Here is a 72,089-nt window from a genome sequence, read left to right on the forward strand (position 1 = left end):
AAATCCCCATGTCTCTACAGTGTTCTGATACAGAGATATAGGTCTGGCTAAACGGTTGCTAAACTAATCTATTTTGTAGCTATGGGCGTGGCTTCATAGCTTCATGATGATCCTGGGAGACTGATTGGTTACCTAAGTTAAATGAGCCCACCACCTTGTCTCTACGACACTTTGCTGCAAAGATGGCAGATGCCAATTGATGATGCTCTGAGCCATGAGTAAATGGAACGAACCCCCATGTCTCCACGATGTTCTAATGCAGATATATAGGTCTTGCTAAGTGGTTGCTAAACTAATCTGTTTGGTCGCTATGGGCATGGCTTGGAACCCGCCAATTGATGATAATCTAAGCCACGAGTGAAACAATTAAACATGATGTTAGCCAGGGCTGGCTCTAGGCATGGGAAGGGGTGGGCTGAGCCCACCTAAACGCCCGTCTTGCCCACCCAATGAGAATAAAATAACACAAAAAATTGCAGTATTTTCTATTGGCTGAAAGCAACGTCACTCTTCACTCAGTTTGTAGAGAAGCGTGCTACAGGTGGAAGCAAAATAATGTGCAAAGGAATTTTAGGCGCACTGCACGTTTGCTTTGAGTTTATTATAAACAGCATGTCAAATTAACTGTGCAGTAAAATCAGATTCATTTTTTATACGGGAGTTTTTGCGGTCTTATTTTGTGGAGGACAAGCAGATTCCACACGATGCATCACGCAAGCGGTAACATTAACAAACAGCTATTATTTGCTAGCAATATTTAGGCTAGATTTTAACCTGTCGACCATCAGGAATGACTGAAAGCTCCATCTTCCGAAGCTCCCGCTTCAGTAATCTGTCTCTCTCCATCTCAAACACCCCAAATAATGCTGCAGGTAGCGAAACACTGAGCAAAAGAGTTTAGTTTATGCACGCTGTGAGTGCTCACGGACCTCATAAACAACAGCAGATATGATGTAAAGTTCACTGTGCAGTGTGATCAGATTCATTCATTAAAACGTGAGTTTTTTGCGAAATTAAACAGAAGTCAGTGATCATTCAGTGATGGGGAATGTTCTTAGCCCGCTTTCTTTACAGGCTTTATGTACAGTTTATTAATGCGTAAAACATCAATAAAATCAAACGCACACAATTACTATATAAAGGGCAATAATCAACAATAATTATTTTTAAAAGTTAAAAGTATTAAAAGTCTTAATTTTGCCGTCTTCTGTAATGAATGCGTGCTTTTATATTCATAACATCATAAATCATTTATATCCTGCATGTATTGCAGTCATATTGCAATGTTTGTTGAATTCCAACAAAAGCAAACCTCAAGAGTGACAAATCAACAGCAATATGAAAGACTGAGAGCATGATGATAAGCTCATTTTAAAAATCAGGGTTACTTCATGAAACATTATTTTTTACTGTTTCTAATACGTGTACAAACATTAGTTTTGTGTTGTTTAAAACTGAATATTAACTTGTTTTTTTTGCAATGTTTCAGTTTAAAAAATGCAGATAATCTTTTCTGTTGTTTTAACCTGTTTTCTCCAGTTCTTTTTTTGCAAATGAAAACAACATTTTTAAATAAAATTTGGAAAATAAATCTGTGGCTATATATGTGTGGTTGGGGTATATGCCCACCCATGATATCTGCTGGCCCACCCTTCTGCACCTGGCAGGAACCGGGCCTGATGTTAGCATGTTTTAACATGTATTAGCATGATGCTAACATGAACTGCATCAAAGATATTAATATTAACAAGATGCGTCACTGCCATTGAAATGAATGGGGAGATTGGATATGAGTAGCTTTTGGCTTACGTTACGTTCTCGCACCATGTGAAACACCACATTAAAAGATAAGAGTGTCAGATGTTTCTGAAGATAGAAGGTTGCTGTGTTGTCTGTCTGCTGGAGAACACGGGAGCACTGAATAAAGCCGCGCATACCAGCCTCGTACGATTTAGCAGCAGGTTCATTAAATTATGTTTAATTAACTAGATTCGGGAGGAGCACGTGCAGATTATTAACTCGGCTGGCTTTCAATTAACAATCACAGCAATCATCATGTCTGCCCTATAAATAGTCAAGCCGCCTTACCTCCATTCTCTCTAATTTCTCGTAACAGCGCTACTCATAAGACGCATAAGACGCAAACACTGCAGCTTGTTTGCTTTACACGGTTGTTTTTCGTTTCGACAAAACTATTCGTAAATGCGAAACTAAACTCTAAGGTTTTCATCGGTACAGGGCGGATGTAAGGTCTGATCCGTACAAGTAAACGTTTCCAAATTTATCTTCCCCACAGATTCTTGGAGTTATTCCGCATACCTGCATGTTTATGTTTGCGCACGTTACCTTGTTCGTTCCAAGACGCGATTGTTGCCTGCATGCTAGCTCGCTGCTAATGCTGGCTCGCTGCTAACGCCGGCTCACTGCTAACGTTGCGAGTTCACCGTATTTCACCTTCCGACTTTTCTTCCACCTTGCCCCAGGAGCTGACCCAAGCGCCAGGTTGCCTCTATTAGTGGCACATGCCCTGGCTGCCTCCCCTCCGGACTTTCCAACTGTCTTTGCCCAAGGAGCTGACCCAAGCGTGTGGCTGCCTCCGGACACGGCTCCAGCGGCCACCTTCCTTCCTCCTCTCTCTCTTCCTCAGGCCCTTTGCCGATTTCCCCCTGCTCACAGTCACTTCTTTCATCTCCCACCTCAGCACCACCAAAATAAAATTTTTCACAAACTAATTTCCGGGTGCTGTGGCTTCACCTTACTTCAAATATACTAGTGCTGTCAATCGATTAAAAAAATTAATCAGATTAATCACACATTTTTCTGTGATTAATCACGATTAATCGCACACAACAATTATATTTTAAAATATACTTTTATTAGTATTATTAGTTTTATTAATATTAGTATTGTAACTGATGTCTCTATTAAATTGATTATTTTAACATTAATTATAGCCATTCAACAGTATAATTGAGAGCTCATGTAGGAAATTGAAGGACACTTTACAGTCTTTAATGCTAAATTATAAATTAAATGCAGAAGAATTCTCATTAAAGCTATAAAATCACATTGATTTCTTCTTTTATTTTGTTCTTTGATTAACATTAGTGACAGGAGTCACAGCAGCACGTTTAAGAATGTGGCCCCTTTAAGAGCTGTCTCAGTACGCAGATCTGACCGTCACCGCACTCCCATTTTCACAACTCTTTGCATTCATTTAAGATTTTATTTTACACTTTGAAGTCTATGCTTAAGAAAATGCTAGACAAAACGGGCTTTCTGACATAATCTTGTGTGGTTTTATCCATTCAAGCACGAAAGAGAACTTAACACGGATGCGCTGTCTGACAGAGATTCACCGACGCAGCCGTTACTGTACACACCAGACTGGACATCTCGTTGCGTTTTGCCGCGTCCCACAGTTTAGAAGCTGTCTATCTTCATTGAACGCCTCAAAGCAACTGTTTCAAATCGCGCTTAAGTGGTTTAAAAGCCTGTACACGAATAAGAGCGTGATTACATAATGTAACGCTAGACAAAGGATGTCAAAACAAACAGATGCTGCGTTAATTGCGATAAATATTTTCTCACGCGTTAATTTGAAACGCGTTAACGTTGACAGCCCTAAAATATACATATCCTTTTGTGTTGCTTCGACAAATATAATTCAATTATTAATCGTCTTATTTGAATATTTGAATTAAGATTTTACGGTTGAAAGTAGTACATTACCAGAATAATTCAACTTGTGTTTCTGAATGCTTAGACCTCTCTTCCTACTAGGTCATTGTGACTATTAGGAGGAGTCCTCTTATCATCATCTTCTATTAGCACACACTCTACCCTTGAGGGGTTTGTGTGCGTAGAAGCCTCATCTATCTTGTAGCAATAGACACGCTCGCCCCCATAGAACCCACAACGGTGGCCCACTCCAAACTGGGCCTGCATCTCGCCAACTCAAGCCAGCCTCTTTTGGGGGATACATTACTCCGGCTGCTGTCCCGCACCAGTTGCATATTTTTGGGGGTATGCTCCAGGTTCGGGCACACACCGGGCCTGGGGCCCTCTCCCTGGTCAAGGGGCAGGTGCTCAGAGTTCAGGGAGAATCACCAAGCTCGGAGCCCTCGCCCCGGGACAGCACGCCAAATGCGCATACTATCCATCCCACTTTATTATCTGCGAGGCGAACTCGTGAAACATTAAGGTGACCAGACGTGCCTGTTCCCGGGGACACCGCCTGCACAGGATTTCGGCTGCGTCCTCCTGAGGTTGCATTTCCGGGGATGCAGTAATGCAAAATATGTGTTCGGCGCGTTATGTGAACCAATGTGTGTCGCGCATCATGTCAAAATACGTGCCTGGGTTCAAAAGATGCAAGACACTCACTTAACACTTAACTCTGATTACACATGAGGCTAAGCAAGCATCTACCAAACGCAACCATCTATTTTATCATAAACCCAATCAACACGTCTGCAGGAGGCACATATTTTGACATGATGCGCGACATAGATTGCCATAGAAACCAAATCAGATATTGCAAAAAAATTAGAGTGCCACGGGACACACATATCGAATCTGAACAGTTGCTATACAAAGTGTGGACAATCAATCATTTAAATTAGATTCCAATCAGATATGCACAAAAAAATGATTTTGGGTGACAGTCTAAACATAGAATAACATGAGGCTAACATGATTATCAAGTTTATAGCATGATGCTAACATGTTTAGCATTTTTTCAAACATAATGTTAACATGATTAGCATGTTTGCTAGCATGATTAGCATAATGCAAGCATGATTAGCATGATGTTAACACGATTGTCATGTTGCTACCATGATACTCCAAGTCACGAATAGAACTAATCAACACCCATGTTGTAAGATGTTCTGATACAGAGATATAGGTCTTGTTAAATGGTTGCTAAACTAATCTGTTTGGTTTCTATGGGCGTGGCTTGGCAGCTGCCAATTAGTCATATGACATGGCTAAAACAAATGTTTTAGTTTGTTTTAAATGTAATGCAATGTGTATACACGATTTAAGGTTCAAAAACACTGTATTTTCCACATACCGTGCATGTTTGTATCTCCTCTTTGCCCCGCCTCTCTGAAATGTGCAGATTTTTTACAAAGCTCCTCCCTCTGAAAAGCGAGGTGTGCTATGATTGGCCAGTTAACCAGTGCATAGTGATTGGTCGAATACTGCAAGCATGTGACGGAAATGTGATGCCCCTTACCACATTTGGTATCAGGTTCCAAAGCAATTGTGCTGACAGGTATGCCCACCTTACTTGCGTATACATTTGGGCGGTCTTTATCAAATCATACCACAACCTGACGTAGATTTGTGGGGGTGTGGTTACACAAGGTGTTTCAGGCAGGTCGGGATGAGCATTCGCTTTTAGTTAGAATGCAACTTTTGTTCCGACACTTTAAATTTTGCAATTTTACGTGCCTAATACATGCATGGGCAACTTATAACACACCAGAGACACAGAAAAACACATATTCGCGCCATATGACATTTGTTTGGTCACTATGGCTGTGGCTTCATAGCTTAACTGATTGGATGCCTGAGTTAAATGAGCCCACCCCCTTGTCTCTATGACACTGTGTTGCAAAGAAATCCATATGGGCCTTTTATAATGGCAGTCTAGGGGATCACTTGCTAGGTTGCTGTAAATGGTTGGTAGGGCGTGGCCTGATTGCTTCATGGTGATCCTGAAAGACTGTTTGTTTGCCTGAGTAAAATGAGCCCACCCCCTTGTCTCTACGACACTGTGATGCAAAGTAATGTTCAATACAAAATCCCTATGCAATTTACCATAGTAGGATAAATAATCTGTTTCATGGGCATTCTTCTTCACCATAGTATCACTTTTGGGTGGCTCTCACATCCCAGGGGTACAATTTACACCCAATTTTGAGGTGTCATCTTATGGGGCCTGCCAGCCTCGTCAAATGTTAAGTCTATGGATTTTTTCAGATGATTTTTCACCCCTCCCACAAACATTGTACACCCGTTTGCTTATAAAAGTCATAGCACAACTTTCCTCAATAAGCCAGTCGATTTGAGCCCTCATCACGGGTCTATGACAAACGGTGACAAAGTGGTGTTTTGCTTCGCAAGCACCACTAATAATAATAATAATAATAAGTATGAGGAATAACGTCTTGGTTACGTACGTATGTAACCTCTGTTCCCTGATGGAGGGAACAAGACATTGTGTCGAACCGACAGATGGGGTTTGACTTGAGAACCTATCATCTTCTGACTAATTTTGAAAAGGCCAATGAAATTGGTGAATGAAATTTGCATGCCAGACTCCGCCCCCAGATATCCGGGTATAAAGGGGAGACGGCGTGCTGCATTCATTCACCTTTTGTGCTGAGGAGCCTGAGAGCATCTCTCGACTGCTGCAGCGGGCGGCAAGCGTTGTGGCATGAAGGACACAACATCTCGTTCCCTCCATCAGGGAACAGCCGTTACATGCGTAACCAAGGCGTTCCCTTTCTGTCGGTCTCTCGAAGTTGTGTCGAACCGACAGATGGGGTTCCTATCAAAAATGCCACGGCGCTGTGCCGCGTCACAATCTCTAGCGAAGCAACGCTGACTGGCCTAGGCGTGTCAGACGTGAGCGCCACCGCGAAATTGTAACCATCTAGTGTAGAGGTAGGGGGTCCCAGAGCCTTTGGAAGGTGGGAAGACCCTGCCACCGGCCGTCACAGGTGGAGGCCTTGTTTCTCTAACAGCGAGAAGCCGCCCGGCACCGTAAGGGCCACTGGGAAGCGCTATTTCCTCACTGAGGAAACGCGCTACGGAGGCCACTTCCTACCATAGGGAAGAGTTTAGTGGAGACACCAACATGGTCTTGCCGGCAGGGGAGAACTCATGAGAGGAATGTGCGGACTGAAGGGAGTACCGCAAGGTGGAGGTCCACCTAGGGGAGGTCATGGGTTACCAAGATGGGAACCAGATCATGAGGATACATCAGATGGAACCACCCTGCTGAGGGGGTTACTTCGCATGGGGCACTAGGTCCGGTTAGAGCTATACGCTAGATAACTCAGCTGATACCCGGCCTACGGAGGCAGGGCTGCTCCGCCCAGCCCGCCACCAGGAAGTGCTTAGTGATGGATGGAATGCCTATTCTTCGCCCGGTGGGGGAAGAAGGGAGGCGGAAATAGCACACTGACCTACCTAGGCGCTTTCGCAGGTGTACTGGCCGCTGGTCTCACCTGTTGGCAAGACTCAGGCTGACACCGGTTCCACACGGAGGCTGTAGAACCTTGCGAAGTTATTGGGCGTAGCCCAACCCGCAGCTCTGAAGATGTCTGCCAGAGAAGCGTCCTGCGCCAGTGCCCACGAGGAGGCTACACCCCGGGTGGAGTGTGCCCTCACTGTCAGCGGGCACGGGCGGCTTGGGATCGGTAAGCCGTAGCGACGGTGTCCACGATCCAGTGCGCCAATCTCTGTTTGGAGACAGTTCTCCCCTATTGCTGACCTCCTAAACAGACAAAGAGCTTCTCAGAGCTCCTAAAGCTCTGCATTCGGACCAAGTAGAGGCGCAGCGCGTGTACTGGACACAACACGGATGGGGTTGAGTCTTCCTCCCCAGTGGGGAGCGCCTGCAAGTTCACCACCTGGTCCCGAAAGGGAGTGGTGGGAACTTTAGGCACGTAGCCGGGCTGGGATCTCAGGATAACGTGAGAGTCTCCAGGCCCGAACTCAAGGCAATCAGTGGACACGGAGAATACTTGTAGATCCCCTACCCTCTTGATGGAGGCGAGTGCCACCACAAAGCCATCTTCATCTTAAGAGAAAGAGCGGCATCTCCCAGGGACTCGAAGGGGGACCCGCCAGGACCGCATGATCAGGTCGTGCTGTCCCAGAGACTTTACAGCGACTGGTTCGTGATGAGCGGCAATGGCAGCTACATCACTTCAGTATGGAAGGGGAGAGATTACTCTCGAGTCTCTCTTGTAGGAAGGACAACGCGTTCCCGATCGAGCAACTCCGTGGGTCTTCTCCTCGAGAAGAGCACCAGGACGAGAACAGGTGGCACTTAAAGGCGTACAGCCACCTAGTGATGATCTCAACCACCACCAGGGGGTAGGCCACTCAGGATCTCCTTGTTCTGTCCTGGAGGCAGACATGGAGGTTTCAGAGGTCTGGCTCAGATGCCACAACGTGCCCTTCCCCTGCGAAAGAAGGTCCTTCTTCAGGGGAATCGACCAGAGGGGGCTGTCGTCAAGAGCATTAGCTATGAGAACCAAGCGGTTGGGCCAGTACGGTGCAACTCGTAGCACTTGATGCTCCTCTCTTCCCTGACCTTGCACAGGAGCTGTGCAATGAGGCTCACTGGGGGGAAGGCATACTTCTGCTTGCCCCGCAGCCAGCTGTGCGCTAGGGCATCCGTGCCGAGGGGGGCCTCGTGCAGGGAGTACCATAGCGGACAATGGGCGGTGTCCAGGGAGGTGAACATGTATACCTGTGCCTGCCCGAACTGCACTCAATGAGCTGGAATGCGCGGGGGGTGGAGTCGCTACTCTCCACGAGGCGTCGACTGGCTGTCTGGTTCAGGTCACCTCGGATTTGTGTGGCTCACAGGGACTTCGGCGGGTTGTGGTAACTGTTGTTAGCGAATGCCACCCTGATGGTTAATATATGCTACGGTAGTTGTGCTGTCCGACCGGACCAGCACGTGCTTGTCCTGCACGAGAGGTTGCGTCCTCTTCAGTGCAAGCAGAACAGCCAACAACTCCAGGCAGTTTATATGCCAACGCAGGCGGGGGCCCATCCATCGACCCGACACTGCGTGCCCGTTGCACACGGTACCCCAACCCTGCAGGGAGGCATCTGTCGTACCACGACACGCGTCCCTAAAAAGGTAATTGAAGACCAAGGGGTTAGGGTGCGTCGACAGAGAGGAGTGACTACACGTGACGCTCTCCAGGGAACTCGACTCTGCAGCCAGTGCTGGAGCGGTCTCATGTGCATCAACTCGAAGGGGATCACCCCTGCCAAGGACGCCATGTGTCCCAGGAGCCTCTGAAATAGTTTCGTTTTCATGATAGTTTCGTGAAATACTGTCGTTGCTTTGTTTACTACCGCGTTTGTCACGTGTTGAAGTCGCGTTTGTTCTCGTGCTGGTTTCGTTTGTTATTGGGAGATATTGGGTGGCGTGTCCAAACCCAGGTACTGGATTTAAACTGTGAACTCTGCCCAGTTTGTGGGAGAAGCATTTTGTTGCAGCTGATGTCAACTGAAGCGCGTAAGTGTAATTGATTAATCTTGTCTTATTGAGTTTAAACGCAGTGTCGTTGCTTTGTTTACTACCGCATTTGTCACGTGTTGAAGTCGCATTTGTTCTCGTGCTGGTTTCGTTTGTTATTGGGAGGCATGTCCAAACCCAGGTACTGGATTTAAACGGTGAACTCTGCCCAGTTTGAGGGAGAAGCATTTTGTTGCAGCTGAAGTCAACTGAAGTGCGTAAGTGTAATTGATTAATCTTGTCTTATTGAGTTTAAACGCACTGTTGTTGCTTTATTTACTACCACGTTTGTCACGTGTTGAAGTCATGTTTGTTCTTGTGCTGGTTTCGTTTGTTATTGGGAGATATTGGGTGTCGTGTCCAAACCCAGGTACTGGATTTAAACTGTAAACTCTGCTCAGTTTGTGGGAGAAGCATTTTGTTGCAGCTGAAGTCAACTGAAGTGCGTAAGTGTAATTGATTAATCTTGTCTTATTGGGTTTAAACGCAGTGTCGTTGCTTTGTTTACTACCGCGTTTGTCACGTGTTGAAGTCGCGTTTGTTCTCATGCTGGTTTCGTTTGTTATTGGGAAATTTTGGGAGGCGTGTCCAAACCCAGGTACTGGGTTTAAACAGTGAACTCTGCCCAGTTTGTGGGAGAAGCATTTTGTTGCAGCTGAAGTCAACTGAAGCGCGTAAGTGTAATTGATTAATCTTGTCTTATTGAGTTTAAACGCAGTGTCGTTGCTTTATTTACTACCGCATTTGTCACGTGTTGAAGTCGCATTTGCCGTGTGTTGAAGTCGCGTTTGTTCTCGTGCTGGTTTCATTTGTTATTGGAAGATATTGGGAGGCCTGCTGGTTTCAAAAGCACGATTCAGACGGGTATATAAGTGAATTGACACCGCTGCAGTAGTCGCGGCAGCATAATCGCGTGCAGCCCTCATCGTCTGAAGACTGAAGAGCGTAAAGACCATCAACTCTACGTCGCTCCACTGAGCAAGGCCACAGACAAGGCGCTTGAGTATTGCAGCTCAGTATTAACTTTTTGCACTTCTATTTATTCTATTCTTGTTATTTGTCTTTTATATTTCTTATTCCCCAATTTTGACTATGTGTTTTCAAATCCCTACTGTCACTACAACTCGTAAATCACTGGTATCACGTAGAAGGCCACGCAGTGCTAATGCTAATAATTTGCGCACTCTTTCAGCATCCACAACTACCTCAATTACATTTCTCATTGGTTTATGGAACTGCCAATCTGCTGTAAACAAAGCAGATTTCATTACAGCTATTGCTAAACACTCTGGTCTTTCTCTTTTAGCACTTACTGAAACCTGGATCAAGCCAGAGGACACTGCCACACCGGCTGCTCTCTCAAATAACTACACTTTCTCCCACAGCCCAAGCATAACAGGGAGGGGTAGAGAAACCGGTCTACTTACCCGCAACGACTGGAAATTCAAACAGCTGGCACCCTCGTGTGACAACATCTCCTTCGAGTCACATGCTGTTAGTATCATCCACCCTGTTAAAACTCATCTTGTGGTTATCTATCGTCCCCCAGGTCAGCTTGGACATTTCTTGGAGGAGTTGGATACGCTTCTGTCATCCTTCCCTGAGGATGGTACCTTGAAAAACCACAGGCTGCCAACTTCAACAACCTGACTGCGTCGTTTGACCTCAAGAGAGTTCCCACTTCAGCAACCCATAAGTCTGGTAATCAACTAGATCTTATCTACACATGACACTTCTCCACTCATCACTCCCAGTTCACCCCACTGCACACGTCGGATCATTTCCTCATCACTTTTGATCTCGACCTAACTTCTCCTGACACTACACATGCTTCCCCACTGGTCACATTCTGGCGCAACCTACGATCACTCTTTCCCTCCCGCTTATCCTCTGCGGTCTCCACTACGCTCCCTCCCTCTGAACAGTTCTCTCTCTTGGATACTAACAGTGCCACCGACACTCTTTGCTGCACACTAACCTCCTGCTTGGACAGCGTATGCCCTCTAACATCTAGGCCAACTAGACCTCTGCCTCTATCAGTCTTTCCTCTCTTCTTTCTCTACTGATGTCTCCTCTGCAAAAACCCAGTACTACCACAGGTAAAATCAACAACTCGCCTGACTCTCGTACTCTCTTTAAAACCTTCTCTGCTCTTCTTTGCCCGCCTGCCCCCTCCATCCGACTTAACAACTAATGATTTCGCGTCTTTCTTCATAAAGAAAATGACCACCATCAGCAGTCAGTTCTCTGTGTCGCCACCTCTTGATCACGCCCAAACCCTCGACACATGCTCGTTCCCCTTTTTCTCTCTCCTATCTCAAGATGATGTCTTCAAGGTCATGTCTTCTAACCACCCAACTACCTGCCCGCCAGATCCCATGCCCACTCATCTCCTCCAGGCCATCTCTCCATCGGTTGTTCCCGCTCTGACCCACATTATCAACTCGTCTCTCACCACTGGTACATTTCCCACAGTCTTCAAAGAGGCCCATATTACCCCGCTACAGAAGAAACCCATTCTTAATCCTGCACTGTTAGAGAACTACAGACGGTATTCACTCCTCCCCTTCATTGCTAAAACTCTTGAACGTGTGGTATGTAACCAGCTCTCATCCTTTCTCACCCAGAACAACCTCCTGGACAGCAACCAGTCTGGTTTCAAGAGCGGTCATTCCACCGAGACTGCGCTGCTCTCTGTCATTGAAGCCCTGAGACTGGCTCTAACTCATCTGTACTTATCCTACTGGATCCATCTGCTGCCTTTGACACTGTTAACCACCACATACTCCGGTCGACCCTCAAGGCTATGGGTGTCTCTGGAGTGGTGCTACAATGATTCAGGTCTTACCTCACATTTAGAGTATTCTGGAGAGGTGAGGTCTCTGAGTCCCAACATCTCGACACAGGGGTGCCTCAGGGCTCAGTGCTTGGTCCGTTACTATTTTCTACAGTATATACATGACATCCCTAGGCTCTGTCATTCGGAAATATGGCTTTTCCTATCACTGCTGTGCGGATGTTACACAACTCCACCTGTCATTTCAGCCTGACGATCCGACTGTTTCTGCATGCATTTCAGCATGCCTAGCTGACATTTCCCTCTGGATGAATGACCATCACCTGCAGCTGAACCTTGCTAAAACAGAACTGCTTGTAATCCCGGCCGACACAAAAATTCATCACAACTTCTTCATTCAACTGGGCTCATCAACCATCACATCTTCCAGAACGGCCAGAAACCTGGGAGTGGTGATCGACGATCAGCTTAACTTCACTGATCAGGTTGCCAGCACCACCCGGTCCTGTAGATTCATCCTCTACAATATTACGAAAATGAGACCTTTCCTATCCGAGCATGCTACGCTAGTCCTAGTCCAGGCTCTTGTTCTGTCCAGACTCGACTACTGCAATGCGCTACTGGCTGGACTTCCAGCTTGCACAACCAAACCTCTACAGATGATCCAGAATGCAGCGGCAAGAGTGGTCTTCAATGAACTGAAGAGAGCGCACTTCACTCCTCTCTTCATTAAGTTACATTGGCTCCCTATAGTCACTCTAATCAAATTCAAGAATCTGCTCATGGCCTACAAGACCACCACTGATTTGGCACCCCCTTAGCTTCACTTGCTAATGCAGATTTATATACCCGCCAGATCCCTACGCTCTGCAAACGAATGACGTCTTGTGGTGCCATCCCAAAAAGGAAAAAAAAATCTCTCTTACGTACCATCTCGGGATCGGTTTCACATTTATGGAATGATCTGCAGATTCTGTAGCCATCTTTAAGAATCGTCTGAGAACACATCTCTTCCGTCAACACATGACAGATCAGTTCTGACTTCTATCTCTTTTCTACTAAAAAAAAAAACCTAGCTCTTATTGTGCATAATTCCGATCATTTAATATATTGTGCATAATTCCGATCATTTTGTTGATGTTGTATTTGCACTTTGCACTTTTGTACATCCCACTTATAAGAAGTATTCATAGGAATGATATTACCATAGATGTGTTAATAATCAGACCAATGATTGAGTGTTACAAGTGAATATTTGAAGATGATTTAATGATATAATCAGTATACTTAAGCACTGATTGAGTGTTGTTTGATATTATAATAATTTTAACCAAGTATAGAACAGATTTCAGCAATACAAAATTCAGTGATGTCTTTGAGGTCTGTTTGAGGCCTGACCTAGATAAAGTTCAGAAGGTTGAACATGTAGTTCACTTTGAGGCCTGAAAACCAGTACCAACAGGAAAACTTATTTTTTAAAACTATTGTGTAATTTCTGAGCACATATAGATATATTTTACATGTATTGAGCACTGTTATTCACCACAGTTATAAATGCACTTGATAAAATACCTAAAAAGTATTGAGACGTATCGAGATGGTCTCCATCCCTCCTGGGCTGGGACTTCCATCCTGTCTAGAAATATGGCAAAAAGTCTTAATGCTAATGCTAAAACTTGACTCGCTGGGGCCCAGGTCAGGGAGCAGACAGTATGGCTTAACCAACTGTCTGCTTGCTGTCTCACGTCGCAGAATACACAAAATGTACAACATGTAGTAATCCGTTCTCCCAAACATCACAAAATAGAGACTGTGTCTGTCCCCCGGATTAGCAAACATAAAATAATGCGTAAACCTCTTGAAAGTAATTTAATAAACGTTAAACAAACTAAACATGAACAAAATACAGATAATCAACTGTTACGACTCGGATTGCTAAATATTAGATCTCTCTCTAATAAAGCACTTTTTGTTAACGATATGATAACAGATCATAAAATAGACATGCTCTGTTTGACAGAAACATGGCTAAAACCAGATGATTATATTGCTTTAAATGAATCTGTCCCCCAAGATTATTATTATAAACACGAGCCTCGTCTAAAAGGCAGAGGGGGAGGTGTCGCAGCACTTTACAATAACTCTCTTAGCATTTCCCAGAAGTCGAACTCTAAATATAATTCTTTTGAAGTCATGGTTCTTCATGTTTCAACACCTAATACTAAAGATAAAACACTTTTTAAATTGATTCTAGCTATTGTATATAGGCCTCCAGGGCACCACACAGATTTTATTAAAGAATTTGGTGGGTTCTTATCAGAACTAGTACTGGCCGCAGATAGACTCCTTGTCGTTGGTGACTTTAACATCCACGTAGATAACGTTACAGATGCCTTAGGAATGGCTTTCAAAGACACTCTTAACTCCATGGGCATTAGTCAACATGTGTCAGGACCCACTCACCTTCGTAATCATACTTTAGATTTAATACTGTCTTACGGTATAAATGTGGACGACGTTAAAATCCTTCAGCAGAGTGAAGACATTTCGGATCATTATCTGGTATTATGTTTGCTTCACTGGCCTACGGCTACAAATAAAACTCATTGTTACAAATATGGTAGAACAATAACTTCAACTACCAAAGATGCGTTTCTCGATAATCTGCCCGAATTGTCTCAAATCATGAGAAATAACGTTGAAGATCTTGACATTACCACTGAAAATTTTAATTCCACCTTCTCGGTAACGCTAGACAAAGTTGCTCCACTACGTTTAAAGAAGATTAAAAATGGCAGCCCCACACCGTGGTATAATGAACACACTCAGGCTCTAAAGAAAGCGGCCCGAAAAATGGAGCGCAACTTTAAGAAAACTAAATTAGAGGTATTTCGTACAGCATGGAAGGATAGTATTCGAAAATACAGGAAAGCCCTAATAACTTCTAGATCCGCCTACTTTTCATCACTAATAGAAGAAAACCAGCACAACCCTAGGTTTTTATTTAACACGGTGGCTAAATTAACAAAAAATAAATCGTCAGTGACTTCTGATCCTGTATATCAGCATAGCAGTGATGAATTTATGAACTACTTCACATATAAAATCCAAGATATTAGAGAAAAAATTATAACAATGCAATCAGAAGTGAAACCCGCTGAACAAACTAACTACAGCGCCCTTAAGGAGAAAATGCAATTATTTTATACCGTAGATCAAGATGAGCTGTCTAAAATTATTAGATCATCTAAATCAACAACATGCATACTAGACCCTATACCTACAAATCTACTGAAAGAGATGCTCCCAGAAATTATAGATCCTCTTCTTGGTATTATTAACTCATCTCTGACATTAGGACATGTGTCACGATTGAGGTGTGAAGAAGAACCCAAGCGCAGGCAACGGCAGTGAAGGGGTTAACAGATATATTTATTTTACAAAAACACAAACAAAAACACCCACAATGGGGAAAACGAAACTGATATATATATATATATATATACACACACAAAACAAAAGACTTCCCACGTGGGGGCAAAACGTAAAATCAAAGAGAAGCAAAAACCTAACTCAGAAACTCGACACAACGTCTTAAAAGAAAACAAGGCAGGACAACTAAAGCAAAAACACAAAACTCACAGTTCACGAACAAGGCATACAACAGGAACATGAGCGTATACACGACGCACGCCACATACATAAACGTAATACAAGAGCACAGGTCAAAGAAACAAGAGGGTATATATAGGGAAACACAAACGAGGGATAATTACATGGGGTAGGTGTGGGTAATCAAACACTTAGGGAAAGATAACGAGGAAACGAGAGGAACGGGGCCAATGACAAGACACTGGAAAAACACATGAGAGGTAAAAACATAAACATCTCATGGCCTTCCCACATAAAACTCAAGGACTCTGCCCCGATCCCACCACACGACTAGAATTTCATAAACAAGACGGTGGGACCGTGACAGAGCCCCCCCCCCCTTAATGAACACCCCCAGGTGTTCACCAAGGGGTTGACAAAAAAGACATGACAGACTGGGAGACAGACAGGACAAGGCAAAATCAAAAACAAAATCAAGGGTAAACACGACAAGACAACAACAGGACTTGGGTGAGACATCAAAAATAACAAACATGGGAGGGGGGGAGGGACCAAACAAGGGCCCATAGGGGGCAGTCCATAGGGTTGGGGAAAAGTCCCAGTCCCCGGCTGCACTCGAGGGCGCGGAGTCCTGGGGGACTTAGGGGGAGTCCTCGGGGGGACAGTCTTTGGCCCTGGCAGTTTCCCAGGGGCCGGCTGGAAGGCCGGCTGGACAGGGCTTGACGCCGGCTGGAAGGCCGGCTGGACAGGGCTTGACGCCGGCTGGAAGGCCGGCTGGACAGGGCTTGACGCCGGCTGGAAGGCCGGCTGGACAGGGCTTGACGCCGGCTGGAAGGCCGGCTGGACAGGGCTTGACGCCGGCTGGAAGGCCGGCTGGACAGGGCTTGACGCCGGCTGGAAGGCCGGCTGGACAGGGCTTGACGCCGGCTGGAAGGCCGGCTGGACAGGGCTTGACGCCGGCTGGAAGGCCGGCTGGACAGGGCTTGACGCCGGCTGGATCGCCGGCTGGGACGCCGGCTGGATAACCGGCTGGATCACCGGCTGGGACGCCGGCTGGATCACCGGCTGGGACGCCGGCTGGATCGCCGGCTGGGACGCCGGCTGGATCGCCGGTTGGATCGCCGGCTGGGCCGCCGGCAACACCGGACTGGACGCCGGCTTCACCGGACTGGACGCCGGCAGGATCACCGGACTGGACACATGACTGGACAAAGGATTGGACACAGAACTGGACACAAGACTGGACACAAGACTGGACACCGGACTGGATGCCGGCTGCACCGGACCGGACCTCCCCCTCCTCGGCTTCTTCTTCCTTGACCGGCCCGCAGGACATGTGGCCGGTTGCTGAGAAGCGATGGGGAGCCCGAGATACTCCGCACCGGAGGAGTCGGACGGGGAGTCCCACGACTCCCTTCGTCTGCGCCGGCCACGGATGCTGATGGGCGGAGGAGGAGCTGCCGGGGAAGAGGCGGACGGTGCGGCCATGCCGATGACCCCGATCTCCATGACGCGACCCTCCGGGATCGCGGGTAGGGGAGATGGATTGGGTTGGGCTGAGACGCTGGGCTCCGGCCGATTCATGGCATACCGAATCATGTCCGTGAAGCCCAGCGGTCTCAGGATCCTCATCTCCTCCCGAGACAGCGGCTCATTCAGACCGCCGTTGAACAGGGCCATCTGCTCCGTCTCGTCATGGACCATCTCCCCTGCGGTCTCGAAGAATCGATCTGCGAACTCCAAGACATCGGAGTAACCCTGTCGCAGACCGCAGAGGAGATGGGCCTGCCTGGATCGCCTAGCCTCCATCTTGCCTGCTGGGTTCAATGATGGCTCTTGTATTCTTGTCCGAATGGTGGTGAAAGAAGAACCCAAGCGCAGGCAACGGCAGTGAAGGGGTTAACAGATATATTTATTTTACAAAAACAAACAAAAACACCCACAATGGGGAAAACGAAACTGATATATATATATACACACAAAACAAAAGACTTCCCACGTGGGGGCAAAACGTAAAATCAAAGAGAAGCAAAAACCTAACTCAGAAACTCGACACAACGTCTTAAAATAAAACAAGGCAGGACAACTAAAGCAAAACCACAAAACTCACAGTTCACGAACAAGGCATACAACAGGACCATGAGCATATACACAACACACGCCACATACATAAACGTAATACAAGAGCACAGGACAAAGAAACAAGAGGGTATATATAGGGAAGACAAACGAGGGATAATTACATGGGGCAGGTGTGGGACATTAAACACTCAGGGAAAGATAACGAGGAAACGAGATGGCGGGAACAGAGACGAGACACTGGAAAAACACATGAGAGGAAAAAACATAAACATCTCATGGCCTTCCCACATAAAACCCAAGGACTCTGCCCCGATCCCACCACACGACTAGAATTTCATAAACAAGACGGTGGGACCGTGACAGACATGTGCCTAAAGCATATAAGGTGGCTGTTATAAGGCCCCTTGTCAAAAAACCCCAACTCGACCCTAGAGAACTAAGGAACTACAGGCCTATATCGAATCTACCTTTCATATCTAAAGTTCTGGAAAAAGTAGTTTCAACTCAATTATGCTCCTTCCTCCAAAGGAATGACATCAATGAAGAATTCCAGTCTGGATTTAGAGCATGTCACAGTACAGAGACTGCTTTGATCAGAGTTACAAATGATCTCTATTGGCGTCTGACCGAGGTTGTATCTCGTTATTGGTGCTGCTAGACCTTAGTGCTGCATTCGAAACCATTGACCACAGCACACTCCTACATAGACTCGAAAATTATGTCGGCATTAAGGGAATAGCTTTGAAATGGTTTAAATCTTATTTATCCGACCGTTTTCAATTTGTAGCAATAAACAATGAGGTGTCACGCAAATCGCAAGTCCAGTACGGTGTACCACAGGGCTCAGTCTTAGGGCCTCTGCTCTTCGCATTATACATGCTACCTCTAGGAGATATAATAAAGCGACACGGAGTTAGCTTTCACTGTTATGCTGATGATACTCAACTTTATATTTCCTCGAAGCCTCATGAAACACAGCAGTTCCATCGAATAATGGAATGCATAGTCGATATAAAAAACTGGATGAGTAACAACTTTTTATTACTGAACTCGGACAAAACGGAAGTGTTACTTATTGGACCGAAAACTGCTATAAGTAACAACCAAGAATACTGTTTAACTATTGACGGATGTTCCATAAAACCCTCGTCGTCAGCAAAGAATCTTGGCGTTCTATTCGATAGTAATCTGTCATTTGAGAGCCACGTCGCCAACACCTGTAAAATTGCGTTTTTCCATCTTAAGAATATATCTAAACTACGTCATATGCTGTCAATCTCAGATGCAGAGAAGTTAATTCATGCATTCATGACATCAAGACTAGATTACTGTAATGCACTGTTAGGTGGTTGCCCTGCAGGCTTATTACAAAAACTCCAATTGGTCCAAAACGCGGCAGCTCGAGTTCTTACACGTACAAAAAAGTATGAACATATTAGCCCGGTTCTGTCAACCTTGCACTGGTTACCTATAAAGCATCGCGTTAACTTTAAAATCTTGCTTATTACCTATAAAGCCTTACATGGTTTAGCTCCTCAGTACTTGAATGAACTCCTTTTGTATTACAGTCCTTCACGTGCATTACGCTCTCAGGCGTCCTGTCAGTTGGTAATACCTAGAATTTCAAAATCAAGTGCAGGTGGTAGATCCTTTTCCTATCTAGCGCCTAAACTTTGGAATAGTCTTCCCTGCACTGTCCGGGAGGCAGACACACTCTGTCCGTTTAAATCTAGACTAAAGACGCATCTTTTTAATCTTGCATACACTACTCTTCCATAATATAAATCTTCAGAGGGTTTAGGCTGCATTAGTTAGATCAACCGGAACCAAAAACACAACTGATGTACTTGTTGCATCAAAGAGTACAGAACAGTACTCTACTCTCAGCCAGTCTTGTCTCATTGTTCCAAGGTTACCACAGCGAGCAGGATGCAGTTCATGGCCTGACCTGATGGTAGAGCGGAGAATGGGAAGTGGGGACCTGACAAGAGCTGAGATGATAGAGCTGGATAAAGAAGGACGCGGTCTCTTGACATGTCTTCACCACAAAACTTTCAAATGCTATTAGATTATTAATGATAATCTTAAACTATAATTTATTTTATTATTAAGTTTATTTATTTTATTTAGCCTTGTTGTGCAAGTTCTCTGGAGCTTGTGCAGAGGCAGCAGCTTTTGCCAGAGGGGAACTGGAATCCCCTGGTTGGGCCTGGGTTCTCCTGAGGTTTTTTTTCTCGATTAGAGTTTTGGGTTCCTCGCCACCGTTTGCATACTGTTTTTGCACTATCTGCCTGACCGGGGGGGCTGCTTTAGAATTTTAAAGTTTTACTTAATTAATATTGCATATAGGAATTTATAGTCTGTTATATTTGACCTGTGCTTCTCTCTCCTTTATCCTAAATGTGTGCTCTCACTGAGCGTGTGTGTGTGTGTGGTTGCTGTGTCGTACTGTGGTTGTTGTGTGTGTGTGTGTCGTGCGCATCGTGTGTGTGTGTGTGTCTCTGTGTCTGTGTGTGTTGGTGCGTGTGCGTGTTGTGTGTGTGTGTGTGTGTGTGTGTGTGTGTCTCTATGTCTATGTGTGTTAGTACGTGTGCATATTGTGTGTGTGGAGTGTTTTGTATGTGGGTATGTCTGTCTTCTGTGTTTTCAACCTTTTCTTGTTTCTGCAGGTACAACTTTAATTATTTTGCTTATAGTCAATATGTCTCATGTACAGCTGCTTTGTAGCAATGAAAATTGTAAAAGCGCTATATAAATAAAGTTGAGTTGAGTTGAGTATTCATAGGAACATTAGTACTTCTGAGCACATATAGATATATTTTACATGTATTGAGCACTGTTATTCACCACAGTTATAAATGCACTTGATAAAATACCTAAAAAGTATTGAGAAGTATTCATAGGAACATTAGTACATAGATGGGTTGATCTGAAATCACATTTAATAAGAATAATTACATATAAGTAGGTTTATGATGATAATTTGATTATTTGAAGATGAATTGATGATTTAATGATACAATCTGTACCTGGGATCAATGATTGTTCATATAAATGCACTTAATGTCACTTTAAGCATGTTTAAAGCACATTTGAGCACAATGTAACAAGGTAAAATCCAGTGATGTTTTTAGAGGCCTAAAGTTTGAAGCATGTTGTGCTCTCTCTGAAACCTGGGGATTTTCCACTGTTTAAAAGTAACCATGATCACGCATGTACGCCAAGGTGTGTTTGGTGGTCTCGTATGGAGACCATGGCTTGTTTGGTGGTCTCGTGTGGTAACCATTGTATGCAAATTATTTTAAAAATGATGTAATAGCCAGCGTACCACCATTAGATACGTACCTTGTTGCCTGGGACTTATTGGTGGCAGACAATCGATAATTGGTTAATAAAAATAAGAGATAACAGGAAAGCACCCGATTGGTTTCAGAAGAGACCACCTTTCAGAAGTTTTACTATAACTGTAGACTGGAAAACACTTGGTTTTTAGATGACTTGGAACATCTCACTTTGTTTGGCTCGAGCAAATAAAGTTAACTCCTTGACACCCGGACCTTCTTTGTCTGAGAGATTTTTTGAACTACAAGACTGATATTTTTCCACAACAAAACCAAGTAAAGGTCGACATTCCACCATTAGATACAAACCTTGTTGCCTAGAAAATAATAGTGGCAGACGAGAATGATTGGATAATAAAAAATAAAAGATAGAGGGAATTTACCTGATTGGTTTAGGAAAGGACCTGCTTTCCTAAGTTTCACTATAACTGTAGGCTGGAAAAGTTTTCAGATGACTTGGGACATCTCACTTTGTTTGGCTCGAGCAAATAAAGTTAACTCCTTGACACCTGAACCTTCTTTGTCTGAGAGATTTTTTGAACTTCAAGATCGACGTTTACCACATCACTCTGTATACTTTGGTAGGCTATATGAGACCAGTTTATTGCACTTATGCTTTTTGTTGTCATTATGTTGTTCCAATTGCTTCCATTGTTTACCTCATCTGTAAGTCGCTTTGGATAAATGTAAATGTACGTTTAGAAAAAGTTGAGTTCCCCCTCCCCTGCCTCACAGTGGTTTGGCCCACTGCCTGCTTTCCCCGTTCATCTCACCTACGCTACACATAAGTAAGGTATGCGGCTCAGTTCAGCAGTGATGGTGAACTCCAGTAAAAACGCTATTTTATTCATGTTAAATGAAGTGATTCTCTTTAATGTTGTTGATGCTGATTCATCAATAAATTAGTTGAGGCGAAAAAGGCTGATTACTGATGTATTTTTCCATGAATCTGCTATGTTAGCGATTAAAACTTTACTTAGCTAGTTAACGTTAGCTTGTTTACAATAGCTTTTTGCATAGTGCATCACACACTGCAACTAACACGCCGAAGCCTTTTCCCATGCATTGTTTTATTTGTGGCGACCTGGCATAATGTTAACATTAACATTAAAATGGTGACAATTTAGTGACTTTGGCACTATATGTGTGTTTACAAAAGGTGCACAGCTTTCATTCAGTTAGAAAATCTTGTTTCCTCAGCATCTATTTTGTGCAGTGTGTGCGCAGCGGATAAGCTAAACATTCAGTTGACTGAAACTCAATTCATCAACGAGTACAACACAGAGTTTAAGCATCTGTCACTGTTACTAACTGTTTGGGTACATGAACATAGTACATCTATGCACATACTTTGTTGGCGGAGGCAGTGCACTACATGGGAAAATAACCACCACTCTTTAATGTAGATGTATGGTGACTTTGTCTGACGATGTTGCAGTATAAATCAGGATCAAATTTAAAAAGTGCAAGAAGTGACTCATTGTTAACATGTAGTATCATGGGTAGTGTAGGGTATGGTCGGATCAAAGTTTACCATCTGTGATCGTAAAACACAGTAACCTCTCAGCAGGACTACGACCAGGCACCAACAAGTCTGGCCAAATGTCCTATTCTCAACACCTTCATCTAAACCAGGACAGATTCGGATACTCTCCCCTAGACTTCAAAGGAGGTTCTTGGGGGAGGACAGGACTGTTCACCAAAGTGAGAAAAGCCATGTGTCCCCCAGGGACTGAGAGCCTCAAATTCTTCCAAAAGAATGTCTCTTTCTCTTTCCTTAGCCACAAAAGACTGGTTTAAAGTGTATATACATGAATCTCCACATTGTATGCTTGTCTCTATGTTATTCTCCTTCACCTATAACCTCAAAGGCATATGTGCTTAGTGGTATTCTGTGTATATTTACATTCTTGTCCAAACTACAGGTCAATGTAATTGTAACCCCTTCATGTTTCATATCTACGAGTTTCCCTTTTCATGTCTTAGAATATGGTGTATAGCACAGTAATGTATTTTATACCATACTCATTTTATTCTATTCTAAGTCTATTCCTGCTCCAAACTCCCAGGCGATCATAAATGCAAATGAGTTAGTGTGCCGGACAAAGAAACATGTTTTCGCTCCCAAAACATATCTCATCACATTGGATTGCCCACCTTGGAGGGGCGTGACACCCTCTGTGTTAAAACACCTGACCACACAGGAAAGCTCGCTCTTTTGTGTATGTTCTTTCGCTCGTGCGCGTTCGCGCTCGTTCGTGTTCTTTCAACCTCTCGAGACCTGTCTCTCCTCAGAAACAGTTTCTTCAGGCAGTTTTGCTTCAAGCTAAATCAATGGACTCACGGCCCGCTCTGAACGCATCAGGACCCTTTGATACGCGTGCCAGCACGTGTCCCGAGAAACAAAGAAGCCAATGCAAGTATCTGAACTATTGCTAACCAGTTGCGTATAAGCTTTGCACCTTTTAAATAAGGAGTTTGTCCTCGATGGTTCGTGCAGATGTGAATAGCTGATTTAATACTGCCTTTTTTTGCTTTATCTAATTCTTTCATTCTTTACTGCTTTTACGTTGTATGTTTGTTTGTTAGTGTTTGTTTCCTTGTTAGTAGTTGGTTTTAGTTCCCCCGTAGTGTAGATAAATAAACCGCATGTGTATCCACACTCAAATTGTTTCTGTGTTTATTGATCACATATCAACGTCCCTTAAACTGCTTGATTTCGTTAAGATTTCTGAAGTGGTACTGTACTACAGTAAGAATATTGTTTTTCCAAGGCCAGGAAAGTAATATGTCTTAGAGTTGATATACGATCTGCTGATCACTCGCGGGACGAGTGTATTTAGTTTGTCGCTGTTATTAGCTCTGCTGCATCAGGTAAAGTGTATAAAATAATTAATGGTTAATCACAATTAATTATACGTATGTTACTGTGGTTAAACTCATAGTTTCCCCGAAATACACTACAGTAGTGTGTTTTTATACTTGTTTCCTGTCATGAACGTGGGTGAGACACATTGACAAGGACAGAGGACCCAAGTGCAGACAGCGGGTAAGGGGTTAACAGACTTCTAATAAATAATTAACAAAGCAAAGACCCACGTGGGGTCTTCACTTGTATCATAGTACGTGGTAGTTCAGTTCAGTTATAATATGACTGCAAGTCTGCATGATAAACCTATGAACCTAACGCATATTGTCGCTTTGTGTCATAGTAAGTACAATTTTGACTGTATTATTTGTGTCCCCTTCAAAAATTGCTCTTGAGAAATTTTATGTTTGTTGTCCCCCCCCTACTGTTAAACGAGATTTACGCCCTGGACTGACTCTCAAATGATTCGTTTCGCGATTCATCTGTCCTTTCCGCTAGCCTAGTCTGATGTGATTGGTCAGATGGTCTAGTCTGCTGTGATTGGTCTACCGTGAATGAGGCTCACGAGCTACAGTGTTTGGGGGAGAAGAGTGTTCTTGTGGAGAAAAAGTTTTTGCGGGCAGTCCTAGCAAAACATAGGCGGAGACTATATGTAGTGACGTAAATTCGCGGTGGTTCGCGAATCGGACTAGGGACGACTCATTTGCATGATTCAGAGTCGACTCCCTTTTTTCCAAGCCAATAGTTTTGTTATTCATTCACCTTCGGATTTACAGCTTGGCAGCCTGCTTACTTTAAAACACGGCAACATTGCACATTGCATGAAATGTAATTTTCATGATCTCATGTTATGTACTCTTTAACAAAAAATTAGGACAAAATGGAAAACCATGGGTGACAAAGTAAAGACAGCCTATGATTTAATTGGTAGATCCACTTATAGCAGTTACTTGAAGTAATCGTTTTCTGTATGACTTCTGGTGTTTGTGGGCATTCGCTTATGCACAGCTCTATTAAGGTTTTGCCACAGCATTTTAGTCAATGTGAGGTCTGGACTTGACTGCGCCAATATTCTTTCCTATTTTGTATTTTCTATTATTATTATGTCTTTATAGTATACATTATTTATACAGACAGATGAAAGCTACAGAAAAGAGAAGCAAACAAGACACTGTGATTTACAGAAACAACTGGAAGCTAACCGAAACCTGGATTTACAGTTAACATTTTGTGTCAGATATGTTAAGTCTTGCGATAAAACCATACCCAGTTTTATATATTGCATTGATTACTGTTACTATTGTGTAACTGTAAAGTTTTTGTTAGTATTTATTAAAATATATATTTTGTGTCCATAAAAATGGCTTTGTTCTGCTCTGTTCTGGTGTGTGTGTGGATTGTAAGTTACTACAAGCTTTTGTTTTTACAGTACTGTTTTATTTATTGGTAATAATGGGTATTTTCATTTTTAATTTCCTTTAGACCAGAATTGCTTTTTATTAACGGGTTATCATGATTTTCACTTCATAACACTGTTCCGCTTCATAATTACTTAATACTGATATGGTAAGACCTGAGTAATTATTAAAAAGGTACCTTGGTTTTCACTTTATAATACCGTTCTGGATCATAAGTAATTACTTAAAACTGATATGGTAAGACCTGAGTAATTATTAAAAAGTTGCCATGGTTTTCACTTTATAATACTGTTCCTGGATCATAAGTAATTACTTAATACTGATATGGTAAGACCTGGGTAATTATTAAAAAGTAACCATGATTTTCACTTCATAATACTGTTCCTGGATCATAAGTAATTACTTAAAACTGATATGGTAAGACCTGAGTAATTATTAAAAAGTTGCCATGGTTTTCACTTTATAATACTGTTCCTGGATCATAAGTAATTACTTAATACTGATATGGTAAGACCTGAGTAATTATTAAAAAGTAACCATGATTTTCACTTCATAATACTGTTCCTGGATCATAAGTAATTACTTAAAACTGATATGGTAAGACCTGAGTAATTATTAAAAAGTTGCCATGGTTTTCACTTTATAATACTGTTCCTGGATCATAAGTAATTACTTAATACTGATATGGTAAGACCTGAGTAATTATTAAAAAGTAACCATGATTTTCACTTCATAATACTGTTCCTGGATCATAAGTAATTACTTAAAACTGATATGGTAAGACCTGAGTAATTATTAAAAAGTTGCCATGGTTTTCACTTTATAATACTGTTCCTGGATCATAAGTAATTACTTAATACTGATATGGTAAGACCTGAGTAATTATTAAAAAGTAACCATGATTTTCACTTCATAATACTGTTCCTGGATCATAAGTAATTACTTAAAACTGATATGGTAAGACCTGAGTAATTATTAAAAAGTTGCCATGGTTTTCACTTTATAATACTGTTCCTGGATCATAAGTAATTACTTAATACTGATATGGTAAGACCTGAGTAATTATTAAAAAGTAACCATGATTTTCACTTCATAATACTGTTCCTGGATCATAAGTAATTACTTAAAACTGATATGGTAAGACCTGAGTAATTATTAAAAAGTTACCATGGTTTTCACTTTATAATACTGTTCCGGATTATAATGAATTACTTAATACTGATATGGTAAGACCGGAGTAATTATTAAAAAGTTACCATAGGTTTTCACTTTATAATAATGTTCCGGATCATAATTAATGACTTAATACTGATATGGTAAGACCGGAGTAATTATTAAAAAGTTACCATAGGTTTTCACTTTATAATAATGTTCCGGATCATAATTAATGACTTAATACTGATATGGTAAGATCTGAGCAATTACTAAAAGGTTACAATGATTTTCACAGAATAATTCCATGATAAGAACAGAGTAATCCTATTTTTTAAATGATTTATTATGACTTACCAATCATTTCTTAATAGTTGATAATGAAAACACAACGTCAGCTATTGTCCACCAGATTCATAATAAGCAACAAGTAGAGATATGTCAGATATGTTTGTGAGGTAAGTTGACTAGTGGTGCAGTGATTAGGTGGTGTATTTGTTAAGTTTCTTTCATTTTAATAAAATAGAAAATAGGATAAAGATTCATTAGATTATTTCATTGATACGATTGATATGAAAAATAAAATCTTGAAAAGAACAATATTAGACAATAGTTTGGTGATATAAATTAATTAAGTTTACTGAAAGTAAACAAAATTACTTAAAATGTATTTTTAATAGTAATCAGAACATATATAACCAGTTTATTGAAATAAGTATTTTTAGCAGCTGTTAATGTAGTTAATAGATAATTGTTTTAAATGAGCCTTAGTTATTTGAGCCTGCTTATTTAAATGAGCCTGCTGCTTCCTGTTTCCTGCATCGCTGCCGGCAGCTTGTTTGTATCAGTGCGCTTACCACTTCGCTCTAATATTAGTGTATTTTATTTTCGTTAATTATTATTGCCGTTGCTAACTTATCCTGATATCTCAATAACCCTGTTCCTGTTATTTACTTGTAAGAGTCTAAACCAAAAGTGATAGTTAACTTAACGCCGTTAGCATAGCAATAGCGTGTTAGCTTGCTTTCTGCTCACACTGTGGAATATCATCTTGCCTCTGGTTTGTCTTGTGTGCTAACTGTTTCTCTTTTTAAGCGAGTATACTACGATCCATCGAGCAACCTTGGTAAGTTGGAATTGCACTTCAAATCCGGTGAGTTATGGCTTCTATTCCTATTATTGTTACTTGCACCTCATGTCATATGTTTAGCTTAGCCTTCTCTGTCAGCTGCGAGGGCTTTATATGCGATAAATGCAGGGAAATAGTTAGGCTGACAGAGAAGATCTTAGAATTAGAGTCTCGCATCCAATCTTTATCTGAGGATAGTAAGAGTTTAACGACGATAGAAAACACTTTGGATGCGAGCAACATTAGCGCACACAGCTCGGTTCCGGTTGAAAATCCCCCGCAGCTGGGAAACTTCGTGACTGTGAGACGGCGTAGTCGCAGGACAAAACATCACTCGACCGTTCCGATTACAGTCTCGAACAGGTTTGCCCCGCTCAGTGACGCACCGACTGAGAAACCTGCTGAAAGTGCCCTAGTTATCGGTGATTCTATTGTTCGGAACGTTAACATAGAGGCACCAGCCACCATAGTCCAATGTTTACCGGGAGCCAGAGCGCCTGACATCAAGTCAAATTTAAATGTGCTGGCTAAGGCTAATCGTAAATTCAGTAAGATTGTCATTCACGTCGGCACAAATGATGTTCGACTCCGTCAATCGGAGATCACAAAAGATAACATTAAAGAGGTGTGTGAGCTCGCAAGCATGATGTCAGACACTGTAATATTCTCTGGCCCCCTCAATGCTTATCGTGGTGATGAGATTTATAGCAGATTATCATCACTAAATGGCTGGTTGTCTGAGTGGTGCCTGCAGAATGATATAGTTTTTATAAATAACTGGAAGAGTTTTGAGGGCAGACCTGACCTGTTGAAACGAGATGGTCTCCATCCCTCCTGGGCTGGGACTTCCATCCTGTCTAGAAATATGGCAAAAAGTCTTAATGCTAATGCTAAAACTTGACTCGCTGGGGCCCAGGTCAGGGAGCAGACAGTATGGCTTAACCAACTGTCTGCTTGCCGTCTCACGTCGCAGAATACACAAAATGTACAACATGTAGTAATCCGTTCTCCCAAACATCACAAAATAGAGACTGTGTCTGTCCCCCGGATTAGCAAACATAAAATAATGCGTAAACCTCTTGAAAGTAATTTAATAAACGTTAAACAAACTAAACATGAACAAAATACAGATAATCAACTGTTACGACTCGGATTGCTAAATATTAGATCTCTCTCTAATAAAGCACTTTTTGTTAACGATATGATAACAGATCATAAAATAGACATGCTCTGTTTGACAGAAACATGGCTAAAACCAGATGATTATATTGCTTTAAATGAATCTGTCCCCCAAGATTATTATTATAAACACGAGCCTCGTCTAAAAGGCAGAGGGGGAGGTGTCGCAGCACTTTACAATAACTCTCTTAGCATTTCCCAGAAGTCGAACTCTAAATATAATTCTTTTGAAGTCATGGTTCTTCATGTTTCAACACCTAATACTAAAGATAAAACACTTTTTAAATTGATTCTAGCTATTGTATATAGGCCTCCAGGGCACCACACAGATTTTATTAAAGAATTTGGTGGGTTCTTATCAGAACTAGTACTGGCCGCAGATAGACTCCTTGTCGTTGGTGACTTTAACATCCACGTAGATAACGTTACAGATGCCTTAGGAATGGCTTTCAAAGACACTCTTAACTCCATGGGCATTAGTCAACATGTGTCAGGACCCACTCACCTTCGTAATCATACTTTAGATTTAATACTGTCTTACGGTATAAATGTGGACGACGTTAAAATCCTTCAGCAGAGTGAAGACATTTCGGATCATTATCTGGTATTATGTTTGCTTCACTGGCCTACGGCTGCAAATAAAACTCATTGTTACAAATATGGTAGAACAATAACTTCAACTACCAAAGATGCGTTTCTCGATAATCTGCCCGAATTGTCTCAAATCATGAGAAATAACGTTGAAGATCTTGACATTACCACTGAAAATTTTAATTCCACCTTCTCGGTAACGCTAGACAAAGTTGCTCCACTACGTTTAAAGAAGATTAAAAATGGCAGCCCCACACCGTGGTATAATGAACACACTCAGGCTCTAAAGAAAGCGGCCCGAAAAATGGAGCGCAACTTTAAGAAAACTAAATTAGAGGTATTTCGTACAGCATGGAAGGATAGTATTCGAAAATACAGGAAAGCCCTAATAACTTCTAGATCCGCCTACTTTTCATCACTAATAGAAGAAAACCAGCACAACCCTAGGTTTTTATTTAACACGGTGGCTAAATTAACAAAAAATAAATCGTCAGTGACTTCTGATCCTGTATATCAGCATAGCAGTGATGAATTTATGAACTACTTCACATATAAAATCCAAGATATTAGAGAAAAAATTATAACAATGCAATCAGAAGTGAAACCCGCTGAACAAACTAACTACAGCGCCCTTAAGGAGAAAATGCAATTATTTTATACCGTAGATCAAGATGAGCTGTCTAAAATTATTAGATCATCTAAATCAACAACATGCATACTAGACCCTATACCTACAAATCTACTGAAAGAGATGCTCCCAGAAATTATAGATCCTCTTCTTGGTATTATTAACTCATCTCTGACATTAGGACATGTGCCTAAAGCATATAAGGTGGCTGTTATAAGGCCCCTTGTCAAAAAACCCCAACTCGACCCTAGAGAACTAAGGAACTACAGGCCTATATCGAATCTACCTTTCATATCTAAAGTTCTGGAAAAAGTAGTTTCAACTCAATTATGCTCCTTCCTCCAAAGGAATGACATCAATGAAGAATTCCAGTCTGGATTTAGAGCATGTCACAGTACAGAGACTGCTTTGATCAGAGTTACAAATGATCTGCTATTGGCGTCTGACCGAGGTTGTATCTCGTTATTGGTGCTGCTAGACCTTAGTGCTGCATTCGATACCATTGACCACAGCACACTCCTACATAGACTCGAAAATTATGTCGGCATTAAGGGAATAGCTTTGAAATGGTTTAAATCTTATTTATCCGACCGTTTTCAATTTGTAGCAATAAACAATGAGGTGTCACGCAAATCGCAAGTCCAGTACGGTGTACCACAGGGCTCAGTCTTAGGGCCTCTGCTCTTCGCATTATACATGCTACCTCTAGGAGATATAATAAAGCGACACGGAGTTAGCTTTCACTGTTATGCTGATGATACTCAACTTTATATTTCCTCGAAGCCTCATGAAACACAGCAGTTCCATCGAATAATGGAATGCATAGTCGATATAAAAAACTGGATGAGTAACAACTTTTTATTACTGAACTCGGACAAAACGGAAGTGTTACTTATTGGACCGAAAACTGCTATAAGTAACAACCAAGAATACTGTTTAACTATTGACGGATGTTCCATAAAACCCTCGTCGTCAGCAAAGAATCTTGGCGTTCTATTCGATAGTAATCTGTCATTTGAGAGCCACGTCGCCAACACCTGTAAAATTGCGTTTTTCCATCTTAAGAATATATCTAAACTACGTCATATGCTGTCAATCTCAGATGCAGAGAAGTTAATTCATGCATTCATGACATCAAGACTAGATTACTGTAATGCACTGTTAGGTGGTTGCCCTGCAGGCTTATTACAAAAACTCCAATTGGTCCAAAACGCGGCAGCTCGAGTTCTTACACGTACAAAAAAGTATGAACATATTAGCCCGGTTCTGTCAACCTTGCACTGGTTACCTATAAAGCATCGCGTTAACTTTAAAATCTTGCTTATTACCTATAAAGCCTTACATGGTTTAGCTCCTCAGTACTTGAATGAACTCCTTTTGTATTACAGTCCTTCACGTGCATTACGCTCTCAGGCGTCCTGTCAGTTGGTAATACCTAGAATTTCAAAATCAAGTGCAGGTGGTAGATCCTTTTCCTATCTAGCGCCTAAACTTTGGAATAGTCTTCCCTGCACTGTCCGGGAGGCAGACACACTCTGTCAGTTTAAATCTAGACTAAAGACGCATCTTTTTAATCTTGCATACACTACTCTTCCATAATATAAATCTTCAGAGGGTTTAGGCTGCATTAGTTAGATCAACCGGAACCAAAAACACAACTGATGTACTTGTTGCATCAAAGAGTACAGAACAGTACTCTACTCTCAGCCAGTCTTGTCTCATTGTTCCAAGGTTACCACAGCGAGCAGGATGCAGTTCATGGCCTGACCTGATGGTAGAGCGGAGAATGGGAAGTGGGGACCTGACAAGAGCTGAGATGATAGAGCTGGATAAAGAAGGACGCGGTCTCTTGACATGTCTTCACCACAAAATTTCAAATGCTATTAGATTATTAATGATAATCTTAAACTATAATTTATTTTATTATTAAGTTTATTTATTTTATTTAGCCTTGTTGTGCAAGCTCTCTGGAGCTTGTGCAGAGGCAGCAGCTTTTGCCAGAGGGGAACTGGAATCCCCTGGTTGGGCCTGGGTTCTCCTGAGGTTTTTTTTCTCGATTAGAGTTTTGGGTTCCTCGCCACCGTTTGCATACTGTTTTTGCACTATCTGCCTGACCGGGGGGGCTGCTTTAGAATTTTAAAGTTTTACTTAATTAATATTGCATATAGGAATTTATTATCTGTTATATTTGACCTGTGCTTCTCTCTCCTTTATCCTAAATGTGTGCTCTCACTGAGCGTGTGTGTGTGTGCGTACTTGTCTGTGTACGTACGTGTGTGTGTGTGTGTGTGTGTGTGTGTGTGTGTCTGTGTCTGTGTGTGTTGGTGCGTGTTGTGTGTGTGGAGTGTTTTGTGTGTGGGTGTGTCTGTCTTCTGTGTTTTCAACCTTTTCTTGTTTTTGCAGGTACAACTCTGATTGTTTTGCTTGTAGTCATTGTGTCTCATGTACAGCTGCTTTGTAACAATGAAAATTGAGTTGAGTTATTTTACAATTCTGCAGGAGACACAGCATTCAGTATTTATTAATGACTCTTAAATAAGTAATAAGTAACTAATTGTTACTTACCTTAAACATCAGGATGCTGTCACCTGCTGATGTTAATCTTTCTTCCTTATTAGTTATCAGTAATGACTACAGTGTTAATGCAGCACTAACCATTTGTTTTGCATTATTTTCTGCATAACTACCTATTAAGTATGGAACAGTATTATAAAGTGTTACCCACTCAAGATTAAGACATTATGGGAAAAGAGTGTTTTTAAGTTTATATGTAAAATGCTTACCTCTGTAATAATATTTTTCCGTACCTTCACTTGTTCAATTCCCAAATATCGAAGAGTTGACAGATTGTGTTTCAAAACTTTAAAATGAACAGCAAAGATTTTTTTTATCATTTAATCCTATATTAACTGTATAATTGATCAAGTTGTTCAGGAGTAATGGGCTATTTTGATATAAATGGCTATACTCAAACATGTTGAACATGTTGTTTGCCTGGTGAAGGTCTTTTAAGTTGAAACGTTGTGTATATTTAATAAACAAATTTGTGAGCACCAGTGGCAGTGTGCTGATTTGAGTGTTTTTTACTACTGTCACAATTGTTTTAATTTCCATGATAACTGATGCTTGTAGTCTGAGGTGTAGTTCTTTAGTTGTTTGCAATTTCTCTGTTTTTTGTTAAAAACAATGACACGGTGTAATATGTCACGTGTTGTTGTTCATTTAAGTTTAATTTTCCTCATTTGAAAGCTTGCCATGGACCCCATGATTTTTTGTGTCCTGATACGGAAAACCATAAAATTCAATAGGGTGTCCTTTCTTTTTAACATGGCTGTATGTGGGCAGTGTAAATATGGGAAGTGTGAATGTTGTAACCTGTTAATATGGCCTGCAAAATAAATATACAATGTTTATGCACCGGTTTTGCATAGTGTGAAACAGACCATATTTACTGAAAAGTAATCATTTGTTGCTGTGCTTTCAAACATAAACAAACCTGCATCAGCTCGGTCCACATCCACATAAATTCTCAGAACCACAGAGCCCAGGAGATATCCAAAAGATGGGCCAAACACTGACAGAGCAAAGAGAATAGCTGCACCATACAAAACAGAAACATTACTAATCTTTACATTTTTTTTAATCATTCCATTTTTTTCTTTTTTTAAAAAAAGATGAACTTACCAATATAAAGAGGAGAATTCCCTGGCCCAGCAAAGTCATCTATGTAAGATATTCCAAAAGGTTGGATTGGAACAGAGCCGATTCCAAACAGCAGTTGGGCTAAAGCCATTAACCCCCAAAATTTACTAGTGTCTGCAAGCTTCTGTGAATCTTCCTGACCACAAGCTTTGGCACCCGTTGCATTTGTTTGCAAGTAGCACATGTCCTGTCTGCTTGCTGCTAGATAAAAAAAACAGACATACCAGCTTGAGAACGTCACCTAACCATTATCAGTGCACTACAGCTCTCTCATATTCCTCTTTAGTAACAGCTTTCATAAATATTAGATTTTTTGCTGAATTTACTATAAATTTTATTTGCTCTTACAAAAAAAATCACAGTTTGGAGGGAGATAATCAGGGACAAACTATAGACAAGGCCAGTTCGGCCAGTGACTCAGGGACACACACTGCTGTAGCCTAAGAAATTCAGAACCAGCGTATCTGGCACTTACATGATATGTTGGCATCCACTGTGACCCTCTGGGCTTCACATTTTCAAAAAGATGTGTTTAGATAGCAGCACTAACCCAACAAGAAGTCGGTAATTTTGGATTTAATGTGGACTATTCACAATTGCATGTGGTGAGCTTTTAAATACTGCTCCTTGGGGATTGTCATCAAATTTAGTGAACATAGAGTTTAGACATTGAAGACACTAAATTGCAAATGCATTTTTTATATCTTGAATGGTGTTTCCATGGCAAGGCAATAATTTTATGGCGAAATCATGGAAAGAGGAAGCGCTCATATCAGCTGCATACATTGGATGATTTAGATCATACTTGAGCTGTATGTTTTGTCATGGGGTCTGATTACATTGATGTGACTATGATGAGTCCTGGAAATAGAGCCACCAACTGGCTACAGGAAGTATATCACTCAAAACAAACTTGAAAACTATCTACTTATATTTAACTATGTCACTCTTAGAATAACATCTTTACATTCTTAGAATAATGTATAAACATAGCTGTTCTAAAACAGCTGATTTTGTGATATCTTAAATAGTGTTGCCATGGTAGCGCGTCACACTTTAATACTATATTTGAGGCTTTTGGTATTCTTAGAATGCCATAAAATTTGATACACACAATAATTCAATAGGCATAGACAAAAGTGTACATAGGAAGGGAAGAGGAAGTTGCTAAATTACACAAATATTTTTGAATTCTCGAATTATGTTGCCATGGTGATGCAGGATATGGCGATAAAGAGATGTGTGAGCAGGATGTGTCTCATATCTACAGCATACATTGAGTGATTGGACTTGAGCACTTAAATGCATGTGCCCACCATGCATTGTTTTCTGAGAGCCACCATGTAGCAGTGGCACAGTAATGCTTGCAGCTATATTTAGGGCCCAAGCACTGAGGTGCAGAGCCATATTGTTTTTGCTCTATTTATTTAGGTCGAGCACCAAGGTGCAGAGCCCCATTATTTTTGCTCCGTTTATTAGGGCCCAAGCCACTATGGGCACAGGTCCCTATTATTCTCTTAGGGATTATTCTTATTATAAGGGGTCAAGCCACAAAGTGGAGTAGACACCTAGGGTAAATGTATCTATTAAGATCACCAAAATATAGATTAAGACATTTTTAGCACACAAGATTTTGATTTTAGTTCAAAAAGTTCAGTTAAAATAAAATGTGAATCTCTCATACAATTTTTTTTTACTTTATGTTAAATGACAAAAGCATTTTAATTAAAATATACATCATTAAATGCAAAAGGTGCTTACATTTATGTACCCTTTAAGCACGCCCCTGTTCCCATTAGCTGGGTTTTCACAGGCAGGGCCACAATTTTGTAGCCTCTCATTAAATGAATGTGAACTTATGTCTTCTGTGAACTTATTTATATTTTTTGGACAGACCTGACATATTTGAGATATGGTTTCTGATGGTTCCCTCATTGAACAGATAACATGACTCTTTCATCTTTGGGCAAAAACTAGTTACATCTTGATTTCGTCATCTTGATGTATAGATAATTTATTAATCATTTTATAATGATTAGCTAAAAGTGAAAACCATCTGTGATTATTTAAGTCTGTTTATTGAGTATTTACATAGACTTTCAATGGGGATGAGCTTAAAGGGAGCAGCAACAATTTTTAATTAATACATTTTACATTCAACTTAAAGGACACGATTTTACTAAATATATAATCTAGGACATGTATTAAGTTTTCACATAGTTTAATATGAACAAAAAATATTGACAATAGCTATAAAATGATACTTTTTCATGTTGACGTCAGCTCTGTTATTTTCATAACAGTGTACCCTTTAAGCTCACCTTAATATTACATGAAATCTTTAAAAATGACAGCAGTTTGAAACCAAAGACGGTCAATAAACTGTAAATTTATAATATTCTGAATTGTAAAGTACAATCCAGTAACACCTCTGAAGTAATAATATTAGTGTAGCACACAATCTAGTGAGCTTCTAGTGAGCTGACTATGTTCTGTGGCATCTGCTCTATTTTGAAAAATATATATATTTTGATTTAATTGTAATTATTTCCCACATCCATGTTCCAGGCACCAGACAGCTTTCAGAACGGGCACCAGACAGTGTGAACACAGGGTCGGTTCTAAACATTTGGAGGCCACAGGCAAAATTTATTTTGGAGGCCCCTCACAGCACCCCCATCCCCTCCACCTTTTAGAATAAATGAAGTATTTTATTACACTGTAAAAATGTAACAATTTTAACAAGTTAATGATATTATTAAAAAGTCTGTTTCAATTTGAAATTTCTCTAAATAAAATTTTAGGGCAGCCGGGATTTATTTTTTAGTTATTTTTTGCAACAACTTTACAGTAACACAGCCATCACTTTTTCCACTCTTTTGTATGAGTTTAGTCTACTGTATATAGGCCTATTTAAAATGGGAAAAAAGCATCATCTTAAATAGCCTAAATTACTTAAATTCAGTCATCTGCAGAAAAGTGTTTATTCTCTTTATAGCCTACATTCAGAGACCGGACAGATGGACTATAACTTAAGTTTTTTGCTGCCTGTCTTGGCTGGTGGACAAGTTTATAGGGATTACTGTAGGTGTGTTTCACTTCCACTTCAAAAGATATAAATAATGACAGAATATTTAGGCTAAAGTAGGGGTTAACAAAATCTTATTATCAGGTCCAGTGGGTTATTTAACAGTCCAGCATTTTAACAAAGAAACTGAATCATGTAATGAAACTCTGCTTCTTCACTGTATGAATTAAATAAACACACTGATTTAAAATAAAGATACAAAACTTCTTTAGTCAAGAGCAGTTCATGATTTTTTATTTTGTTGTTTTATTAACATTGACGACATAAACAACAGCAGGTTTTTAGTCTATACGTAAGGGATAATGTAATGCAGCCAGAAAATATAAGCCCCGACAGTGTGATCAGGACACGACACGAAGCGGAGGGTCTTCTTGTATCACACTGAAGGCAATAACAACAGTCACTTTAATTCACTGATCCGGTATAGTAATACATATCCATCTGACTGTTAACTTTCACTTAAAGGAACACTCCACTTTTTTTGGAAATAGGCTCATTCTACAACTCCCCCAGAGTTAATGAGTTGAGTTTTACCGTTTTGGGATCTATTCAACCGATCTCCGGGTCTGGCGATAGCACTTTTAGCATAGCTTAGCATAGATCATTGAATCCAATTAGACCAGTAGCATCACGTTCAAAAATGACCAAAGAGTTTCTATACTTTTCATATTTAAAACTGGACTGAAAGAAATGGCTGTCACGTGCAGCCTTCGGGAAATGCCAAGCAATCTGGAACAAGTCAGGTAGGTTATACATGGCAGCCGAAATAGTGGAAGATGAATGCAAGCTACAGCTCATCAGTCCAAATAAAACTCTATGGAACTCATCATACATGGCTGTGGAGAGAATAATACGGATCATACAAGAGAAGGGAGAGGATGCTATTAGAAACGTCTGTGAAGAATTCAGTGTGAAGTGAAAATGTGAGTTCTTATTTTAATTTCTCAAGTATGAAACGTGAATGACACAAATTAAAAACAATGCCAGAATATATCTTGCTTTTTTATTTATTTGTGTTTCCATTCTTGTATAATATTGTCAAAATACATTTCCATACTTGGCTATGCATTACACACCTATTCTTCCTAAAGTTTTATACATTTACTGCTTCATGCAGGCTGAGTCCAGATGAAATCGCTTTCCTGACTGAGTACTGCACAGTGATGAAACCTGTGGTAAAGGCTCTAAACATCCTTCAGTCTGAGGCCAATACACATATGGGGTGTCTTCTGCCTGTGATCGTCCAGTTGCAAGAAAATCTCAACAGACAGGAGACCTACTCCAGAATGTGTCAACCACTGATCGGCGCCATTCAGGATGGAATCGAAAAGCGTTTTGGTGGGATAATGAAACACCCAGAACTGATTGCTGCAGCAATCCTTCTCCCAAAGTTCAAGACCACCTGTACTGAGAGGACTGATATCATAGAAGCAGGTATGTAACGAGGAAGGTGGGACGAGAGCCATAAGGGAATGGTGCAAGGCCGGTGATGCGAGTAATAAAGAGTGTCAGCAGCGCGTTGCACCGGTCTCGAATCTCTCACGGAGGAACTCTGGAAGCATAAAAGGACGAGCGACAGGAGTGTACGACGAGAGAGGACCAGGCCTGGTCATTATGTTAAGTTTTATTTATGTATGTGTGGCCGGCAGTTGACCGTGAGGTAGCTATCGGCCCTTTACTTTCGTTTTGTTGTTGGTTTATTTTATTAAAAGTTTGATTTAATGTTTGCCGGTTCCCGCCTCCTTCCTTCCTTCCTTCCTTACTTTAAACAGTATTACAAGGTAATACTCACCCTCGTGTCGTTCTACACACGCAAGACCTCCGTTCATCTTCGGAACACAAATTAAGATATTTTTGATGACATCCAAGAGCTTGTGTAGAACAACATAAGGGTGAGTAAATAATGAAAAAATTTAAATTTTACAGTGATAATCCCAGTTATGTCAACTTTGTTTCTATTCAACACAATATTGTAAGAGCAATAACATGAGTATTTATACATGGGTTATATATTGTAATTTTTGCATTATAATAAACTTGTGCTGCGACATTAATAAAAGGTTAATTATCAGAAATATTCAAGATGCATTGTTCTGTGTTTGTCACTCAGTAGATCTGGTCTACGTGAGACAACATCTTGACCAGATGGCAGAGACTGCAGTGGAGCATGTCGGGCAAATCTCATCAGATGAAGAAGATTTCTTCTCCTCAATGAAGTCCAAAAGATCACAAACCATTGGAGAGCTGGATGGGTACCTTGCCTGTGTCTCAAACGGGATAGAACTGCTGAACTCATTTCCACACATCAAAAAAACTTTCTCTAAAGTCAATACTGGCCTACCTGCTTCAGCCGCCTGTGAGCGTCTATTTAGCTGTGCTGGACTGTTATTCACTGCAAAGCGAGCAAGGATGAACTCTACTAATTTTGAAAACCAAAAGCTGCTTAAACTCAATAGGAAGTTCATAGAGTAATGCTTAAAAGATGGACATTTTAAGACATAGTTTGGTCTTGCAAACAATGAAAATCTTAAATTGATAAATTAAGAACCAAAATAACCTAAGATGTTAACTCTTCTTTTCTAAAAAAGAATTAAGATGTTAAGACTACATATCTTAAAGCAGAGTGCTCTGGTTATCATTTCAGTAATGTTTTTCACACACAGCTTGACATGATCAGGGCAAGTTCTGCAATCCTGTTATATGTACATTGTGCAGTACTGCTGTTCATCTGGCTTGTTTGGGGGGTATTTTTGTTTTTGATAAATATTTTAAAAATATATAAAAGTATTTATCTTATTTTTTGTCTTTTATCATATTTAGCAATTATAATTATATTTTTTATTTGTGCTGGGCAAATATAAACAATAGGTAAAATAGATAAACTTGACAGAATTGGGTGGGGCCAAATTTGCGTGGCTCCTCCCCTAACAGATCTCACTCTGAACTTTTGATAAAACTTGAGAGCCCTGCTGTACAACTGGTAATTATCAACAACATGCAAACCTTTGTGACTATTTATAAATACTGGTTGATTTACATATGAGAAACACTTTAATTATTCTGTTACATATGCACAAATTTGGTAGATTATTAAATTCAATGCTTAAGTAGATTGTGTTCCCTGCCTGTCTAGCTAAGGTTGTTTATGTCTTTTCAAAAGTTCTATCACTTTTCATTAGGTTTATTGAGTTGGCTTGTGTGATTTCAGTTAAACGGCTACAAAAATGATCACATGATTTTCGGTAAGGGAACATAGGAAGCATCGATGCTCCCTGGTTTTTGCGGTGCAGCGTGGGATTTTTTTTGGGAACAAAAGTTTCAGCACTGGAAGAATTTTTTGAATGGCATAGGCCTTAAAATGGCTCCCTGATCAGTGCCCTGACTACTGGACAAGAGAGCTGATTGACACACCCTATGTAAACATAACCACATTCAGCAGCACTCTGCTGACAACTGTGTTCTGCTTTTCTGTGAATACAGACAAAAATATGAATACATTCTGTGGAAATGAATTATAAAGACCGCTTCATCAGACGCGCATGCGCGCCTGACCCCCAGTTAACTTCCGATTTGTGTTTGGCTAGCATCTAATAATATAACTACTTATATTTAATTTAATTTATGTTAATATTCATTTATATTATTATTGTATTGTTTAATAATTGTATTAAATAAACGATTTGTTGAAATTTGTTGTATGTTCATTTTATTAAATAAGCAATTTGTTGAATGGGTTCTGCAGTTTCGTCGCATTTAAACAAACTATATGGTACATTGACATCTAGCGGTTGAGCTTGGTATCGGATTCTAAATTCTAAATATTGGAGAGACAAGTTTAGCCAAGTCACAGTTCTTCTCGTTTTCTTTTGATTGTTATCAGAAAGAAATCCACAGGCACGCTATTGTTTGTGAATGTGTACTGGAAGTTAAGGTGGGGGTCACAAAAGTGCGCATGCGCAGTACCGTTTGTTTATGTTGTTAAGATGAAATAGTCTATACACTGTGTCCTGTATACCTGTATATTTACTAAAATACTCATGTCTATTTCTGCCGACACATGACTGCCACACAAACATAGTTTACAAACATAATCTCAGCTGACTGCATGAATTAATAAATTCTTACCATGCAGGACAGAGTCAAACATATAGGGCTCCAACAGGAAGTGAGGTAGCGCTAGAATCATGGCACTAATGGACATCAGCAGGCCACCCAGTCCAATGAAACGAGGGCGATGCACCCGACTACCCATGTAACTGACAAATACTATAAACACTGTGTTCCCTACCTGTAATGAGCAGAACAAGAAAAAGCCAAGCCATACATCAGGGTTCCTCACCAGGGGTGCTTTAAGGATGTTTTGACAATCTTTGTTTTGTTAAACAGATTCAACTCTACAATAACTAAATAAGGCTGTCTATAGATAAAAACACTTGATATCAGTTAAAAGAAATGCATTTTCTGGTTTAGTGCTAATGAAGTGGTGTATGAGCCTTACTGATAGGGCTTTGTGAAAACATAAGACAGATGTTTGAAGATGGCTGGGATTCATGGGGGGTTTTAGTACCTCATGGAGGGAAGAGATGGTTCCTGAGGAGAGGCTATCCAGGCCAAAGCGTCTCTCAATTGTGGTGATGGTGCTCTTTAAGTAAGAGCTATACATAAGCTGTGTGAGCTGAAGCAAGCCATGACACAACACAAAGATCTGCATGAAGAATAAAATAACTTTTAGATATATGGGTTCTGATCACAGTGTCCTAATCTATGTGATTTAAATGAGTGTATTCATCAATATGTGTCACATGAGAGTAAAAGCACATGTTTGGATCTAAAAAAACAACTTCAAAGACTAAAATAAATTATTCTTGCTGCAAAGGTCATAACATTCCCTACAATCAGAGGTCCCTGCCCAAATCTCCACAGAGATTGAAATATGGGACTTCTGCATCTCACTACAGGGTGATTGATTTCACAATATGTACAGTATAAGTTCACTTTGTAATGTGTCAGAGAGGGGTAACCATGGTATAAAGCAACACATTTTAATCTAAATCTTCAGGATTTACATCAACAAATTTTACCTTCCCCCTTTTTGAACTATTAAAAGCTGTCATGGTCCCTCATTTTCAAGTTTGTTAGTGATCAAACAAATACAAAATAGAAAGTTGAAGCTGTGGCCTCTCTGCTTTTAATTCCCTAGTGACACTTTACATTTTGAAATCCTGAAAGGCATTTTCCTCAAATCCTAAAGATTCTTTTATCCTTATGCGACATTCATTGTTTAAAGAGTACATAACATGAGATCATGAAAATTACATTTCACGCAGTGTGTAATGTTGCCGTGTTTGAAAGTAAGCAGTCTGCCAAGTTGTAAATCTGAAGGTGAAGGAATAAATTTATTGGCTTGGAAAAAAAGGGAGTGGACTCTGAATCACGCAAACGAGTCGTCCCTAGTCCGATTCGCGAACCACCGCGGATCTACGTCACTACATATTGTAGAGACTTAGCATAGGCCAAATGGTCGGAATCATTACAAGAAGAGCCATAAACCCTCTCCACTCTCTTTTGGTCTTTTGATGTTGATATCAAGAAACCAGGACGGAGTCAGACTTGGCTCCAGGGGGGTCTGGATTTAGGTTGGTTCTTCTCCTGAAAGTGTTGATAACCCTTTTGTTTCTCCGTGGGATATTTACAACTCCTAAGCTTCAAAGCAGAGGTGAGAAGTGTCTCTGTTTTGTCTCACCTGGAACTTAACATCTGAGGCTATCCAGAGAAACTTCTCTGACAAATAGGAACTTGTGTGATTAAACTGTTCTTTTCTATAAATATATCTACTTATCTAGGTTATATGTTGTCACTCTTGCCATTTTAAATAATCTGAAACTGTTAAATAGGCAAGTTTAATTCAGGCTTTGTTTGTATTCGTACATCCGAATGAATCATGACTTGATGCAATTCAAACCTAGCATATTTGATTTCTAAATGTTTGTCTTTACAATTCCTCCTGTTTATATATATTGTGTGACCATAGAACACTTTATTTTCATTATGTTATAATTTGGACAGGTATTTTGTAAAGTTGCTAGAAGGTCATATAAATGCAAATTAGCTGTTGAGTGGACAAAGAATCTCTTCCCTGCTCAACTCTGATTGGTCGATTAAAACTCAGGTGGCCATGCCCTCTCATGAAGTTAAATATCGAGCCTGCTCTGAGGACGGAAGCTTGCCCTTTTTGCTCTATACCTACCCTCATCAGAAACTGGTTCGTGGCGTCTCTTTGGAGACTGCCCTTTTCCCCCCACTGGGGAAAACAATGGACTTCCATACCGGGCGTTTTCCCGGTGGGCCGCTAACGTATGGGGCCGTAACGGACGCGTTTTCCGCTAACGTATGGGGCCGCAACGGAGGCGTTGGCCACGTAGACGTACGTATTATAAATGCGAATGCACGCAACACGAATGCAAAAGACACGTATGCATGTACCCCCCCCCTCCCCGTCGACAGATTAGGTGGAGGGCCGATGCGGGCCTAAAAATTCCAGGGCCGATTTTTCTTCCCAGTCCAGCCCTGGGTCACTAGGCCCGCAACTTTCCAGCTGTACTGCACTCTGAAACCTTTTGAACAATTCCATCTCTACACGCGCATACGGATATTGGTCCAGCACAGAGCTCGCAAGTATGCGATTCTACATATAGAATAGCTGCATTAAGTTTGTACCTCTTTGTTAAAGATGATTGTTATTGGTGTTCAGAAATCGCTGCCATTCTCTCTCTCTCTCTCTCTCTCTCATGTTTCATTGTTTTGTTTGTGTTTATGCGATCGTCATTATGTTTACCATGTAGAGTAGAGTTTAATAAACAACCATATATATTCATAATTGTGAACATAATTGTTCAAATTGATAGTAAAAAAAACATTGCTTTCTTTTACGTTGGCTACTGTGTATAGACCCCCTGGTCCCTACACTGATTTTCTGAAAGAGTTTGCGAACTTCCTATCGGACCTATTGGTTAACGTTGATAAAGTACTAATTGTCGGAGACTTTAATATCCACGTAGATAGTGCTAACGATGCATTAGCAGTGGCGTTTACAGAGCTAATACACTCTTTTGGAGTAACACAACACATCAATGGATCCACTCATCGATTTAATCATACACTAGACTTGATTATATCTCACGGAGCCGATCTAACCAATATAGATATTATACCTCAAAGCGACAATGTCACCGATCACTATCTTATAACATGTACACTGCGCACTGCAGAAATCAGCCGCTTAACTCGTTATCGACAGGGTAGAACAATTACCTCGACTACTAAAGATAGTTTAGCAAAGAGCTTGCCAGATCTGACTCCTTTAATAACCATACCAATAAATACAGAATCGCTCGATGACATGACCAGCAAAATGGGCACTATTTTCTATAATACATTAGAAGCTGTCGCACCTATGAAGTCAAAAAAGATTAATGAGAAAAACGCAGCACCATGGTACAATAGCACCACTCGCGCCCTTAAAAGAGAAACACGTAAACTGGAGCGCAAATGGAAACAAACCCAATTAGAGGTCTTTAAAATTGCGTGGAAAGAGAGTGCAAACTGTTATAAAAAGGCACTAAAAGCAGCAAAGGCCGAGCACCTCCGTAACCTCATAGAAACTAACAAAAACAATCCAAGGTTTTTATTTAGTACAGTTGCTAAACTAACAAATAAACAGACTTCACCTGACCTGGGTATTCCGCCGCACCTTGGTAGCAATGATTTCATGAATTTTTTTACAGAGAAAATCGAAAACATACGAGACAAAATAGTAAAAACTCAACCTCCAAGTCTGTCCTATAAATTAGTACCAACCATCGCCCCAAAAGAAAGGCTACAGTGTTTTTCACCTATAAAACAGGAAGATTTAATTAAACTTATTGCAACATCTAAACCTACAACTTGCTTATTAGACCCCATACCAACTAAATTATTAAAAGAGTTATTACCCGTTGCAATTGAGCCCATTTATAACATTATCAACTCGTCAATTAATCTAGGCCATGTCCCAGGACCCTTTAAACTGGCCGTCATTAAGCATCTTATCAAGAAACCAAACTTAGACCCCAATGAATTGGGAAACTATAGACCAATTTCAAATCTCCCTTACCTGTCTAAAATACTAGAAAAAGTAGTGTCCACTCAGTTGTGCTCTTTCTTACAAAATAATGACATACACGAAAAATTACAGTCAGGCTTTAGACCGCATCATAGTCCTGAAACTGCGCTTGTTAAAATTACAAACGACCTGCTTATAGCATCAGATAAAGGTAACATCTCACTCCTAGTCCTGCTTGACCTTAGTGCAGCGTTCGATACTGTAGACCATAAAATACTTCTAGATCGCTTACACAATTATACCGGTATTCAGGGACAGGCACTACAATGGTTCAGATCTTACTTATCAGACAGACATCAATTTGTCCATTTAAATGGGGAATCATCAAATCTAACGCAAGTAAATTATGGATTACCTCAGGGATCAGTTTTAGGACCCTTGCTATTCTCCATATACATGCTGCCCCTTGGAAACATTATTAGAAAACATGCAATTAGCTTCCACTGTTATGCAGATGATACTCAGCTATATATATCATCAAGACCAGATGATTCCTTCCAGCTATCCAAATTGGCAGAGTGCATCAAAGATATAAAACAGTGGATGACTTGTAATTTCCTTCTTTTAAATCCTAATAAAACAGAAATATTACTTATCGGACCAAAGACACGTGAGCAGAATATTTTGGATTATAACCTGCAAATTGAAGGCTGCACTGTTACTCCAACAAATACAGTTAAAGACCTAGGCGTTATATTAGACAGCAACCTGTCATTTAAAAATCACATCTCAAATGTCACAAAAACAGCCTTCTTCCACCTTAGAAATGTTGCCAAATTGCGAAATATTTTATGTGTGGCTGACGCAGAGAAGCTTATTCATGCATTTGTGACCTCAAGACTTGACTACTGTAATGCACTGCTTAGTGGTTGTCCTGCAGCATCAATAAACAAACTACAGTTAGTTCAGAATGCAGCTGCCAGAGTTCTAACCAGGTCCAGAAAATACGATCACATAACCCCAATGTTATCAACCCTTCACTGGTTACCCATTAAGTATCGTATTGACTTTAAAGTTCTTTTAATTACTTATAAAGCCTTAAACGGTTTAGCCCCTACCTACATAACAGAGCTTCTACCACACTACAACCCATCACGCTCTCTAAGATCTCAAAACTCCAGACTTTTGATAACACCTAGAATAACTAAATCCACCAAAGGGGGTAGAGCTTTCTCATACGTAGCACCTAAACTCTGGAATAGCCTTCCCGATACTATTCGAGGGTCAGACACACTCTCCCTATTTAAATCTACATTAAAGACACATCTTTTCAGCCAAGCATTCACTTAATACATAGTTAATGAACAGCAGCTACGCTAATTATTCTCTTTCTGCCCTAGGGAGATTCAGCAGGCCCAGATGAACGTCATATGCCCATCCCCAACTAGAGATTACGCCAGCTACATCGGAAAATCCCGTGCCATCCTCCTGCGAGAGCCTGCGGACTGACTGACCATCCCAGCTCCATCCAAGGCAACTCCATCACCACCCAAGAGAAAAGCGACCATCTGACCGGCCCAGCTCAGACAATTCCATCCCCAACCAAGAGCAAAGACGGACTACTTGTCACATTAATGCTACATTTACAATACTTGGTATTTAATGCTAAACTTACATCACATGACAGCAGTTTGAAGTTATAGCTGCACTCAGTGACTTTGATTGGAGGTTGCTGGGTGGGTGTTTGTGGGGAGTGGGGGGGGCTTGTTGGTTGTGGTTTGGGGAATTTCATTTGTTGGGACTGTGTGGGTCTGGTCTGGTTTGATCTTGTTTTGTGGTCGATGTCGGACAACAGAGGAATAAAGTTAATTATGCCATTACTATTTTTACCTGGTTGTTCCTCTGTTGTCTGTTGTTGATCGCGGAATGGGACCGGGTTGGACCTGCACGGTTTCGGCGGGTGGGGCTTCCTGGGACGAGGCTCGTGGGCTCTCCGTGTTCTTCATTGACGTTTGCTCGGTGGCTTTGGTCGGGTTCACTGAGTGTAGCTATGACACGTCAGAGGAGATCTGGTCCTCCTGGCTGAGACTGGTTTCTCCCGAGGTTTTTTTTTCTCCATTTATTCATCATTGGAGTTTGGGTTCCTCGCCACAGCAGTGCAGTGTTGGCTTGCTCATCGGGAGACTGCATTTATTTATTTATTCATTTATTTATTATATATTATAATGATCTTGCTTGGTCTATAAACACCATGCACTGTGCTGTGTTTTACCTTTCTGTGTTTTTCTTATTTGCTCCTGTAAAACTGCTTTGGAACAATGCACATTGTGAAAAGCTCTATATAAATAAAATTGAATTGAAAATTGAATGAATGAACGTGTGTGGACCCGCCCACCTATCGTTGGCAGACTCTTGAGCTTCTCACAGAGGAACCTCAGCCTCTGTCAAAGATTTAGTGACAATATAAAGACAAAGAAATCTCTTTATAGCACACTATATTATTATTTTACCACCCTAAATTGAGCGAAGAAATCCGCTTTTAGCACAAAGAAGACAGAGCATCGATGTTCCTCCCTCGTCTTACCAAGGCCTTATTGTTATTGCATAGCTAGGTGTTACTGATGTGTATTCCAGTGCTATTCAACTAAGCTATTGCGCTCCCTGGTGTGAACAAATCAGCGTAGCTGACTGATAATGTTCCGCCCATTCGCTCCTTCCCAGCAGATTTAATATAGTAAATAACTCCGGGCAAATTTTACTATTTAGGCGGGAGTTTTACAAAAATCTTGATGAAGTGTTTTAATGTTTAATGTTCCCGACTAAGTACACAAATAACTCTCAGGACGGCGAAGAAATCCCATTAGTCAGTTATAGTGTAGTATTGTCTATTGTGTGTTTATTGTGTGTGTAGGTTGAAAAACCATTTACCCGTGTTCAGTAAACTGATACGAGCCATTAGACCCGCGATCAAATTACACTTGTCGCCATAGCAATTGCGCGCTAATGTAAGTGTAATTCCGCATAGAATGTGGAACCTGAAGTCCGGCAGAAGACGCATTACCTTCTACTAACACTAGAGGTCAGTTTGTCTTAAAGTGTCTAACACTTCTCCTGTCTCATCTCTGCCTGACTTCCCCCTTTGCTTGGGCAACAATACGCTATCGTGGGTGCAGTCTCTTCTTTTGTTTGATTTGTCTGATTTAATTTCATTTTATGATTTCATTATAATGCTATTGCACTGTCTACTTTATTTGAGCGTATTAGTTATGATTATATACAAACTATAATGATAATTATATTATTCGTTATTGTTTTGATGATTTGATTTTTATCATTTCACCATTTGAATTATTCTTTAACCCCAGGGTTTCTTACATTTTCTCCCTTGCAGTTAGAATTGTATTTGATAATACTTAAATTTTAATTAAACCAACTTGATTAAAATTTAACTTTGATCAAAACAATCAGATTGCACTCTTTAAGGTGTTGAGTAACTCTCAATTGCCTAATTTTTTTTATTTCAGTTATTCATATAATGATTTAACTGACTTTGCTATGACTCCATAGTGCCCCCTACCTATGGGCCCTGTCATAGACCTTAGTGTGGTGCCAGTTCACACCCGAACAAGGAAACCCTCCTTTTCTATCCTAACCTCTCTCTCTCTTCGCTTACTGTATGTGATTTTCTTTTTCCTATCAGAGACTGAACCTGTCTGAACATCAGTAAAATTCTTGGTAATTATGTTGATGAGCTGAATAGCCTACGTCACAGAATGACCTCCTAGGTAACACTCTTCAGCAACATTATTCATAGTTTTTCCTGTGTTCACCCACACCAATTATCCGCCCCCGCCTTCACGGATAGGATAATGAGCATTTAGTTTGCGTCACTAACTGACCAACTCAGTTAAGCGTGCAACACATAGCCCACATATTTAGCTCAGTAGATCTGTACGGACTTGCATCTTGCTCTTTGTGCCTTTCTCTCATCCCCTGTGTATCAATATGTCCAGACCATCCAGTCCTGTCACCTGCCAGACCAGCTAGAGACCAGGCTAAGCACTGCGATGGACTCCTGCCCGGGACCAACAGTGGCACACGGAAACTGCGCTGAGAGCAGTTGGTCGGACGACCTAAACCGGCAAAGGGACCATGATCCAAACCAGAGCTTCAACTACAGAGAGCCAACAAAGTCATCTGAAGTGCACAGCCAGGATCATCTGTGACCACCACCAGATCGTCCAACTAGAGCCAAAGCAAAGGAAGCCGGGAGGAGACAGAAGCACGTACGGAACCGCCTAGACCAGCTGGACCTGCAAATGACAGCGGATGAAGAGGACCAGGAGCTACAGGAGAATGTGAAAAGCTACAAGAGTCCTTTGCAACACACAGACTGAGCGCCGAGAGCAATTGGAGCAGATGCCAGAAAGGAGCTGGCAGGAAAACGTCTTGGTTGTAACCTCGGTTCCCTGATGGAGGGAACGAGACGTTGTGTCGAACCGACAGAATGGGGTTTGTCTTGAGAACCTATCATCTTCTGAGTATTTAGAAAAGGCCAATGAAAATTGGCGAATGAAATTTGCATGCCGGGCTCCTCCCCGGATGTCCGGGTATAAGAGGGAAGCCGGCGTGCTCATTCATTCACCTTTTGTTCTTCAGAGCCTAAAGCATCCTCCCCCGACCACTGGGGTGGGCGGCCAGTGTTGTGGCATGAGGGACACAACGTCTCGTTCCCTCCATCAGGGAACCGAGGTTACATCCGTAACCAAGACGTTCCCTTTCTGTCGGTCTCTCGACGTTGTGTCGAACCGACAGAATGGGGTTCCTATGGAAAATGCCACAGCACTGAGCCGCGTCACAATCTCTGCGGAGCGACGTTGACTGGCCTGGGCGAGTCAGACGAACACGCTAACGCGAAATTATGACCTTACAGTGAGAGGAAGGGGGACCCAGAGCTTTCCACAAAAAGTTGGGAAGCCCCCTAACGCCGGCCGTCACGGGAGGAGGCCTAATTCTCTAAATGGCGAGAAGCCGCCCGGCACCGTACGGGCCACTGGGTAAGCATTATTCCCGCTGGGGGGAAAACGCTGCAGAGGCCACTACCTACCGTAGGGAGGAATTAGTGGAGACACCACATGGTCTCACCATCAGGGGAGAACTCATGGGAGGAATGTGCGGACTGCAGGAGTTAACCGCAAGGTGGGAGTCCACCTGGGGAGGTCATGGGTTGCCAAGGTGGGAACCATTCATGAGGATACATCAGACGGAACAGCCCACGGAGGGGGTGTTACCACGTCTGGAGCACTAGGTCCGGTTTATTGCTATGTGGGAGATAACTCAACTGTTCCCCGGCCTAAGGGGGCAGGGCTGCTCCCATGAAGGCTCTGTCATGATCCTGCCACCAGACCAAGAAAGACATGACATGATGAGGCAGGCAATCATGACAAAAAGGCTGTGCTAATTGTTGTATCTAAATGTTTTATCCACAGAAGGTGGGACAGGTAAAATTACTTTCTAGAGATAAGTATGGCTGAAAAAGTATTAGAAGAAATAACATAAGTATGGCTGAAATAAAATTCACCTTCCATATCGCAGCAACCTCTCGAACTTGCATGTATGTGCGCTACAACATCAGAAAAATCAGGCCGTTCCTGTCGGAGCATGCCTATCAGCTGCTTGTCCAAGCTCTGGTCATATCAAGACTGGACTACTGCAATTCTCTACTGGCCGGCCTTCCAACCAATGCAGTGAACCCCTTGCAAATGATCCAGAATGCAACTGCACGTCTAGTTTTCAATCAGCCTAAAAGAACCCATGTAACACCCCTCCTGATTTCACTTCACTGGCTGCCAGTTGCTGCCCGCATCAAGTTTAAATCTCTGACACTGGCCTTCAGAACGATAACGGCAAAATCGCCCATCTACCTTAACTCAGTGCTCCACGTCTACATCCCCTCCTGTCATCTTCGGTCTGAAAATGAGCGACGCCTGGTTGTTCCATCACAGCGAGGCACCAAAACGCTTGCAAAAACCTTTACTTATTCGGTTCCCCTTTGGTAGAATGAACTACTCCATCCGAACTGCAGCATCCTACACAAGTTTCAAAAAAACAGCTCAAAACATACCTGTTCCGCATTTATTTGACTAACCAATAACTCTGTATGTCTGTATGTCAAAAAAAACCTTGTTGTTCATTATCTCCTTTGCTTACTCCAGCTTTAATCCTCCTAGTAGCATGGCCTTGTAAACTAACGGTACTGTTTAGTGTGTTGACAAAATGTTTAATGCTCTCCTACTTGTAAGTTGCTTTGGATAAAAGTGTCTGCCAAATGAATGAATGTAAATAATGTAATAAATATATAACATGATAATGTGTAATTAAGACTGTTGACATTGTTGACTATTTGGCCTTTAGGGCTTAATATTGTACAATTTAAGGCATTAATCGCATTATGGGGGTTAATGTAAACACAGGAATTAGGAAGCTAGCGCTGCTGGCCATTCTTGTGTCTATAAATATAAAAAATAAACTCCTCAATAAAACCTAAAACAAAACAAAAAATACTGTAGTTTGAGCTGCTTTACTTCACACGAGTATCAATAAAACAGTCAACCCTGAGATTTCTTTTGTTTTGTCTTGCGTTGCACTGTTTCCTCCCACTGTCACTGAGGAGCCTGACAACATGACAATCAAAAGCTCATCCTGATTGGTCCTCTTGTGTGCATTCAAAGTGCTGATTGGCTCGCAGATAGAACCTTATAGAACCAAATTATAATTCGATTTTGTACATAGAACCTTTTTGTTTTCTTTAAAAAAAAGTCCCAAAATGTACACAATTAAAAAAACAAACATAGCATAATGTAAATAAGTCACAGATTAAGAATGTGTCAATGTGTGTATAACTCAATTTTGACCAAAATGTCAGATAGAACCTTATATTTCTAAGGTGACGATATGCTGTAGCAATCACACATACGAACTTGGAGAAATACTTATAAAATCAAATTTAGGATAGTTTTTAGGATAGTTCAGGGGCCTCATTTCCTGGACTGGGTTTCCTACACAAGACATACATTTATGTTCTCTGGTCCCTACCAGCTCCCGACCAGTACAAGGCAAAGCACTTTGCTTTCCATCAGCTTCTAGAACAGCTAATTCTCCCATTATAGGGTCGAATTTATGGTTCGTTAGCAGACATAATAGCTGCTTTTAGCACAGTCACTACAATTTCTTTCTCTTTTTTTAGCAAAGGGGATTTTAATTACGGAAATATTTTGATAGACTGAAGGCAAGCAACCTCTAATAAATGCTTTTGTTGGATATCTGACTGGCAGCTCTGTGATACTCTGTGTCCCAGTTGCAAATTCAGCCTCAAACTACTTGGATGAGATAATTTCTCAAATAGCTGTGTGGCAAATATTTATTTTGTTTTCTTTATTGGACTGAAGCCAACATTAGACAAAAATCTAAAAATCTATCTAGCTCAATTATTGTCCCTGAAGAGAAAGCATCAGGTACACTATAAACAGGGCAGATTACTATTTAGAGTATAAGGTATCACAAAAGTGTAAATCTTCGCAAATGTCTTCGCTAATTCTCCACACAAGGAATCTTTTTTTTCAAAGCTGGCAAGCCTTTGGTTAGCACAAACCATGCTGGGAACCTTGTTTCGTATTAAAACAATGTGCAAATATTGCTTGGAATTTCAAAGGAAAAATAATCCTGCCATATATAAGAGAATTTTTCTCATACGCTTTTCCTGCAGTCATTTCACCCAATGATGCCCTGGCAAATCTGTTTTATGCATTCTAGAAAAGCAGTAATAACAGCTTTAATCTGTTATTTCTAAAAGTACTCACTAAAAAGTCTATTTGTGTGTGCATAACTGTGCATGTTTTTATATTTTGCACAAATAATTTTAGAATTTTTTAATAATTATCAGTCTGTCTGAAAACAATGGCCCTCATTTATCAAACGAACGTAGAATCCAGCATACATCCGATCTTAAAAATCCGTTTACGACAAGGCACATGTGTGATTCATTAAACTTTCGTATGCGGCCAATTCTGTCGTATGAATAATCGTACCTTGATAAATGCGGCGGCTGAAATCGATCGTAATTTACATATCACGCCCCTATAAATTCAGGGTGTAGGCGCCTCGCCCCTAGATTTTGCGACATAGAGAAACGTAATCCGGCCAAAAAGGATTACTAAATCGGAAAATCAAACTTTTCCGATTTAGAATTGAAACTTTAACCTTGAAAAGCGGAATCAAAGGAAGTAAAAAACAGTTTGGAAAGACATCACTGCTGCGGTCAACAGCGTTGGTGTAGTGAACCGAACTCGAGCTCAGGTTTTTGTTATTGGATATTTATGTTTTATAAATATCACCGCAAATTATTATTCTTTCACAATTATTTTTACACTGAAAGTATTGTTGTTTTAAATTACTTTGGTTGTATTGTGCATTTAAAAAAAATTATAATCTGACTTCAGTCTTGAAGAGCTTTGTTTGAGTTAGCCTACATTAATGTGTTGATTTAAAAAAAAACGTACTCACTAAAAACAGTTGGGTTAAAAATAACCCAACATATAACCCATAGATGGGTTACTATAGCACCGACCCCTTGTTGGGTTATTTTAACCCAATATATTGGGAGGCAAGTTTTACCTAATCAGTTGGGTTATGAAATAACTATGTTGGGTTATTTTATTTGTTGTTTTCTTATTATTGTTACATTTGTGGTTTATTATTTTGGGCTATCCTATTTATTATTATTTGATTGCAGTGTAAACAAATAATGCACAACATAGAAACACCTTTATAAATCTTTATTTCCAATACCATAAGATTGGTTGCAGTTGTTTTATTAATGTACTTCCTTTGATCATAATGTTACTAGCAGTTAAGTATCAATTTACAAGAATCAAATAAATAAACAGAACAGAGGCTAGTCTAGCTTATACAATTATAAAAAGTTACAGCACCACCAGGCTTGGCATACTCCAAAATGTAAATACACAACACGTATCAACTGCTTGTAAAAGACGGTCTTCCTCCAGCATCATTCTTCCCACAATACGAAGACTTAAGGCCAATTTATGGTTCTGCGTAGGACCTACGCCCGCAGAGCCACGTACCCTGTGCGTACCCTACGCCGTAGCCAGACGCGCACCTCTCCAAAAATGTAACAGCGGACCCTACGCGGACCGCAAGCGCTGTGATTGGTCGGTTTGGCAGCATCGTACTTCCTTCTACGCATTTCTGGCGTCTTCTTCCGGCAAGTTCAGAGTCCACAAAAGAACAACATGGCGAGCATCGACATCTACCAAGTACTGAGCGTCTGATTGAAGAGGTTCAGAAATGCACGCATCTGTATGACTCCTCTTCGGCGGACTATAAAGACTGTCAGATGGCAGCGAATTCTTGGAGAGAGATTTCCTCTAACGTCGGTTTGGAAGAGTGTCAGCAAAAGACATGAAGAACTTTACATTTTATAAACACTGTGCACGATCTTTTGCACTTTATTGGCTTTATAGTTTTATTTTTTGTTTTACCTTTTATTGTTACTAGTTTTTTTTAAGTTTTATATTTGTGTTAACATTGCATTGTATACTCATCTATACATAGTTTGCACTTTAACATATTCTGTTCTTTGACTCTTTTGCAAATAAAGAACAAAATTGTGACACTTCCAGATCTTGGTTGCATTTCGTTTCATTTTTAACTAAACAATTAATAGGGTGAGTTGTCCATGACAAAATATGATATTCTATCAGAGTATCATTTCAATACACAGTTTTGACATCTATGTATATACAGTGCTCTGCGTAAATGAGTACACCCCTTTGAAAAGTATACTTTTTTTCAACAATATCTAAATGAACACACATAAAAATCCAAAATGTGGACAAGACTAAGTTTAATATAACATCTGTTTAACTTCTAACATGAAAGTAAGGTTAATAATATAACGGATTACACATTTTTCTGTTTCGATCAGCTCCAACTCCATTAAGATGCGATCAGCTTCCACTGTCGTTTGCAAACACTAGCATACTAGTGGTGGGCGGATCGATCCTGAAGTATCGATACTTTCGATACTGAGGTTGTATCGAAAAGGATCGATTCTAACATAAAAATATCGATACTAATGTGTTTTTAGTTTTTACTACTGATTTTATTTATTTACTAATGTAGCTAATAATTGTATAATGAAGAAAAACTATTTCACATACACCTAGTTTTGCACACGTTGCTCCTCCCTGCCCTGCTGTGTTTTGTAGTCCACTATCACGTGACTCAGCAGCGCCAAGCGCAAGCACGCAGACGCTGCTGCAGCCAGCGAAAAGAAGAGGAGCATCATGTGGAGTTTTTTCACCTCGGTGAATAAAAACACTGCGAAATGCGATGTATGGCAGTGGGCCTTTGGGGGTAAAAAGCCAAAGATTGAAAAACTTTATTGTTTGAGACACAAAGTAAATAAAGTGCTTAAATAATAGTGTGCACTTTGTTTATAAATTCACTTAAAAAAGTGTAATGAAAGGGAAACATGTTAATTTGTTCTATTATTTTGTCTAAACATAACACTGAAAAAAAACTGAAAAGCAGTTTTAAAATCTTTGTTCTTGAGTAATAATTTTGTCCACTTTGGGTTTTTTTTTAAAGCTAGAGTAGTACTGGGATAACGAGAAATTGTTTTGTTAAATATCGTTTTTCTGTTCTGTTAATCTGTTATTGTTACTATTTTCCAGTAATAATTTGGTGCAAAGTTCATGTTTGCAAATTCGATTACAGGAATAAATAACTAAATAAATAAATAGATATATTTGGTTTAAATGATGTCCAGTGTTTTAACATCTACATGATTAATTAGCCTACAGGCACATTAAGAGCACAAATCACAAAATATTTTAGTGGTCATGAAAATGTATTTAGATTTAGCATATTAATGATGCATTCATCTGATAAATCATGACATTTCATTTACAGGAAAGTAAATGTAAGTTCAAGTGAATGCTTTTTAAAAGTAAAAAGTATTGGTACACTGTAAACCCGAATGTTCAAAGAAATTAAACAGTTTAAGTAGTGTAAACTTAATTTTATATAAAAAAATTCCTAACTTAAACGTTTTGAGTTCCTGTAACTAATTCTTACTTTTGAGTTAGTTTAACTTAATTTCAACAAGTTAATTCAAGATGATTTGTTGAGAATGAAATTCAGTTCCCAGCATGCTTTGCGTGAGACTGCATTAGGAAAGTAAATTTTGAAATGAAGTGTTATTTTATGAGTTTTTAGAAAGGAAAAAGCCTTGTTAATGATGAATGTTCAATTATCTTGGATATTTAGAAGAGTTTGTTGTATTTTTGACTTTTGGGGTTACCATCGTTCAGAAGAGTGGTGCTTATGCTTAGGTTGTGGTAGGTGCAATAGCAGTCGTGTGTGTGTTGCATCACTCTCTGTGAAGGCTGTTTGTTAATTGTTGATGCAGCTGAACTGTTTAGGTTGTCTTAAGACCTTTCATTTATTTAGCTGTAAATAAAAAAAGTTACTTTGCTAAATGTTCAAAATTAAAAGGAGTCAACAACAGTACAACAAACTCAAAACCTACTAGTTTTGCTTACTTAAAATTGTTCAAAATTAAAAGGAGTCAACAACAGTACAACAAACTCAAAACTGACTAGTTTTGCTTACTTAAAATTGATTAAAATAAATTTTACAGTATCGCCCACCACTATAGCATACACACAAAACATCGGCGAAGAAGAGCAAACCCGTGAAAACACAAAGAGCCAACTAGCGTTTCGGCGGTGTAATTGCAGTACGACGCATACTCTCAACGCAGAACCATAAATGTTCACAACGGCGTCTTCTACGTAAGTAGGCTATGCCGTAGGTTCTACGCAGAAGTAAAAATCGCGCTTTAAGAGGAACTGGTTTTATCCCCCAGCTGCAGAACATGAAAGTCTTCCATTGCTCCTGATGAATGATGTTTGTTCCAACCTATAAACAGATATTCTCTTTTGTAAATATACACACATACACATTATTATTTTTATTATTACAATAATTATTTATAATTAAAACGGTATTGTCAAAAATGATGTACAGTCATGTGACAAAAGTACAAGCACATGTTGATACCACAAATTCATAGGTCTTTACATCTTAGCCTGATGACCTGTAGGTTCACACTTTTCCTATTGACTTTAATTGTAAAAATTAGTACACAGTGTTCATTTCATGTGTCATATGATAGATTATATTAATTTATTATTATGTACACGTTTCATTATGTATTTGTCTAAATATAAAAAATGAAACATTGTTGGTCCTTTTTCACACGACTGTACTAACAGGAAGTTTCAGACATTAATCTCTTACCTGCAAATTTGTCAGTTAAGGCTTCAGGCTGCCACTTCTGAAGATTTCCTTCGCATATAATCTCTAAAAGATAGATCAATATATTGAAAGCTTGTCAATGAAGGCCAATGCTGCAAGTCTAGAAAACGAAAATGCCACTGAGGCAAGCCCCCTCGTGTTTTGTGGTCAATGAACGCCAAAATAATGTATTTTCTGCTATTTGCTTTAAACGTATGATAAAGGTAATAAATGTAACGAAATAAAATGAACACACTCGTCATTTGAATTCCGGTGCCTTTGACTGAGTGGCGCTGCAGCGGTTGGAGTCCTGGCGCTTCCGCTGGGTCCTAAATCCCGAAACCCGCCAAATATCTAAAATATGATTTCCACAAACGTTTATGACTTACCTAAAAGTTTCGTACAAAGAAAAACAAAGCGAGGGTGCGTCCCAAACGTTTTTTTTAATTATCTACGTTTGAAATAGAATGGTTATAAAAGCAAGTGTTGGCGTCGACAGTCTTGCAGATTATAAAAACAGTCTACAGAGATGTACATTTGTTTTGCCATGAAAAAAACACGGCATACAAACATGTATATATATGCACACACATAAACACACTTTTTATTTAATTAAAGTATTATTAATATTAACTTACCTCTCGTCTGTCAGCAGTGGCGCCGGTCGACTGTTGAAATTTAAAATAACCGCTCACACAGCTCAATTTTAAGCTGGGTTGTGTCATGGCTCTGCTTCCTTAGTCATGTTTTTCTTGGTCCTGTAGCAGAGCCATGGCAAAGTCTTTGGTTATGTGTGGAGAGAAAGATATTATTGTCCTTTTGACAATAATATGTGTTCTCTCCAGTGTCCTGTCATTGGCCCCGCCCCTCTCGTTTCCTGTATTGTCTCCCTCTTGTGTCTTATGTTCTACACCTGCCCTTGCTCGTTATCCCTCGTTTGTCTTCCCTATTTAAACCCTCATGTTTCTTTGTCCTGTGTTCGGTCATTGTGTTTGGTGTGTCTTGCTGCGTTCTGTGTTGATGTACCCTGGCTGTATTTCCCAAGTTCGATTTCCTGTGTGGATTGTCCTGTCTATTCTCAGTAAGTTTTTGAGTTTAGTTTATGTCAAGTGTTGTTTTAGTTCAGTTTAGTCTCAGTTAGTCTTCGTCCCGGTTATCCTGTGTTCCTGTTTATCAGTTTTTCCCCATCGTGGGTTTTGTTTTGTGCTTTATGTAATAAAGTCTTGTTTTTGTTAACCCCTTCACTGCTGCCTGCAATTGGGTTCTTCTCACCTGCCTATTCATGACAGAATGACCGAACACCATTCAGAACCCAGTGGGCAGCAAGATGGACGGCACGGCGTCGTCCTCACGGTCCGCTCAAGCCCGCTTGCTGCTAGGTTTCCGCCAGGGGAACTACGGGAATCGGGAGTTCGCCGGGGCATTCTTGGCGGTGGCTGAGAGGGCTGAGTTCAACGAGGCAGAGTTGAAGACGATCTTCAACTGCTGCCTCACTCAGCGCCTCACCCCGTCTGAGAAGAGGCTGCTGGGTCCCCTAGGGTTCGCGGCAATGGTCAGGTTCGTGGCCAACCGGGACGATCCCGGGGGTGGGGTTCCACGTGGGACTTCCACTTCGCGGTCGATAACGCCGGAGGGCCTCGACCTGACTGCCGCTGCCCGGGGGAACTCGGTACCCTCCGGCTTGAGCTCCAAGGTCCCCGTTCACTCTGGTGGCGCCGGTAGCGAGCGGGAGGGAGGGGATCCGGGGATGACGTCGGCTGATTCCTCCACTGCGGAACTCCCTCCGGTCCCCACGGATTCGCCAAGGTCGGCTATGGATCCGGTGGTGCGGAGAAGGAGGGAGAGGCGCAGCGGAGGAGCGTCCACGCCGGTGCAGCCGGCGGTGCTGCCGGCGTACAGTCCGGTGGTGCTGCCGATGTCCTGTCCAGAGTCCAGTCCGGTGCAGCCGGCATCCAGTCCGGTGCAGCCGGCGTCCTGTCCGGTGCAGCAGGCATCCTGTCCAGTGTCCAGTCCGGTACAGCCGGCGTTCAGTCGTGTGTCCAGTCATGTGTCCAGTCCGGTGGTCCAGCCGGCATCCAGTCCGGTGGTCCAGCCGGCATCCAGTCCGGTGGTCCAGCCGGCGTCCAGTCCGGTGCAGCCGGCGTCCAGTCCGGTGGTCCAGCCGGCGTCCAGTCCGGTGGTCCAGCCGGCGTCCAGTCCGAAGTCCAGCCGGCGTCCAGTCCGGTGCAGCCGGCGTCCAGTCCTGTGTCTAGTCTTGTGTCTAGTCTTGTGTCCAGGCCGGTGATCCAGCCGGCGTCCAGTCCGGTGATCCAGCCGGCGTCCAGTCCGGTGATCCAGCCGGCGTCCAGTCCGGGGATCCAGCCGGCGTCCAGTCCGGTGATCCAGCCGGTGTCCAGTCATGTGTCCACTCCGGCGGTCCAGCCGGCGTCCAGTCCGGCATCCAGTCCGGTGTCCAGTCCGGTGTCCAGTCTTGTGTCCAGTCATGTGTCCAGTCATGTGTCCAGTCCGGTGGTCCAGCCGGTGTCCAGTCCGGTGCAGCCGGCGTCCAGTCTTGTGTCTAGTCTTGTGTCTAGTCTTGTGTCTAGTCTTGTGTCTAGTCTTGTGTCCAGTCCGGTGATCCAGCCGGCGTCCAGTCCGGTGATCCAGCCGGCGTCCAGTCCGGTGATCCAGCCGGCGTCCAGTCCGGTGATCCAGCCGGCGTCAAGCCCTGTCCAGCCGGCCTTCCAGCCGGCGTCAAGCCCTGTCCAGCCGGCCTTCCAGCCGGCCTGTCCATTCCAGTCCCTAGTCCGCAGCCAGCCGGCCCCGGGGAGACCCCCAGGGTCAAGGACTGTTCCCCCCAGGACTCCTCCTAAGTCCCTTTGGACTACGCATCCTCAGGTGCAGCCGGGGACTGGCACTTCTCCCCACCCCCATGGACTGCCCCCTATGGGCTCTGGTTTGGCCCCTCCCCCCCTCCCATGTTTGTTGTTTTTATTGTCTCACCCTAGTCCCTTTGTAATTTTGTCTTGTCTGCCTCTTATTCTGTTCTCCATGTTTTGTCTGGTCTTGTCTTTGTCTCAGTCTTCCTTGTCTTGTCCGTCTACCCCTTGATGAGCACCTGGAGGTGCTCATTAAAGGGGGGGGCTTCTGTCATGGCTCTGCTTCCTTAGTCATGTTTTTCTTGGTCCTGTAGCAGAGCCATGACAAAGTCTTTGGTTATGTGTGGAGAGAAACATATTTTTGTCCTTTTGACAATAATATGCGTTCTCTCCAGTGTCCTGTCATTGGCCCCGCCCCTCTCGTTTCCTGTATTGTCTCCCTCTTGTGTCTTATGTTCTACACCTGCCCTTGCTCGTTATCCCTCGTTTGTCTTCCCTATTTAAACCCTCATGTTTCTTTGTCCTGTGTTCGGTCATTGTGTTTGGTGTGTCTTGCTGCGTTCTGTGTTGATGTACCCTGGCTGTCTTTCCCAAGTTCGATTTCCTGTGTGGATTGTCCTGTCTATTCTCAGTAAGTGTTTGAGTTTAGTTTATGCCAAGTGTTGTTTTAGTTCAGTTTAGTCTCAGTTAGTCTTCGTCCCGGTTATCCTGTGTTCCTGTTTATCAGTTTTTCCCCATCGTGGGTTTTGTTTTGTGCTTTATGTAATAAAGTCTTGTTTTTGTTAACCCCTTCACTGCTGCCTGCAATTGGGTTCTTCTCACCTGCCTATTCATGACAGGTTGTTACAGAAATGACCCAATGAACGTCAGAAATAACCCAACAAAACGACCCAATATCTCTAACCCAACTATTGGGTTACAAAAATAACCCAACGTTTTTTAGAGTGTAGAAATAAATTACTGAATTTTTGCGGCGCAATTATAGCATAATGTTTATATGTAAATGTTTTTACAATAATCTTCATTTAGGTGAAGAAAAATTTGTCTGTGGCAGAGGAGACCGATATGTTTCTAAAGAGGATAAGGGTTTAAAATCTAATGCTGCTAATCTTGCATTTCAGGCTGCTTAAATCAAGAACAAGCAGTTTTATGTTTGCTTCATTTATTTTTCTCTCTTTTCCCCAAAAAACCTGCCTGGAGCCTGCCACACAAAGCCAGGCAACCTTGAGCTGTGACCCAGTGGGCGTCTTTCACAAACACCCAAGCACAAATAAACCTTGCACAAATAAAAAAAACATTAAAGCATGCATGTTGTCTGTTTTCATTAGAATGCCTATTTGTCAAACAAAGCTTTCACCTTGCAAATACATTAGGCACCCATTGCTTATAGGCCTAATTATACTGATTATTGTAGTTTTTTGTTTTACTTTTAATTGTGCATTTTAATTGTCGTAAATTATCTAAGTAGGCTAGCCTAAAATTTCATCCGTTTTTTACACCAAAGCACCCGTTAACCTTGTAATTTCTTGTAATTTCAAACAATTAAATGTTCATATAACAGTTGATACACTAAACCAAAAAAATGCAATATTTTTATTTGTCATTATTAATTTTCAGTTATCAAAACGGTAAAGCGTACACTAACTTGCGTACACGAGCCGAGACCTGTCGTGAGATTTGATCTTAGTAACCGCTCACGTCCATATTGATAAATGCCAAGTTTTGCGTGGTAGCAAACGTACGCACAGTTTTATGGCGTACGATCGTTTGATAAATGAGGGCCAATGTCTTGTTGAGCAGGTACCAGGATGATTCTATGCACCCCACAGCACCATATAAACTGTATTTAACACACATACAAATGACAAAATTCTTAATTCAAACAACCTCCTAAACACATCAAATCACCTAAAAGTTACATTGCCAAACAAACATTAATTTATTCATACAATTCTTTATTACAATCAACGTACCTCGCTACGCTCTCCAAGAGATGCAAATCAAATATCATAATCTTCTAGTCATCATCAAACATGCGTAAAGTTTACTCCAAGGTGATACGAAGTTTAAAAAAATCTACATTAAAACAATGTAGGCTCAAACAATCTAACAATCACGTGTGCCCGCCATCTTATTAGGTTTACTAGTCCACTTGACCCTAAGGTGCCCGAGAAGGACAATTTCAGCACAAGTGTTTGTGAGTTCTGTTTGCAAATCCTAGAAGCATATGCAAATTACATCAAACATTTAAGATACAAAATGTATCAAACCACAAATCAATCACACAAACATCTTGAATGTTTCATACCCCAATCCATAATTAATTCTTACATTGTGAAGAAGACAATATTTTAAATGGCCCCTTACACTCCCACCAATCATAACATGAATACAACCTCATTCACACATACATGACTTAAAATTTTAAGGGCCATTTAATAATCCACTTTATGCAAGAAAACATGAAATTACATTAACATGATTAGGTCATACATGCATACCAGAATGAAAATGTTGTAACCTTATACTGCACTGCAACTTTCATTTTCAAGTAGGAGCACTTACTTTTGAACTTGTCATTCTATAATTGAGGATTTAAATTGAGAACAATACTTTACCATTAATCTCCATTCACCAATTCACACTTTCACTCTTTGCACTAATCCATCACTGTCCACGGTTGTTTCTACTATTTGTCCCAACTGACACTGATTTCTTGGAAGGAACTCTTCCTTTATCATAACTACATTGTCCACCTTATGATTGCCGCTGTTGTATTCCAGGCCTGCCCCATAGTATGACATGATCTTCCCATCCAACTGCACAAGAAAACCATTACTTCTTCCAAAACAAATCTTCGATAACCCCTTACCCCACGAAATTGGACACAAGACTGAGTTCACGAGAATGAGACAAAATTTTTACACTATTTTTAAGAAATAGTCTTTTATTCAACTGAAAATCAAGAAATGCAAAAACATTTTGGTGCATTTTGAAAATCAGCTTTAATTAATGTTATTTTTATGAATTATAATAATAAAAAAAAGATTTAAAAGTGTCAGAGGCCTCTTCAATACTAATTTCACCATCAAGCTGATAGCACCTCGATGAGAAATCTTGTCACGTACAGTCTCACGAGATCTTGTGGCAAGTTCTTGTCACACCCCTAATAGACACCATTTCATTTATAAGGAAACTCATGGGAAAACTTTTTAGTGTTACTATCAGTAAACACTAATAGCAAGTTATATCAGTGTGAGTATTTTGTCCGTACTGTACTTTAAAAATATGTTGAGGCTCTTGTTGGTGATAAAGAATGGAATATATATTCTTTGTAGCTGTCAAAATAGTACAAAATGATCCTGCTTCAATAAAGCCTATGTGAGATCAAATAAGATTTAAGTCAAAAGTAATCTAAACGTAATTCAAAAGTAGTCAGATTACGTTACCAAAAAATGTGCTATCTAAGAGATTATATTACTGACTACAAATTTTATTATGTAATTCGTAATCAGTAACTGATTGCAATTTATAAGTAATCTACCCAGGTCTTATTGTCTCCTATTGACAAATTGCTTTAATGTTTTCTTTATCTTCTCTGTAAATTGCTTTGGATAAGAGCAACTAAATGTAAATGTAATATGTTATGAGAAGCAACAGCCTAAAAATAACCACATGTTGCAATATCAGTCAAGAATAAAACAGACTGTTGTGATTCTTTATCTTTATATGAATCATCAAACAAAACAAAGTTATATAATAGTACAATTTTTTTTATAAATACAGTAAAGCATTTGTGTGATATACTGCCATGCATTATACAGTAAATAGTATGAAATTGCACTATAGTTGTCAGTAGGCTAGTGTGAACATCAGTGAAAATGTTTGTCATATTTTATGTAATATTGTCAAAATTATTCACAAAAAAATGTAATTTTTTTCAGTAAAAAACTGAGGTGGCTAAACTTAGATTAACTAGGCCTACTATTAATCCATTTTAAAAAGAAACAAAACCAGTCCTAAATGAAAAAACAAGTTGACAAAAAGATTGAATCCAATATTTGGTGATACAATTGCATAACGTGGGATTTACAGTATAAGCTCTCTTTGGTAGGCAGGTCATTTGTGATTCTGTGCCATATTGTATGAACTAAAAGCATTTCAAAACAAACTTTCTGGTTAAACATTAAACGATTATTTGAATATTTGTTTGGTGGGTTGGCATTCGATTTTCAATTTTGAGATTCAAATATTTATATTTTTCTGGGCTTCCGGTTCCGGTTACGAATGGAGTAGACGCATCTACCTCGTGGTCCATGTATAAAATTACTTAATTTTCAGGTAACTATCCTCTACCTGTGTTATACTTTTGATTGCAGTGAGATAACGTGTCTTATTTTTAAGAAAGTAGAAAATGGCATCTAAAGCAGCTAAACAAGCAAAGAAAGAAACCACCCCTAAAGATGACGCACCTGCGATTCATGGGGAGGTTACCATGTCTGCCCTGACATCTTACAGTTACAAAGCAGGCTGGAGACAAAGTTTTTAAGTTATACGGGCATTTCTATGGCTTTGTCGACTGATTTGTACTGATGCGTTCGATTTGTATCCACCTGTGGGGAAGGACCTTTTTTTCTTTTTACATTTTCTGTTTAGTTTACTGGTAAAACTATGGGATTCCTTTTGTGCCAATAAAAATGAATGCAAACTTTTAAAAAACGAACAAAAATATACAATGAGAAAGAAAAAAAAACACTTTGATAATGAAAACAATAAACTCAGTTGCAAGAATGTGACATGATTTTCAAATAAACTGCTATTTTTCTGAACAATTTTCTAAGTTTCGTTTTTGCAAATAATAGTTTTGAATTCGCTGCTAGATTTTTCATTTGCGCTTTCCGAGTTTTCGTTTACGCTTCTCAATTTTTCGTTCGCCTTTCTGGCACAAATTTCACGTGTGGGCAGGACTTATGGCCACTTTACTCTCATTGGTTAGTGAGATTTGGATTGACAGCTCCCTGACCAGGAAGACGATACTGAAGACTAAGGATTAGAGAGTAATCTGTTTGCGGTTTTCTGTATTGTATTGTTTTAGTGTTTGTACTTAAATTACTTTCTTATTTTGTAAGTATATTAGCAGGGTTGCCAACTGTTACGCACTTAAAAGTGGGACACGCTTCCAGGCTCTATGACGCCATAACAACAAGGATACATGATAGACAAATACAGGATAGATAGCCATATTCACACTTTACGTGGGTTTAGAGGCCGTCAAGACAGCAGTCTATAATTTATAATTTCAAGGATATCAGAAAAACGAGATGCCTAGTGAGTTTTGAGGAGATATACAATAAAGTGTTATGCTTCCAGTTCATATTTCTAATTTATAGATTATAATCGTGGTGGCATTTTATGTATTGTTTCTATAGTTTGTTTATAGTTAAAGAAGTCTCTCTTCTGATTTTCTTTGACCTGTTTTATGTAGGTGTGTAAATACATAATGAAATTGTTGTTTGCAAGAGGCAGACTAAATTAATAAAACATTCTGAAGGCCTCTAATTGTGTCACCTTATGAATTTGTTTTGTTGTAGCGTTTAAAAAACATAAATGTCATTTGAATGTATTGGTAGTGTTTTATGAGGTGTACTTTCTGTGAATGTAAAGAAAGGGGTATAATACTGTACATTCACCATGAGTTTAAAAAGAATGATACAGTACTTAACTTATACGTGGACTTAATTCTTTAAAAGGAGACTGTATGCAAGAGCGACATCGTCATCCTCCTCCTCAGCTGGACACAAGTCACCCTCAGGTACATTTATGTAACCGAGATAATAAAATCGGTAAAAGTTTCTCTGTACAGTAACTATGCAGCAATGTTTTCATTTAGCACGTTAATTTCTCACAACGCAATAATCTGTAACGTGTCTTTATTGGATGTTATAATGCAAGTTGTTTGTTCCTTTTTAAGAAAATTATCTTAATAGGCCATAAAATAATACCTGACAAAAAATATAAAGCACACAATGAACGCGCTTAGTAAAGACAGAATTGCTACTGTACAGGAATACAACTTTAGTGATTTTCTTTATTATCTGAATTACATTCATTTACCTGAGGATGAGGAGGACGCTTGTATCCACACCAAGCATGACTTACCTACTTCAAATACCAATTACTAATATACTAACTAAATAAGAAAGTAGTTTTAAGTACAAACAATAAAGATAACAGCATGCAGATCGTTCTCTAAGATTCGTTGCACTGTACTGTCTTCAGTATCGACTTGCTTGTCAGGGAGCTATCAATCAAAAACTCACTAGCCAATCAGCGTAAAGCGGCCATAAGTTCTGCCTACACGTGAGATTTGTGCCAGAAAGGCGAACGAAAAATTGAGAAGCGTAAACGAAAACTCGGAAAGCGCAAATGAAAAATCTAGCAACGAATTCAAAACTATTATTTGCAAAAACGAAACTTAGAAAATTGTTAAGAAAAATAGCAGTTTATTTGAAAATCAAGTCACATTCTTGCAATTGAGTTTATTGTTTTCATTATCAAAGTGTTTTTTTTCTTTCTCATTGTATAATTTTGTTAGTTTTTTAAAAGTTTGCGTTCATTTTTATTGGCACAAAAGGAATCCCATATAAAACACTTAATTGTGTGCTATGGTTCGATGGCATGGGTTCCCTTTCTGTCGGTCTCTCGACGTTGTGTCGAACCGACAGAACGGGGTTTGTCTTGAGAACCTATCATCTTCTGAGTATTTAGAAAAGGCCAATGAAAATTGGCGAATGAAATTTGCATGCCGGGCTCCTCCCCGGATGTCCGGGTATAAGAGGGAAGCCGGCGTGCTCATTCATTCACCTTTTGTTCTTCAGAGCCTACGCATCTGATGAGCAGCTCCAGATCTTCGCTGATCTTCCAGATCTTCGCTGATCTTCCAGTTCTTCGCTGGTATCCTGCTGGAATCTACGACGTGGTGCAGCGGACGGTCCCTTCCTGCAGCGACTTTCCCCTGGGCGTCTCGGCAGTTCCAGAAGTGTCTGAGCACTTTTTTTCTAAAAGAGTAAATTTCTCCAGCGTGGCATGTCCCGCTGTTCTCTTGGGTGCGACGCGCTCATTGAGGAAGGGGATGGACACGATGTCTGTCTCACGTGTTTGGGTCTCCAGCACGCTGAGGCAGCCTTCGTGGATACATCTTGCCCGCACTGCGGGAAGATGCCTATCCAGACGTTGCGGTCACGGGTGGCTGTATTCTTTATGGGTAAAGCCACCACCTCGTCTGTTACCCGATCCGTGACGGCAGTGACTACGGCCCTGCCGCCCGTTTCAGTTAACACCGGGGGTGATATGGGGATCACCGTGAACGTTAGACCGCCAGCCACAGGCTCACGGACCGTTCACGCCCCGTCACGCTTGTCTGACCATCCCTTAAGAGACGGTCCTACCCCGTCTTGTTCCTCCGCCACGTACTCGGGAGTGCGTGACGAAGATGAGATGTCGATCACAGCATCGGAGGGCGACCTCTTGGCATCCGACCCCGACGATTCCTCGGAGCTCCCTCCCCCGGGGGGACGAGCCCAGGAAGAGGCGGACGTTGAGATGTCAACCATGCTCTTCCGGGCCGCCGCGAGCATTGGGCTGCAGTGCACAGCACCGCCTTTACCCCAGCGCTCGCGGTTGGATACGTGGTACCTGGGGTCTGAGCGCGGCTCCAAGCCGCGCCCAGCGCCGGTCCCGTATTTCCCGGAGGTACATGAGGAGCTGAGTAAGACTTGGAACGCGCCCCTCACGGCTCGTTCCAGTCAGAAAGGCTCAGTCGCCCTTACTTCCCTCGATGGTGGGGCGGCCAGGGGCTATGTCGAGATCCCCCAGGTGGAGCGTGCTGTCGCGGTGCACCTATGCCCGCAGACAGCGGCCACCTGGAGGGCTCGGCCTAGACTCCCATCCAAGGCGTGTAAGTTTTCGGCATCGCTGGTGTCGAAGGCTTACATGGCTGCGGGTCAGGCCGCCTCCTCCCTCCACGCCATGGCCATCCTGCAGGTCCACCAGGCCAAGGCGTTGAAGGAGCTCCACGAGGGTAAGACCGACCCAACGGTTATGCAGGAACTCCGTACCGCCACCGATCTCGCTCTACGGGCGACTAAGGTGACGGCACGGGCCTTGGGTCGGGCGATGTCCACCATGGTGGTCCAAGAGAGGCACCTCTGGCTCAACCTTGCGCAGATGCGGGACGCTGAGAAGGTTCGCTTTCTCGACGCCCCCATCTCGCAGGGAGGGCTGTTTGGTGACACCGTTGAGGATTTCTCTCAGCAGTTCTCAACGGTGAAGAAGCAGACGGAGGCTATCAAGCACATCTTGCCCCGCCGTGACTCGGCCGTCGTCAGGCCTCCGAGATCCCGAGCGGCGTCTGCTTCCCGGCAGCCCCGGACCTCATCGACTCCGGATCCGGCTCCAGTGCCCCCTTCTCAGGCTGCCTCCCGGAGAAGGACGTCGAAGAGGAAACCGCCTCCCCGTCAGCAGCCGTCGCGGAAGCAGAAGCGGCCCTGACGGAGAGACCCCAGGGAGATTGAGAGTACCATCGGGCCCGATTCCAGCCATCACATCGCTGGATCGGAGAGGGACGGTTCCTGCCCCGTCCTTCCATCAGCTGGTCCCCCCCGGGGGGCCAGCGCCCACTTCCTCACGAAAGGAGCTTCCTCTCTCTCTGGGTATTCACAGCCGTTCCCACCCTCTGGTCGACGGTGGACGGCAACTCGACGTTGCGTCATGGCGAAGCGCAATGTCGAGTATAAACACTGGCCTTCAGCACTCTCAGACAGACAGTGCGTCGAGCCAGACAATCGCCAGGCAGGAAAAACAGCAGAGCCGATCTCCTCCCCGGGGGTCCTCCCTCGGCAAGGAATCCGTACTGCTAGCCATCGAACCACCCTCCGGGGGGACGATGAAGCAGATCAAACCTCTAGTCCCCCTGTCACAGTTTCTGGGTGCCTGGTCTCAGCTTCCCAGACTGTCAGGTTGGCTGAGGAAGACGATCCGTCTCGGCTACGCGATTCAGTTTGCGAAACGTCCGCCCAAGTTCCGGGGCGTCCTCTTTACCTCAGTCAGAGGCAGGGATGCCCCCGTGCTTCGGGCGGAGGTCGCCTCCCTTCTGGTGAAGGGAGCGATCGAGCCCGTCCCACTGGCCGAGATGTTCAGCGGGTTCTACAGCCCGTACTTCATTGTCCCCAAGAAAGGCGGGGGGTTGCGCCCTATCTTGGATTTGCGTGTTCTGAACAGGCACCTACACAAGCTGCCTTTCAGGATGGTCACGCAGAAGCGCATCCTGGCGTCCGTCAGGCGTCAGGACTGGTTCATGGCAATCGACCTGAAGGATGCGTACTTTCATGTCTCGATCCTCCCTCGACACCGGCCGTTCCTGCGGTTCGCGTTCGAGGGACAGGCATATCAGTACAGGGTCCTCCCCTTCGGTCTGTCCCTGTCTCCACGTGTCTTTACGAAGGTCGTGGAGGCCGCCCTTCTTCCCCTCAAGGAAGAAGGTGTGCGGGTACTCAACTATCTCGACGACTGGCTCATCTTGGCTCACTCGCGAGATCTGTTGTGTACACACAGGGACCTGGTGCTCCGGCACCTAGATCGGTTGGGGCTACAGGTCAACTGGGAAAAGAGCAAGCTCTCCCCCGCGCAGAGCATCTCCTTTCTCGGTATGGAACTCGACTCTGTCTCCATGACAGCACGACTGACTACAGAGCGTGCCCGGTCAGTGTTACGCTGCCTGAAGGTTTTCAGGCAGCCGGCGGTCTCCCTGAAACATTTTCAGAGGCTCCTGGGGCACATGGCATCCTCGGCGGGGGTGGTCCCCCTCGGGTTGATGCACATGCGACCGCTCCAACACTGGCTACAGAGTCGGGTTCCTTGGAGAGCGTGGCACACCGGCAGCAGGCGTATGGTCATCACGTCCTTCTGTCGGCGCACCCTGACCCCTTGGTCGTCGATGGCCTTCCTACGGGAGGGGGTCCCCCTAGGGCAGGTATCAAGACACGTCGTGGTAACGACGGATGCCTCCCTTCAGGGCTGGGGTGCTGTGTGCAACGGGCACGCAGTAGCGGGGCGGTGGACGGGCCCCCGCCTGCGATGGCACATCAACTGCCTAGAGTTGTGGGCTGTGCTACTTGCGCTGAAGAGGTTCCAACCCTTCGTGCAGGGCAGACACGTGCTGGTCCGGTCGGACAGCACAGCTGCCGTGGCGTATATCAACCACCAGGGTGGCATTCGTTCACGGCAGCTAACACGACTCGCCCGACGCCTCCTCCTGTGGAGTCAGCAGGTGATCAGCTCCCTGCGAGCCATACACATCCCGGGCGACCTGAACCAGACAGCAGACAGGCTCTCTCGTCAGTGGTCACCTCGCGGAGAGTGGCGACTCCACCCTCACGCGGTTCAGCTCATATGGGAGCAGTTCGGTCGGGCGCAGGTGGACCTGTTTGCCTCCCCGGACTCCACCCATTGTCCGCTTTGGTACTCCCTATCCGACGGTCCCCTCGGTACGGATGCCCTTGCGCACAGCTGGCCGCGGGACAAGAGGAAGTACGCCTTCCCCCCAGTGAGCCTCATTGCACAGACCCTGTGCAAGGTCAGGGAAGAGGAGCATCAAGTGCTACTAGTTGCGCCCTATTGGCCCAACCGGACTTGGTTCTCAGAGCTGGTGAGCCTGACAACAACTCCCCCCTGGCCGATTCCCTTGAGGAAGGACCTCCTTTCTCAGGGGAAGGGCACGTTTTGGCATCCCAGGCCAGACCTCTGGAGCCTCCATGTCTGGCCCCTGGACGGGACGAGGAGATCCTGAGCGACCTACCCCCGGCGGTGGTAGAGACCCTCATACAGGCTAGGGCTCCGGCCACTAGGAGACTGTATGCCTTCAAGTGGCGCATCTTCTCGTCTTGGTGCTCTTCTCACGGAGAAGACCCGCAGAGATGCTCGATCAGGTACGTACTGTCCTTTCTCCAGGAGAGACTTGAGAAAAACCTCTCCCCTTCCACACTGAAAGTGTATGTTGCCGCTATAGCCGCACATCACGACCCAGTTGCTGGTAAGTCTCTAGGGCAGCACGACCTGGTCACCAGGTTCCTGAGGGGCGCGAGACGGTTGAATCCGCCTCGCCCGCGCCCCGTACCCTCTTGGGACCTCGAAGTGGTCCTGGAGGGCCTCCAGAGGCCCCCCTTCGAGCCCCTAGGAGAGGCCGATCTTTCTCGCCTGTCGATAAAGACGGCCCTCCTGGTAGCGCTCGCCTCCTTCAAGAGGGTAGGGGACCTACAAGCATTCTCTGTGTCCTCGGGTTGCCTAGAATTCGGGCCTGGAGACTCTCACGTTATCCTGAGACCACGGCCCGGCTACGTGCCCAAGGTTCCCACCACTCCCTTCCGGGACCAGGTGGTGAACTTGCAGGCGCTCCCCACCGGGGAGGAAGACCCAACCCCTTCCGTGTTGTGTCCAGTACGCGCTCTGCGCCTCTACTTGGACCGCACGCAGGGCTTCAGAAGCTCTGAGCAGCTCTTTGTCTGTTTTGGAGGTCAGCAGAAGGGGAGAGCTGTCTCCAAACAGAGACTGGCGCACTGGATCGTGGATGCCATATCCTTGGCATACCGGTCGCAAGATCGCCCCTGCCCCTTAGGAGTTAAGGCGCACTCCACTCGGGGTGTCGCCTCCTCGTGGGCACTGGCTCAGGGCACCTCTCTGGCAGACATTTGCAGAGCTGCGGGTTGGGCTACGACCAATACCTTCGCGAGGTTCTACAACCTCCGCGTTGAACCGGTGTCAGCCCGCGTCCTGCAGGGCAACAGGTAGGACCGGCAGCCGTTGGGCGTACGCCTGCAGAAGC

At 42.1% G+C, this 72,089-nt stretch overlaps 1 protein-coding gene across 1 annotated transcript; it reads right to left on the minus strand.

Moving 5' to 3' along the window:
• Positions 1–33,574: 33,574 nt before the first annotated feature.
• Positions 33,575–41,579, minus strand: slco2a1 (solute carrier organic anion transporter family, member 2A1; the record flags this gene model as incomplete). Its single annotated transcript, XM_057328529.1, has 4 exons — positions 41,436–41,579; positions 40,994–41,156; positions 33,763–33,978; positions 33,575–33,673 (listed from the first exon to the last, which is right to left on the minus strand). Coding segments are annotated over exons 1-4 (622 nt in total), but the record flags the coding sequence as incomplete, so codon positions are not given.
• Positions 41,580–72,089: the final 30,510 nt, after the last annotated feature.

This window comes from Triplophysa rosa, unplaced genomic scaffold, assembly GCF_024868665.1.
Source record: "Triplophysa rosa unplaced genomic scaffold, Trosa_1v2 scaffold52_ERROPOS115573, whole genome shotgun sequence".
NCBI lineage: Eukaryota > Metazoa > Chordata > Actinopteri > Cypriniformes > Nemacheilidae > Triplophysa > Triplophysa rosa.